General features: G+C 48.0%; 2 protein-coding genes across 2 annotated transcripts; one reads left to right on the top strand and one right to left on the bottom strand.

Annotated features, from left to right (window-relative positions):
- The first annotated feature begins 31,139 nt into the window (after positions 1 to 31,139).
- Positions 31,140 to 48,728, top strand: LOC125543679 (phospholipid-transporting ATPase 1-like). Its single transcript, XM_048707108.1, has 7 exons — positions 31,140 to 32,784; positions 32,864 to 33,170; positions 45,434 to 46,145; positions 46,504 to 46,627; positions 46,721 to 46,940; positions 47,313 to 47,771; positions 48,338 to 48,728. Exons 1-7 carry the CDS (start codon positions 31,320 to 31,322, stop codon positions 48,540 to 48,542), a joined length of 3,492 nt encoding a protein of 1,163 aa, XP_048563065.1. The 5' UTR covers positions 31,140 to 31,319; the 3' UTR covers positions 48,543 to 48,728.
- Positions 48,729 to 49,020: 292 nt separating this feature from the next.
- On the bottom strand, positions 49,021 to 53,594 carry LOC125543680 (cyclic dof factor 3-like). The gene is made up of 2 exons (XM_048707109.1): positions 53,384 to 53,594; positions 49,021 to 50,869 (listed from the first exon to the last, which is right to left on the bottom strand). The coding sequence occupies exons 1-2, from the start codon at positions 53,462 to 53,464 to the stop codon at positions 49,520 to 49,522; spliced, it is 1,431 nt and encodes a 476-aa protein (XP_048563066.1). The 5' UTR covers positions 53,465 to 53,594; the 3' UTR covers positions 49,021 to 49,519.
- Between the last annotated feature and the right edge of the window lie 18,495 nt (positions 53,595 to 72,089).

Genomic DNA, 72,089 nt, shown 5'->3' with positions numbered 1-72,089 from the left:
GAATTCCTACTGTACATGGAGAGGCTGATAGCTGGGTCCACGACAGTCGCAAGGAAGTGCCTCCTTATTACGCGGAAAATAATTATTCCTCCACCTGATAGCAGGGACCCACCGGACGCCCACCAGTATATCACGAAAAAAAAGTTTGCCCCTGACTGCTGGGACCCACCCGACGGGCCACCGTATTTCGCGAAAAAATGTTCCCCCTGCTCTCAGCTTGGACCCACCGGAAGTGCCTCCTTATTACACACAAAAAAATGAATACCCCCCTGCTAGCTGGGACCCACCTTGGTGGGAGGCTGACTTGTGGGCCTACTAAGTTGACGGGGACGGAGGGCTTTGTGAACTTAGTCAATATGCACGATTCTAGCTCCAATGACCGTACGATGTCCATCCAATGGTCGTAGTGCTTCTTCAACCTCTGGTCTTCTTGCTCCAGCCGCCCAAACCAGCGTCGGTCGTGCCTCGTGCTCCTACCTCCCGTGGTCGGCTGCGATGCGGCGCAGGCCTCATCGCCCCCTACTACTCCCACCGCTGGCCAGACCATCCCTCTACTCGCCCACACCCCTTGTTATTCTGCGGCGACGGCAGCCTCACACTGCAGCGAACCAGTGAACCCTCGTACTCCTCTACGTGTGGGCATCCACTATCGCGTCTTCCCCGGCTCCGCGTCGTCCCCTTCCTAGGCCTCGCCGTCGTCCACCGCCCTGGTGCTCTCGGCGCGGCGTGGTCAACGTGGTCAAGGAACAGCTTCCATCGGACATGGACTGTACGTGGAGAGGCTGACAGCTGGGTCCACGGCCGCAGCAAGGAAGTGCCTCCTTATTGCGTGCAAAATAATTATTCCTCCACCTGACAGCGGGGACCCACCGGACGGGCCATCGTATTTCGCGAAAAATGTTTGCCCCTGACTGCTGGGACCCACCAGCTACATCTTCGCATGCAAGGAAGTGCCTGACAGTCGGGACCCACCTGGTCGAAGCGTACGTAGCATTGTCATTCTGGTCGTGAACGTGTACGTACATATATACTGGTGGATGTAGAGGCGCGCACGTGTCGTAGTAGAGGCGCGCACGTAGCATGTACACGTACGTACATCGGCCGGGGTGCAAGAAAGAAAATACGGCCACGTATGTGTACATACGGGCGGGGTCTCAAACGCCTACTCGCGCATACGTACGGCCAGGGCTCGTGTACATGGCTGGGTCGGAACGGAGAAACAACGTCGTCGTCGTGTTCATGGGGAGGCAACGGAATGCGTCGTGTTCATCGGGAGGGCTTGGACGGAACAGGCGATGGAGACGAGGCCTGGCGTACCGCAGAACGGAGGAAACGGCCTTGTGTTCGACCGGCCACGTTCGAAACGGGATCCTGTTGATCGGGAGGGGTCTGGCGTACCGCAAAACGGAGAAAATGGACCTCCTACGGTCGAAACGGGGGTCCTGTTCATCGGGAGGGGTGTGGCGTACCGCAAAACGGAGGAAACGGACTTGTGTTGGAGCGCTACGGTCGAAACGGGGGTCCTGTTCATCGGGAGGGGTGTGGCGTACCGCAAAACGGGACTCCATGGGATACTGTTCATCTCCACCGTCGACCCCCTCCATCCTCCATGAGCTACTGTTCATCCACCGTCGACCTCCTCTAGCCTCCACCTACGACTGTTCATCCACGGGCTCCTGTTCATCCAGCCTCCACCGCGCACTACTCCATCGGCTACTGTTCAACCAGCCCTCTCCACGGGCTCCTGTTCAACCACTCCTCCACGGGCTACTGTTCATCCTGTCCTCCACCGTCTATTGTTCATCCAGCCCTCCACGGGATGGTCCTGTTCATCCAGCCCTCCACGGGGTCCTGTTCATCCAGCCCCAACCGGCTCGATCGATCGGGGTCCTATTCATCCAGAGGTAACACCACGGGGTCCTGTTCATCCCCCCCCATCGGGAACTGTTCATCCAACCCCCCCCCCCCGCGCGCGCGCAACGCTCACTGTTCATCCAGAGGCAGCATCGATCGGCTTCATTTAGCATCAGTAGCGAAGGAATCGCTCGATCGGGTTCAGTTAACAGCCATCGATCGATCGCTCGGGTTCAGTAACGCGTAGCCTGCAGTGCAATCGCTCGGGTTCAGTTTTAGCCCAACGCCTCGCTCGGGTTCAGTTAGAGCCAACGCCTCGCACACACGCGCGTACGTGTATGAGAGAAGCGCGCATCGCTCGGCCCGCGACCTCCCACCTTAACCAGGAATTCCCCGAAATTTTCCTCCCCTCGCTTCTACCATGGTTTTTTCCGTCATGGACGGCCCAAAGAATGTCATGCGGCTGCGTTTCCGGCCCGCCCAGGACGAAAAGCCTATTTTCTGTCATAATTTTTTATCATAGAAGTAGGAACCCACCACATCTATGATGATACCGGATTTTGTCACAATCATCGTCATAGAAGTGCCATATGTATGACAGAAATTTTTTTCGTTCCGCCCAAAATGTCACGGATGTGTCTTTTTTTTGTAGTGCATGCTCTACCCTTTGAGGTTGGATTCGGCAACGGCGGTGCTCATGTGTCGTTCTCTTTCTGAAAGTGTTGCTTTTATAGAACCTTACATGAGTCATTGTGTAGTCAAGATATGACTGGTGCCGATAATGGTTGGTACATTTCGTTGGTCGTTTCAATTTTCTTTCTTCCGACTAGGCATATCTTGAGTCTTGTATGACTTTTCTCTTTGTCGTCATGGCGACAAATTTGTTCATTGGTGTTGATTGTATGCATACTACTTATGTGAAGGCTAGATGTATACTCGTTATGTTTGTATCTCCTTGATATTTCATTATGAATCAATAATAAACATTTTCTATTAAAATAACTATTGCCAGGAGACACTGAATTTTCAAGAAAATAATCCATGCAAAAACTTGGTACAGTTTTTTAGTTCAATAAATGAGCATCTAAAATTTCAAACAAATCATGTTCTTTTTTGGTAAAGTAAAATCTTCTCATAAATCCTTATGAACTTCCTTTAAATCGGAGAGTGTGTTTTTCTTGTTTTCCTTCGTGTACCAAAATAGGAACCTAATTTACCGGAACCGATAAGGATTCTATCTTCACATAAATTTAAGAACACGGTCTTAATATAAGCAAACATTTCACCCACAAAAAATAATAATATAAGCAAACATTTATGATGTCAGCAAATGGATTAAGCAATATCAATGAACTTGGGTCGGATTGTTCGCAAAAAAAAACTTGGGTCGGATGAAATAGGGCGCTGCTTGCAAGCGAAGCGATGCATCTAGATCCATGCGTGTTGCACACGTTGTTCGTCGGTGGACGGGGTACCAGGAATATGGATGTCGATGCTAGATTGCGGCCGTTCATTTTCGTCCAGAAACCGAAGCTGATCTAGCATCCAGGTTTTTCCGGGCATCCAGTCAGCCAGCAAGGAAACGGCAAAGTTGAAGGGAGAAGAAATATCCTAGGGGGGTACCTACCAAGTTGGATATTCTGCTATTTATGCTATTGCTGTGGCAAGTTTGGCGGTGTCGTCGCTGTTGTCACCCGAGAAACCAGCAACCAACCATAAACTCAGTTTTTTCAAGTCTGCCTGAATGATCTAGATTTTTTTGCGGGAGAGAACTAGTATTACTCAATCACAATGTCCTTACAATCATCATGGGAAATCGCCAAGGTCACACCAGGACCGAAACCAAACCAAATCATAGTCCGACTTTCAACTCTAGCAAAATTCGCTAAACTATCACTAGTCTTATTTCGAGAAGGAGGAACGTAAGTGATACACGTTTGTCTAAGGCTCCTTAAGAATTTAATCTCATTTACCAATGAAGCATACACGGATCGGTCCACCTCTTCACTTGAAATCATGGACATGGCAATACTTGAGTCCATCTCGATGACAAACGAATTTTTAGCCCTCTGAATTGCGAGTGATAAACTCTCCATACATGCACACAGCTCCACCTCCAGTGCATCTCTACAAGAGAATAATGCCCCGCATGCTGAAAACATGATATCACCCATGTTGTTACGTAGTATTATTCCGGCGCGAGCAGAGTCACTCGACACATATGAACCATCAGTATTCAACTTAGACCACCCATGAGCTGGCGAACTCCATGCAGGAGCAACAGAAGCAAGTTCTAAACTTCTGTAAGAAACATGCCGGTCATACAATATTACAGCTTTTCCTTTGGCCGGATCTTCTTCACCGTTTAGCTTAATACCAATCAAGGCGTCCAAGTAGTTTTGCAGAAATCTGATAGACACATCCATTGGCGGGGCTGGTTTGTGGTGTACAAGCTCATTACGTACATACCAACTTCTCTAGAATATTAGCAATATCATACTCCGTTGGACGTCGTTCAAAGCAGCTAGAACGAGAAGGAGCCATTCTTTGTCGTTGGGAATTACCAACTCTATTGCTGGTAGCGTCGACACTTTGGATATAGCCAAATATAGGTCCCGGCCAAATTGGCACCTCAGGAAGGGATGGAAATTGTCCTCCTCTTCCATACCACATACAGGACACACACCTGTCGGCTCAATTCCTATCTTATTCTTATTCTTCCACGTTGGTAAGGAATTGGTTGCTAGCCGCTAGGAAAAGTTCCTAACAATGGGTGGAACCCCACACTTCCATATGGATTGCCAGCAGTTTCTACCTCCTGAAACCGAAGTGCTAGTTGAGGCAGCATTACCCCTGTGCACCTCATCAAACACCAACATGTATGCTGATCTGACAGAAAAAACTCCAAGTCTACCAGGACCCCATGCTAACACATCTTCGCCTAATCTGGGTGAAGCCCTAATCTTCAAAATTTCATCCATATCTGCCTGCATGAAGTATTGCTGCAGTAATCCAACTTTCCAAGAGCCATTTTCATTCAGTAGGTCTAATACAAATCGGATCCTGCACAGCCCCTGTGGTGAAATCGGCCGGTAAGAAAATGGACGGGGAATCCAGTTATCTCTCCAAACCCGAATTCTTCTACCGTTTTCGACCCTCCATATCAAACCCTTCTTTAAAAGATCAAGGTCATCGCTTATAGCTTGCCATGATGACGATGCGTTTCCGATGAACACCGTGTCCTCTAATTTCCCTTGAGGGTAGTATCTTGCCTTGAGCACCTGGTCACACAGGCTATCCAGGTTAGATAGTAATCGCCAAGCTTGACGGGCCAAGAATGCTTGATTGAACATTTGGAAATCTCTAAAATCAGCTCCACCTTTATCTTTAGGCTGCATAAGATGATCCCACCCTTTCCAATGTACTTTACGTTTGCCTTTCGAGGATCCCCAATAAAAATTCCTCACCATCCTCGTGAGGTCATCACACACCGAGTAGGGGAGTTTGAAGATTCCCATCATATAGGTTGGCAAAGCCTGGGCCACTGATTTAATAAACACCTCCCTACGCGGCTGTGCAAGCAAACCATCACCCCATTGAATAAGACGCTTAGTGAGACTTGCCTGCAGATTTTGGAATCGTCCCTTTGACATACGTCCTTCCGAAGTGGGAAGACCAAGGTACTTTTCCTCAAACACCAAACTGGTAACATTCAGTGCATCCCGTACTTGATCCTTGATCACTCCAGGACATGCTGCGCCAAAAAAAGTGAGCATTTATTGTAATTCAAAATTTGCCCAGTGGCCGCCCCATACAGGTCCAAAGTTGCCTTCACCTTCTCGGCCTGGGCTCTAGAGGCCTCAAAGAATAGCAATGTGTCATCAGCAAATAACAAATGTGAAATACCCGGAGCCCTTCTGCATACCTTCACCGGAGTGATCTCACACGTATCCACTTTACTCTTCAAAATAGTTGATAAACCATCCGCCACGAACAAAAATAGGAACGGTGAAAGTGGGTCACCTTGCCGTAGGCCACGCGTCGGTCCAAATGAAACCAAGAGGGTCACATTTAATTTGACAGAATATCTCACCGATGTGACACACGTCATTATCTAGTCAATCCATCGCTGAGAGAAACCCAACTTTTGCATCACCTGCCTCAAGAAGACCCAATCCACTCTATCATATGCCTTTGATAGATCAAGTTTATAAGCACAGAAACTTTTGGTAGGATCTTTCTCTTGCTTTGTAGTGCATACACTCAAAAGCCACGAGTGCATTATCAGTAATCATCCTACCCGGTATAAAGGCACTCTACTCTGGTGAAATTAAGCTATCCAAGAGAGGCCTCAACCGGTTAACCAAGCATTTTGATATAACCTTATAATAACATTGCATAGGCTGATGGGCCTGTAATCAGACAACTTTGTAGGATTAGAGATTTTTGGTATAAGAACAATGGAAGCAGCATTTACCCCCTCGGGCATGATCCCCGTCGTGAAGAAATCCTTCACCGCAGTAATGACATCCTCCTTAAGCACTGCCCGGTTCCTCTAAAAGAACCTAGCGGGGAAACCGTCAGGCCCCGGCGCCTTTATTGGACCAATCTAGAACAAAGCATGATATCTATTTGTCCGTAAAAGGTGCACACAGCTTAGCGTTATCCCCCTCCGTCACCTTGGCCTCGAGAAGATCAAGTACCAAAGACGCCTCCAAGGATGGATCTGCCGAAAAAATATCCTGAAAATACTTATTAGCTAGCTTCCCCATCTCAGCATGGTCAGTGTGCACCACCCCGATACTATTTTTTAGCTCCCGTATTTTATTCTTCCACGCCCTCCAGACAGCCTTGCTCTAAAAATATTTTGTATTTCAATCACCCTCCTTCAACAAAGATATGCTGGCCCGTTGAAGCCAGAGCATTTCCTCCCCATCTCAGAATGATCTGGATTTATTAAAAGAAAGTGATTAATTAATGAAAAATAGGACAAAAAGCGTAGGTTTAATTTATTTTATTCTCTGTCATGTAAATGTCGCAATAAATGGTGCCCACAAATCCTGTGTAGTTAGCTCGATAATTCATTTTCCTCAGATTTTTTATTGAACTGTTAGACCGGTAGGTAGTTAAATGGGATTAAACAGAACCCGGTTTACATCCCTATCTGTCATGGAATCCAATCGCAAGACAAGTACTAGCACATAGCCATATGGATGTGGGACACAACAACGGGAGGAGCATCAAACTAATTTCATCAATTCGACCTCAAAAACAATGGAACTCCCTCCTTCCCAAATTTAAGATGCGTTTGACTTTGCATGACATTAATATATACCAAAGTAAATGGAGTCAACATATATAAATCGTATCACCATATTTATCTTACAAAAAAGATATTGCATATGTATTTATACTAATTATGTATACATATAATAAGTGAAAATATAGTCAAAACTTGTGGGATGAAGATCAGAAAAAGTAAAGCACGCCTAATATTTTAGAAAGGAGGGAGTAGGTATTTGGTGGATGGACCTCACCAAACATATTGTTTTCATGATACATTCTTGTCCATCATTGCACATAGGGTCGTAGGGATTGGAAAAACTGTTTGAACACAATCCATGAAAATTACTAACTTTGTGGAATCGGTGAAAGAAGATGAACTATGGCAATCTTAGCTCATCTCGACATACTTTGCTCAAAGTGTCATTAACACTTTGAAGTGAGTTCAATTATAGAAAATCTCAAAGAAATCCTTTATATACCTTATGCTTGTTTCTTCTTCGTGGCCGTCTTTCCCTTGCGGTGAGTTTGTCGGAAATCTTTAGTTTTACTCCTATATTGGTCTTGGTGGTTAGGCATAGGAGCAAAGCAGATTCTCCTTTTCCTATTTATAGACTCCCTTCATATCATTCTTCGGTGGTACACTTCTTTTCCTCCATTTCCTAATGTGAGATACACACTTCCTATCAATTCACCTTTTGAAATGACATGATTCCGGTCCTCAGCATCTGGGACTTCTTAGCAGTTTCGGCGAGCTTCTGCCAATCTCAAAGGCTTTATTGGATGGTCAACCTTTTTTGCTTCTTTAACACACCTTCTCAAGCAATGATCTACCGGTTCCTTCGTCGTATGGTTATACTTCCTTCGTGGTGTTGAATCTCCTTAGACTTGTTGGCAATGTTGGCTCCCTTGAGCTCTTCCAGGATGATATATTATTTATCTATGTCACTCTTGTGAGCTGTTTGGAGGTTTCTTCTTCTGACAAGGCTATGCAGCTAGTGGCCCCCGGTGTCTTGTCCCGTCAGTGGAAAGTCAGATGTTGGTCAACATTGATGACACTTGATCTTTCGATACTACTATTGACGTACAATGTGACACGTAGTTTCGTCAAAATTGTCGCCACTGGAAGATTCTCAAATAAAAGACTTCAATGTACAAAAAGCTCACAAGCATCAAGTTGGCACTAGAGGCCGCACTGTCAGGGAACGTAGTAATTCAAAAATTTCCTATGATCATGCAAGATCTATCTAGGAAAAGCATAGCAATGAGCAGGGAGAGTGTGTCCACGTACCCTCGTAGACAGAAAGTGGAAGCGTTTAGTAACGCGATTGATGTAGTCGAACGTCTTCACGATCCAACCGATCCAAGTACCGAATGTACGGCACCTCCGTGTTCAGCACACGTTTAGCACGATGACATCCCTCGAGCTCTTGATCCAGTTGAGGACGAGGGAGATTTCCATCAGCACGACAGCATGGTGATGGTGATCATGAAGTTACCGGCGCAGGGCTTCGCCTAAGCACTACGACGATATGACTGAGGTGTGTAACTGTGGAGGGGGGCACCGCACACGGCTAAGAAAAATCTTGGAGTGCCTTTGGGGTGCCCCCTTCCCACATATATAAAGGAGGGAGGGAGAGAGGCTGGCCCTCCTAGGGGCGCGCCAAGTGTAGGGAGTCCTACTAGGACTCTCAAATCCTAATAGGATTCCCTTTCCTTTTTGGAGTGGGAAAGAAGGAAAGGAGGGAGAGGAGAAGGAAAGGGGGGAACGCGCCCCCACCCCTTGTCCAATTTGGTTTGGGTAGGGGGGAGGCACGCGCCACCTCGTGGCCCTTCTTCCCTCTCTCCACTAAAGCCCAATAAGGCCCATTAACTTCCCCCGACGAATTCTCGTAACTCTCCGGTACTCCGAAAAATACCCGAATCACTCAGAACCATTCCGATGTCTGAATATAGCCTTCCAATATATGAATCTTTACCTCTAGACCATTTCGAGACTCCTCGTCATGTCCGTGATCTCATCCGGGACTCCGAACAATCTTCGGTCATCAAATCACATAACTCATAATACAAATCATCATCGAACGTTAAGCGTGCGGACCCTACGGGTTCGGGAACTATGTAGACATGACCGAGACACATCTCCGGTCAATAACCAATAGTGGAACCTGGATGCTCATATTGGCTCCTACATGTTCTACGAAGATCTTTATCGGTCAAACCGCATAACAACATACGTCATTCCCTTTGTCATCGGTATGTTACTTGTCCGAGTTTCAATCGTCGGTATCATCATACCTAGTTCAATCTCGTTACCGGCGGGTCTCTTTACTTGTCCCTAATGCATCATCCCGTAACTAACTCATTAGTCACATTGCTTGGAAGGCTTATAGTGATGTGTATTACCGAGAGGGCCCAGAGATACATCTCCGATACATGGAGTGGCAAATCCTAATCTCGATCTATGCCAACCCAACAAACACCTTCGGAGACACCTGTAGAGCATCTTTATAATCACCCAATTACGTTGTGAAATTTGATAGCACATAAGGTGTTCCTCCGGTATTCGGGAGTTGCATAATCTCATAGTGAGAGGAATATGTATAAGTCATGAAGAAAGCAATAGCAATAAAACTTAACGATCATTATGCTAAGCTAACGGATGGGTCTTGTCCATCACATCATTCTCCTAATGATGTGATCTCGTTTATCAAATGACAACACATGTCTATGGCTAGGAAACTTAACCATCTTTGATTAACGAGCTAGTCTAGTAGAGGTTTACTAGAGACACTCTGTTTGTCAATGTATTCACACATGTACTAAATTTCCAGTTAATACAATTCTAGCATGAATAATAAACATTTATCATGATATAAGGAAATATAAATAACAACTTTATTATTGCCTTTAGGGCATATTTCCTTCAGTCTCCCACTTGCACTAGAGTCAATAATCTAGTTCACATTGCCATGTGATTTAACACCAATAGTTTACATCTTTATGTGATTAATACCCATCGCCATGTGGCCAACACTCAAAGGGTTTACTAGAGTCAATAATCTAGTTCACATCACTATGTGATTAACACCCAAGAGTAATAAGGTGTGATCATGTTTTGCTTGTGAGAGAAATTTAGTCAACGGGTCTGCCACATTCAAAGCCGAATGTATTTTGCAAATTTTTATGTCTACAATACTCTAAATGGAGCTACTCTAGCTAATTACTCCTACTTTCAATATGTATCTAGATCGAGACTCGGAGTCATCCAGATCGGTGTCAAAGCTTGCATCGATGTAACTCTTTACGACGAACTCTTTATCACCTCCATATCCGAGAAATATTTCCTTAGACCTTTAAGGATAATTTTGACCGTTGTCAGTGATCTACTCCTGGATCACTATTATACCCCATTGCCAAACTCATGGCAAGATACACAACAGGTCTGGTATACAGCATGGCATACTTTATAGAACCTATGGCTGAGGCATAGGGAATGACTTTCATTCTTTCTCTATTTTCTGCCGTGGTCAGGTTTTGAGTCTTACTCAACTTCACACCTTGCAACACAGGCAAGAACTTCTTCTTTGACTATTCCATTTTGAAGTACTTCAAAATCTTGTCAAGGTATATACTCATTGAAAAATCTTATCAAGCGTCTTGATCTATCTCTATAGATCTCGATGCTCAATATGTAAGCAGCTTCACCGAGGTATTTCTTTGAAAAACTCCTTTCAAATACTCCTTTAAGCTTTCCAGAAAATTCTACATCATTTCCGATCAACAATATGTCATTCACATATACTTATCAGAAAGGTTGTAGTGCTCCCACTCACTTACTTGTAAATAGAGGCTTCATCGCAAGTCTGTATAAAACTACATGCTTTGATCAACTCATCAAAGCATATATTCCAACTCTGAGTTACTTGCACCAGTCCATAGATGGATCGCTAGAGCTTGCACATTTTGTCGGCACCTTTAGGATTGACAAACCCTTCTGGTTGCATCACATGCAACTCTTCTTTAATAAATCCATTAAGGAATGTAGTTTTGATACCCATCTGCCAGATTTCATAAAATGCGGCAATTGCTAACATGATTCGGACAGACTTAAGCATTGATACGAGTGGGAAAATCTCATCATAGTCAACACCTTGAACTTGTCGAAAACCTTTTGCGACAATTCAAACTTTGTAGATAGTAACACTACCATCAGTGTTCGTCTTCCTCTTAAAGATCCATTTATTCTCAATGGCTTGCCGGTCATCGGGCAAGTCAACCAAAGTCCACACTTTGTTCTCATACATGGATCCCATCTCAGATTTCATGGCCTCAAGCCATTTTGTGGAATCTGGGCTCATCATCGCTTCCTCATAGTTCGTAGGTTCGTCATGGTCAAGTAACATGACGTCTAGAACAGGATTACCGTACCACTCTGGTGCAAATCGTACTCTGGTTGACCTACGAGGTTCGGTAGCAACTTGATCCGAAGTTTCATGATCATCATCATTAGCTTCCTTACTAATTGGTGTAGGAATCACTGCAACTGATTTCTGTGATAAACTACTTTCCAAATCGGGAGAATGTACAATTACCTCATCAAGTTCTACTTTCCTCCCACTCACTTCTTTTGATAGAAACTCCTTCTCTAGAAAGGATCCATTCTTGGCAACAAAGATCTTTCGTTTGGGTCTGTGATAGAAGGTGTACCCAACAGTCTCCTTTTTGGGTATCCTATGAAGACACATTTCTCCGATTTGGGTTCGAGCTTATCAGGGTGAAGCTTTTTCACATAAGCATCACAACCTCAAACTTTAAGAAACGACAGCTTAGGTTTCTGGCCAAACCATAGTTCATACGGTGTCATCTCAACGGATTTAGATGGTGCCCTATTTAACGTGAATGCATCCGTCTCTAATGCATAACCCCAAAACGATAGTGGTAAATCGGTAAGAGACATCATAGATCGCACCATATCTAATAAAGTACGGTTACGACATTCGGACACACGATTACGCTGTGGCATTCCAGGTGGCGTAAGTTGCAAAACTATTCCACATTGTTTCAAATGAAGACCAAACTCATAACTCAAATATTCACCTCCACGATCAGATCGTAGAAATTTTATTTTCTTGTTACGATGATTTTCCACTTCACTCTGAAATTCTTTGAACTTCTTCAAATGTTTCAGACTTATGTTTCATCAAGTAGATATACCCATATCTACTCAAATCATCTGTGAAGGTCAGAAAACAACGATACCCGCCGCGAGCCTCAACACTCATTGGACCGCATACATCCGTATGTATTATTTGCAACAAGTCATTGGCTCACTCCATTGTTCCAGAGAACGGAGTATTAGTCATCTTGCCCATGAGGCATCGTTCGCAAGTATCAAATGATTCATAATCAAGTGATTCCAAAAATCCATCCATATGGAGTTTCTTCATGCGCTTTACACCAATATGACATAAATGGCAGTGCCACAAATATGTTGCACTATCATTATCAACTTTGCATTTTTTGGCATCAATATTATAAATATGTGTATTACTACGATCGAGATTCAATAAACCATTGACATTGGGTGTATGACCATTGAAGGTTTTATTCATGTAAACAGAACAAAATTATTCTCTAATTTAAATGAATAACCATATTGCAATAAACATGATCTAATCATATTTATGCTCAACGCAAACACCAAATAACATTTATTTAGGTTCAATACTAATCCCGAATGTAGAGTGAGTGTGCGATGTTGACCATATCAACCTTGGAATCAATTCCAACATTCATCGTCACCTCTTCCTTAACTAGTCTCTGTTCATTCTGCAACTCCTGCTTCGAGTTACTAATCTTAGCAACTGAATCGGTATCAAATACCTTGGGGTTACTATGAACACTAGTAAAGTACACATCAATAACATGTATATCAAATATACCTTTGTTCACTTTGCCATCATTCTTATCTGCCAATTATTTGGGGTAGTTCCGCTTCCAGCGACCATTTCCTTTGCAGTAGAAGCACTCAGTTTCAGGCTTTGGTCCAGACTTGGGCTTCTTCCTGGGAATAGCAACTTGCTTGCTATTCTTCTTGAAGTTCCCCTTCTTTCCCTTGCCCTTTTCCTTGAAACTAGTGGTCTTGTTAACCATCAACACTTGATGTTATTTCTTGATTTCTACCTTCGTCAATTTCAGCATCATGAAGAGCTCGGGAATCGTTTTCGTCATCCCTTGCATATTATAGTTCATCACGAAGTTCCAATAACTTGGTGATAGTGACTAGATAACTCTGTCAATCACTATCTTATCTGGAAGATTAACTCCCACTTGATTCAAGCGATTGTAGTACTCAGACATTCTGAGCACATGCTCACTGGTTGAGCTATTCTCCTCCATCTTGTAGGCAAAATATTTGTCAAAGGTATCATACCTCTCGACTCGGGCACGAGTCTGAAATACCAATTTCATGTCTTAGAATATCTTATATGTTCCGTGGTGTTCAAAACATTTTTGAAGTCCCGGTTCTAGGCCGTAAAGCATGGTGTACTAAACTATCAAGTAGTCATCATGCCGAACTTCGTCAAATGTTCATAATGTCTGCATCTGCTCCAGCAATAGGTATGTCACCTAGCGGTGCATCAAGGACATAATTCTTATGTGCAGCAATGAGGATAATCCTCAGATCACGGACCAAGTCCGCATCATTGCTACTATCATCTTTCAACTTATTTTTCTCTAGGAACAAATCAAAAATAAATGGGGAGCTACATCGCGAGCTATTGATCTACAACATAATTTGCAAATACTATCAAGACTAAGTTATGATAAATTAAAGTTCAGTTAATCATATTACTTAAGAAATCCCACTTAGATAGACATCCCTCTAGTCATCTAAATGATCACGTGATCCATATCAACTAAACCATGTCCGATCATCAGGTGAGATGGAGTAGTTTTCAATGGTGAACATCTCTATGTTGATCATATCTATGATATGATTTACGTTCGATCTTAGTGTTCTGAGGCCATATTTGCATATGCTAGGCTCGTCAAGTTTAACCCAAGTATTCCGCATGTGCAAAACTGTCTTGCACCCATTGTATGTGAACGTATAGCTTATCACACCCGATCATATCACGTGGTGTCTCGGCACGACGAACTATCGCAACGGTGCATACTCAGGGAGAACACTTATACCTTGAAATTTAGTGAGGGATCATCTTATAATGCTACTGTCGTACTAAGCAAAATAAGATGCATAAAGGATAAACATCACATGCAATCAAAATATGTGACATGATATGGCCATCATCATCTTGTGCCTTTGATCTCCATCTCCAAAGCACCGTCATGATCTCCATCGTCACCGGCTTGACACCTTGATCTCCATCGTAGTGTCGTTGTCGTCTCGCCAACTATTGCTTCTACAACTATCGCTACCGCATAGTGATAAAGTAAAGCAATTACATGGCGATTGCATTTCATACAATAAAGCGACAACCATAAGGCTCCTGCCAGTTGCCAATAACTTTTACAAAACATGATCATCTCATACAACAATTTATATCTCATCACATCTTGACCATATCACATCACAACATGCCCTGCAAAAACAAGTTAGATGTCCTCTACTTTGTTGTTGCAAGTTTTACGTGGCTGCTACGGGCTTCTAGTAAGAACCGTTCTTACCTACGCATCAAAACCATAACGATTTTTCTTCAAGTGTGCTGTTTTAACCTTCAACAAGGACTGGCCATAGTCACACTCGATTCAACTAAAGTTGGAGAAACAGACACCCATCAGCCACCTGTGTGCAAATCACGTCGGTAGAACCAGTCTCATGAACGCGGTCATGTAATGTCGGTCCGGACCGCTTCATCCAACAATACCGACGAATCAAAGTAAGACGTTGGTGGTAAGCAGTATGACTGTTATCGCCCACAACTCTTTGTGTTCTACTCGTGCATATCATCTACACATAGACCTAGATTGGATGGCACTGTTAGGGAACGTAGTAATTCAAAAATTTCCTACGATCACGCAAGATCTATCTAGGAGAAGCATAGCAACGAGCGCGGAGAGTGTGTACATGTACCCTCATAGACAGAAAGCGGAAGCGTTTAGTAACGCGGTTGATGTAGTCGAACGTCTTCACGATCTAACCGATCCAAGTCACGAATGTACGGCACCTCCGTGTTCATCACACGTTCAGCACGATGAATTCCCTCGATCTCTTGATCCAGTTGAGGACGAGGGAGATTTCTGTCAGCACGACAGTGTGGTGACGGTGATCATGAAGTTACCGGCGCAGGGCTTCGCCTAAGCACTACGACGATATAACCGAGCTGTGTAACTATGGAGGGGGGCACCGCACACGGCTAAGAAAAATCTTGGAGTGCCTTTGGGGTGCCCGCTACCCACGTATATAAAGGAGGAAGGGAGAGAGGTCGGCCCTCCTATGGGCACGCCAAGTGTAGGGAGTCCTACTAGGACTCCCAAGTCTTAGTAGGATTCCATTTCCTTTTTGGAGTGGGAAAGAAGGAAAGGAGGGATAGGGAGAAGGAAAGGGGGGAATGCGCCCCCACCCCTTGTCCAATTCGGTTTGGGCAGGGGGGAGGCACGCGCCACCTCGTGGCCCTTCTTCCCTCTCTCCACTAAAGCCCAATAAGGCCCATTAACTTCCCCGGAGAATTCTCGTAACTCTCCGGTACTCCGGAATACCAGAATCACTCGGAACCATTCCGATGTCCGAATATAGTCTTCCAATATATGAATCTTTACATCTCGACCATTTCAAGACTCCTCGTCATATCCGTGATCTCATCCGGGACTCTGAACAATCTTCGGTCATCAAATCACATAACTCATAATACAAATCATCATTGAACGTTAAGCGTGTGGACCATACGAGTTTGAGAACTATGTAGACATGAACGAGACACATCTGTCGGCGTTCTGGGAATGGGGATCCCCAGACTTGCCTGCCCGCGACCTGTGGCGTGGCTCAAAGGGGGGCCCAGCATGGCCCATCTTCATTGACACAGACCCAAGACCCTTGCGAGGGGCCAAGCCTCACGGGGCGGACGACACGGAGCTTCCTCAGGCACGGCCTCATCAGACTGGCTCGCGAGGAGGCGGAGAGATCAAGGCGGGGTACCTCACGAGGTGCCCGTGACGCAAGCCATGACGACCAAAGGCGCCAGGCGGGCGCCAGCCCGCGCAGTGTCCTCCTTTCCTCTTTGGTGCAAAGGGAGCAAGCGCAGTCGCGGAGTACCGAGGCATCAGGCAAAGGTTGCCATTTTGGTGCAACAAGACCAAGACCAGGGGGACTGCAAGACGGAGGTCATCGTGGATCCCAAGACGGTGTCACCACCAGAGCTTTGTGCAGGCGAAGACTACTTTTGTCAGGATAGCTAGTACTAGCTGTCCCCCTTCAAATTAGCCCGCCATTGTTGGCTCCCTTCCCGCTCGATATTTGGGAAGAGGACCAGGGCCTCTATAAATAGGACCAGCCACCCACAGGGTAGGAGGCAGAGACGAAGGACGAAGAAGAGAAGATCGAAATGAGAGAGAGAGAAGGGTGACTGAACTCCTCCTAGCAGTTCGTCCCCCCCCCCAGCCAAGAACAGACCCTCGCGAGGCTGTTCTTCCTTGTATTGTTCATCATCATCAGCCCAAGAGGCAATCCACCACACCACACACTGGAGTAGGGTATTACACCACAATGGTGGCCCGAACCAGTATAAACCCTGTGTCTCTTGTGTCGTTCTTCCCATAGCTTAGATCTTGGCGAGGCGGAGGGGTGCAGGTAGGTAGGAGGCGAAATCTCCACGCGCACCCTAGTGTTCGAACCTCAAGGGTCTGCCGGAACATGAAATCCAACATTTGGCGCGCCAGGTAGGGGTGCGCCGGAATCCACCTTCTACCGCTTCGCGCCCCATCGCGTCGTCATCGCCATGTCCGGCGACCAGGCGGGCAACCCAGATCCATGGGCGGCGTGGCCCGCCCACGCAGAGCCGCTCGCCTCGGGCGACCCCGTGCCCCAGGCAGCTCGCGGTCCGCAAGGCGCTGCGGGCCGCGGGCGACGCGGACAGGCTTCGACAGCTCCCACACCGCGGCAGGCGCGGTCGGCAGCAAGGGCCTCCAATCACGCCGCGACCACGACACCGTACACCCGCCGGGAGCAGGCGAACTCGAGGGCCGCGCTCACGGTGGCCCGAGGGCTGCTGCAGTGCAGGCTGCTGGAGGGCGGCCGCGACGTGCTGCTGTAGCGGGTGGCAGAGCTCCTGGGCTTCGCCGCCTCGGGGGCTCGCCCCTTCTGCACCCAGCTCCCATCTCAAGCCCAGGGCGGCCCGCGCGGGGGCTCCGCACGCGCCCACGGGCTCCAAGGCTACTCCAACGCCAGCGAAGCTGTTAGTACCGGACCGGCGGCGGCGCTGCCCCCGCTCCCGGTCCGCGAAGAAGGAGGGCGTGACGCGACCCACGGCCCGAGTGGACAGCCGCGCTACCACCCCACGGTGGGCGCGTCAAGCAGAGCTGCGTGGCTCGTGGAGCACCATGGCACGGCCTTCGGGATGACGGCACCAGAAGAATATGTGCCCCTCATGATGGATGAAGGACACCCTCACAAGGGCGAACAAGGCTCGCCCTCAGCCCAAGCTAGGGGGACGAGGCACCAGAAGCTGAGCCCTTCCATGAGTCCCGGGACGGTCCCACTGGGCACGCTGGAGACAACGATTATCGGGTACCGCTAATTCTTCAGGAGCAGGCATACGCTAACCATGGATCGCAGGAGGTGCAGGTCGCCACAGCGAGCAGCTGCCCCGCTCCCACAGTCTCCTACCCCTCGGGAGGAGGGCGCAGGGGGCTGCAGGAGAGGGGCCGAGATCCGACATCACCACCGCGGCATCCGGAGCAAGGTGTTCTCAGGAGGTAGGCCCTCCGCTGGGGAGGTGCCTCAAGGCCTGCCCCTGGCGGAGGACCCGTGGTCATCGGGGGAACCGCTGGCGACCGCTCTACCCCATCGGCGGTGTCCTGGTTTCCGGTCGTCGTTGATGGCACTAGAGTGTGGTGCAAGGCGGGGCCCTCGTCTGGCGATATGAAGCAAGGCCGGTACCTGTGAAGAAGGCCCAGTGCCTATGAAGCTCGCCGCCCCGTGACACTCTCACGTAATAATGAGTGGGGCTGTACACGCCCCGGAGTCTCAGGGGTGCCGGCCTCAGGCCCTGGGGCTCCCTCCCACGCCCAGTGGCAGCACTTAGCTCCGTGCTGGTGAGAAGACGTCCAAGACTAGATTAGGTGCCGGACGCGGCCTTTTGTCTGCTTTCATTGCTTTTCCCTTTGGTTGTCGCTTTCCCCCGCTGGATTCAAGTTGGATTCGAATTTGAGATTTGCGTGTGTTCGGGGAAGGGGTGCTTAGTCTCGTTCGAGCAATTCCTCGCATTTTGGTTACCACTTCGCCTCAGCTGCCTCCCCTCGTGAGCCCCTCGCGAGCCGGGTCAGGCCTAGCTTGCGCGCAGTCCAGACTGCCGCCGCCGCGTCCTCTCAGGAGGGTGTTTTACTGCAGATCCTACGGATTCAATCAGGAAACACTCAGGACACCACAGCCTCCCACGGGCTACCTCAGGGCCAGCACGGGACAAAGGTAAACTAGCCGACCAGCGCGTCGCTTAAGCCAACCACTTGGCACGGGCGCATGGGCAATGTAGCGTCTACTAATATGATGAACACAAGTTTTACATAAGGGGCTCCCCCTCCAAAATTCTCTCACCGCCATCAGGCCAAAACCTGAGTTCTATTCATGCAGGGTAAGGAAGTAGGAACGATGCACAATCAGTCGATAAATCCCCCAATGTGTCCTCAGGAGCACCACCCGAGCCGTTGCTGGCGTCGCTGAACTCGCCATTGCTGTCCGCGTCGCCGCCAGCGGCGTCAGGGCCGTTCACCACACCGCCCTCGTCGGCAGCCACGATCACGCCGTCGTTGTCTGAAGCAAAGGCCCTGATAAGAGGATCCACATTGTCTTCCACCCAGTGCACCAGATCGTCTCGGACGGCCTGGGGGACTGGGGCGATGGCGGCGTCAAAATCGAAGTGGGGATCCATGTTCCAGAGATGGCTGAAGACGCAAGAAAAGGCGCGCCCGAGCAGGGCGCGGCTCCTCTCCTCCACCAACCTGTCAGCCCTGACCGACCGCGCCTCCAGCTGCGTCACCACGTCAGTGAAGAATTGAAGATTGCCGGCGTAGTTGACTGCATGCGGCTCGCCAACAGCCGCCTCGCAGATGTTGCCCAAGGCTGCGTTGGCTCTCTCCCGGAGCGTGGTGAGCATGGGGCCGTGCTCATGCTCCAGGATCCGCCGCCGATGTATCTCGTCCGCATTCTGGCGCGCAACGACCTCAGCCTCCTCCACCCGCTGGCGGAGAAGGAGCACCTCGGCCTAGGAGGTGGTTAACTCACCTTGCGCCACCTCAAGGGCGGCCCGGAAAGCATCGCCGCGCTGCGTCGCCTCCTACAGCTTGGCCCTCAAGGCAGCAGTCCTGCCTTCAGCCTCGGCCCGGATCAACCCCAGCTTCTCTTCGAACCCGTGCTCGAGGTTCAAATGCGCCATCGCCACCCGACGTCCGACCTCCTCCAGGACACGGGCTTCCTGTGCAGCGACATCATCCTCCGCCTGCGTCACCAAGCGCTCCCTCGTCTCCAGACGCTCGTACTCGCGGGTACGTTCGGCGGCTTCCAGCGTCAGCGCCTCCTCACGCTTCTGGAGCTCTGCTGAGTCGCTAGAGGCCACCTGTTGGGTTTCGTAGTAATTTCAAAAAAATTCCTACGCACACGCAAGATCATGTGATGCATAGCAACGAGAGGGGAGAGTGTTGTCTACGTACCCACGCAGACCGACTGCGGAAGCGTTGACGCAACGTAGAGGAAGTAGTCGTACGTCTTCACGATCCAACCGATCAAGTACCGAAACTACGGCACCTCCGAGTTTGAGCACACGTTCAGCTCGATGACGATCCCCGGACTCCGATCCAGCAAAGTGTCGGGGAAGAGTTCCGTCAGCACGACGGCGTGGTGACGATCTTGATGTACTACAGCAGCAGGGCTTCGCCTAAACTCCGCTACAGTATTATCGAGGAATATGGTGGCTGGGGGCACCGCACACGGCTAAGGAATAGATCACGTGGATCAACTTGTGTGTTTCTGGGGTGCCTCTGCCTCAGTATATAAAGGACTAGAGGGGGGAGGCTGGCCGGCCAAGCTTGGCGCGCATCGTCACCTCGTCCTTAGCCAATCTTCGCTTAATCCGTAGCCCCTGTTTCGAGTTGCAAATATTAGCAACAGAACCAGTATCAAATACCCAGGTGCTACTGCGAGCATTAGTAAGGTACACATCAATAACATGTATATCACATATACCTTTGTTCACTTTGCCATCCTTCTTATCCGCCAAATACTTGGGGCAGTTCCGCTTCCAGTGACCAGTCTGCTTGCAGTAGAAGCACTCAGTTTCAGGCTTAGGTCCAGACTTGGGTTTCTTCTCTTGAGCAGCAACTGGCTTGCTGTTCTTCTTGAAGTTCCCCTTCTTCTTTCCTTTGCCCTTTTTCTTGAAACTAGTGGTCTTGTTGACCATCAACACTTGATGCTCTTTCTTGATTTCTACCTCCGCAGCTTTCAGCATCGCGAAGAGCTCGGGAATAGTCTTGTTCATCCCTTGCATATTATAGTTCATCACGAAGCTCTTGTAGCTTGGTGGCAGTGATTGGAGAATTCTGTCAATGACGCAATCATCTGGAAGATTAACTCCCAATTGAATCAAGTGATTATTATACCCAGACATTTTGAGTATATGCTCACTGACAGAACTGTTCTCCTCCATCTTGCAGCTATAGAACTTATTGGAGACTTCATATCTCTCAATCCGGGCATTTGCTTGAAATATTAACTTCAACTCCTGGAACATCTCATATGCTCCATGACGTTCAAAACGTCGTTGAAGTCCCGATTCTAAGCCGTAAAGCATGGCACACTGAACTATCGAGTAGTCATCAGCTTTCCTCTGCCAGACGTTCATAACATCTGGCGTTGCTCCAGCAGCAGGCCTGGCACCTAGCGGTGCTTCCAGGACGTAATTCTTCTGTGCAGCAATGAGGATAATCCTCAAGTTACGGACCCAGTCCGTGTAATTGCTACCATCATCTTTCAACTTTGCTTTCTCAAGGAACGCATTAAAATTCAACGGAACAACAGCACGAGCCATCTATCTACAATCAACTTAAACAAGCAAGATACTATCAGGTACTAAGTTCATGATAAATTTAAGTTCAATTAATCATATTACTTAAGAACTCCCACTTAGATAGACATCCCTCTAATCCTCTAAGTGATCACGTGATCCAAATCAACTAAACCATGTCCGATCATCACGTGAGATGGAGTAGTTTCATCGGTGAACATCATTATGTTGATCATATCTACTATATGATTCACGCTCGACCTTTCGGTCTCCGTGTTCCGAGGCCATATCTGTATATGCTTGGCTCGTCAAGTATAACCTGAGTATTCCGCGTGTGCAACTGTTTTGCACCCGTTGTATTTGAACGTAGAACCTATCACACCCGATCATCACGTGGTGTCTCAGCACGAAGAACTTTCGCAACGGTGCATACTCAGGGAGAACACTTATTGATAATTTAGTGAGAGATCATCTTATAATGCTACCGTCAATCAAAGCAAGATAAGATGCATAAAAGGATAAACATCACATGCAATCAATATAAGTGATATGATATGGCCATCATCATCTTGTGCTTGTGGTCTCCATCTCCGAAGCACCGTCATGATCACCATCGTCACCGGCGTGACACCTTGATCTCCATCGTAGGATCGTTGTCGTCTCGCCAAGCTTGTGCTTCTACGACTATCGCTACCGCTTAGTGATAAAAGTAAAGCATTACATCGCGATTGCATTGCATACAATAAAACGACAACCATAAGGCTCCTGCCAGTTGCCGATAACTCGGTTACAAAACATGATCATCTCATACAATAAACTTCAGCATCATGCCTTGACCATATCACATCACAACATGCCCTGCAAAAACAAGTTAGACGTCCTCTACTTTGTTGTTACAAGTTTTACGTGGCTGCTACGGGCTTAAGCAAGAACCAATCTCACCTACGCATCAAAACCACAACGATAGTTTGTCAAATAGACTCCGTTTTAACCTTCACAAGGACCGGGCGTAGCCACACTTGGTTCAACTAAAGTTGGAGAGACTGTCGCCCGCAAGCCACCTATGTGCAAAGCACGTCGGGGGAACCGGTCTCGCGTAAGCGTACGCGTAATGTTGGTCCGGGTCATCTCGTCCAACAATGCCGCCGAACCAAAGTATGACATGCTGGTAGGCAGTATGACTTATATCGCCCACAACTCACTTGTGTTCTACTCGTGCATATAGCATCAACATAAATAACCTAGGCTCGGATACCACTGTTGGGTTTCGTAGTAATTTCAAAAAATTTCCTACGCACACGCAAGATCATGTGATGCATAGCAACGAGAGGGGAGAGTGTTGTCTACGTACCCACGCAGACCGACTGCGGAAGCGTTGACGCAACGTAGAGGAAGTAGTCGTACGTCTTCACGATCCAACCGATCAAGTACCGAAACTACGGCACCTCCGAGTTCGAGCACACGTTCAGCTCGATGACGATCCCCGGACTCCGATCCAGCAAAGTGTCGGGGAAGAGTTCCGTCAGCATGACGGCGTGGTGACGATCTTGATGTACTACAGCAGCAGGGCTTCGCCTAAACTCCGCTACAGTATTATCGAGGAATATGGTGGCTGGGGGCACCGCACACGGCTAAGGAATAGATCACGTGGATCAACTTGTGTGTTTCTGGGGTGCTTCTGCCTCAGTATATAAAGGACTAGAGGGGGGAGGCTGGCCGGCCAAGCTTGGCGCGCCAGGAGAGTCCTACTCCCTCTGGGAGTAGGATTCCCCCCCAATCCTAGTTGGAATAGGATTCGCGGAGGGGGAAAAGAGAGAGGGGGGCCGGCCACCTCTCCTTGTCCTAATAGGACTAGGGGAGGGAGGGTGGCGCGCAGCCCATCTAGGGCAGCCCCTTCTCTTTTCCACTAAGGCCCATATAGCTCCCGGGGGGTTCCGGTGACCTTCCCGGTACTCCGGTAAAATCCCGATTTCACCCGGAACACTTCCGATATCCAAACATAGGCTTCCAATATATCAATCTTTATGTCTCGACCATTTTGAGACTCCTCGTCATGTCCGTGATCACATCCGGGACTCCGAACAACCTTCGGTACATCAAAATGCATAAACTCATAATATAACTGTCATCGTAACCTTAAGCGTGCGGACCCTACGGGTTCGAGAACAATGTAGACATGACCGAGACACGTCTCCGGTCAATAACCAATAGCGGGACCTGGATGCCCATATTGGCTCCTACATATTCTACGAAGATCTTTATCAGTCAGACCGCATAACAACATACGTTGTTCCCTTTGTCATCGGTATGTTACTTGCCCGAGATTCGATCGTCGGTATTCCAATACCTAGTTCAATCTCGTTACCGGCAAGTCTCTTTACTCGTTCTGTAATACATCATCCCGCAACTAACTCATTTAGTTGCAATGCTTGCAAGGCTTAAGTGATGTGCATTACCGAGAGGGCCCAGAGATACCTCTCCGACAATCGGAGTGACAAAACCTAATCTCGAAATACGCCAACCCAACATGTACCTTTGGAGACACCTGTAGTACTCCTTTATAATCACAACATGTATAAGTCATGAAGAAAGCAATAGCAACATACTAAACGATCGGGTGCTAAGCTAATGGAATGGGTCATGTCAATCAGATCATTCTCTTAATGATGTGATCCCGTTAATCAAATAACAACTCATTGTTCATGGTTAGGAAACATAACCATCTTTGATTAACGAGCTAGTCAAGTAGAGGCATACTAGTGACACTAAGTTTGTCTATGTATTCACACATGTATTATGTTTCCGGTTAATACAATTCTAGCATGAATAACAAACATTTATCATGATATAAGGAAATAAATAATAACTTTATTATTGCCTCTAGGGCATATTTCCTTCATCACCTTCATCGACGCGAGGGCTGCCTCGCGCAGCTCCACCTGCTCCTCCAGTGAGTGGCACCAGGCCAGGAGCTCCCGAGCCCGCTCCTTTGCTGCAGTTCGCCGCCGGTCAGCTTCCCGGCCTCCTCGGCGGCCCAAAATCGGGCCTCCCGAGAGGCCACCAGCGACGCCTTGGCCTCTGCGTCGTCAAGATCGCGCTGACGGCACACAAGGGCGATGGCACCCTCCAGCTCGCGCCTCTCTACAGCCAGGCGCAGGCCCTCGGCCTCAAGGCGCGCGTCTTCATCAGCAAGCTCCTCACCAAGCAGGCTTACCACGTCAGCCGCCCTTCGAAGGAATCCTTGGCGGAGAGCGCGACGCTCCCGAGCGCGCTCGAGCACGTCTTCCACACCATCATCTGCCCCAAGCAAGCGTCGGGGGCCACGAATCAGCACTCCCCCTCCGGGCAGGGGGCTGGGGGCTGGCACCCTCGCGACGGCCGGGCACGCCATGCCAGAAGCCCGGCCTGGAGCCAGCCCGTCCCCAGGTGAAGAGCGCAGGGAGCGCCTCAGCCAATTGCAGTCCACGACCAGGCGAGAAGCCCACGGCAGGCTGGCTATGCCACGAGAAGGCCCGCGAAGGAGGATCGCGAGGTGCGCAGGGCCACGATGCGCCTCAGGATGGTTCGCCTCTCTGATCGCCCTCACCACAAGGGCTCTGCTGCTAGGAGTGCTTGAGGACGATGGAGGGGGCGAAGCCAAGGGGGACGGCACCTCAGCCGTCTCCGCGAGCTCGGCTGGAAGGGGCCTGCGGAGCAAGGGTCAGTAAAAGCAACAGAAGGATCGGGAGCTGGGAAAGGAGAAGGCTTACTCATCAGTGGCGAAGTACTTCCTACGCTTCAGTAGGCGACAAGGGTAATCGTCGCCCAGGGCCTCCCTTCTCTTCCGGAGGGCCTCAAAGTCCACGCGGAAGCGGCCCAAGAGTTGGGCGCAAGGATCAACCTGCGACGAAGACGGAGCGTCAAGGTGATCTGTGTCAGAGGCGCCCGCCTGATGCGCGCTGCCAATCGCCTCGCCAAGAGAAGCAGCTGGAGCCTCAGGGGCCTCATTCACAGGCGCTGAGGGCAGCTGCTTGCCACCCTCAGCCTCAGTGGCACGGGCCCCAAGAGCTGCTCCCTCATGAGCATCGCCCTGCGCTATCACCCCGGCGGGAGCCCCCTTGGCCTCTGGCGCCTCATGCCTCCCTGCTCCGCCGCTTGAGGAAGAGTTGCCGTGGCCGACTGGAAGGGCAGTCACCATCACTCGGTTCTCGCGAGGTCCCTGGAGGCCGGCGGGGCGCGACCCCCACTCATCAAAGATAGGCATCTGCTTCACAAAATCGCCCCTGCTCTGGCAAAGGTACAGCAAGGCCCCTCCCTGCTGGATGCTGCCAGGGTTGGGGTCCCCAGTCAGGGTCAAGAGCGCTGTCCTCAGCACTTCAGGCGTCAGGTCCTCTTCCTGGAGCCTCATACGATCATCGCGCCCGCTGAAGGCCCACATCCGGCGGGAGTGGCGTTGGAGAGGATCAACGCGGCGTAGCAGGAACTCCTTCACCACCTTGGGCGTTGTCACGCTAAGCGACCTCAAGAACGCGAAGCGGTGCCAGACGAAGACGAGCCGAGGGCTCTCAAGCGTCTCCTGGCCCCAGCCCGAATTGGGGACAGCAGGCAAAGTTGGCTCCGATAGCAGGGGGCTGGGCACCCCTGCATCCACATACAGCCACCGCTCGCGGAACCCATCCGCGGGCAGAGGGAGCTTGAAGTCAATCCCAGAGGCCGCTGTCTCAGACGCGGCAACGAAGCTCTCGCACGCCCAGCATTGGGTAGGGTCGACAAGGCGCAGCGAGAAGAAGTGGCGCAGCAAGGCAACCGAAGGAAGGATGCCCATCATAGCCTCGCAAACAAAGGCGAAGACCGAAAGGAGGGTGATGGATTCAGGACCCAGATGCATCATGTGGATCTGATAGTGGGAAAGCACGGCATTGAAGAAATCAGAAAAGGGAGGAACCAGACCCGCCCACAGGGCGTCGGCGAAACACGGGACCTCGGTGACTATCCTGTCGATGGAGAAGTGGGACGCGGGCCAGGCCGTCATCCTCCCGCATTCGTTAAAGATAGTGGCCAGAGCCGAGCTGACCTTGCCCAAGCCCTCGGCGAGGGCTGCCAACGGCGGCGGGCAAGGCGGAGGCACGGGTTTCTTCCCTCTTCCCTTCTTCGTCGGAGCCATGGTGATGGGAAGGGGGGGAGTTCGAGATTGGGTTGAAAACAGAAGCTGGAGTTCGAGCGGAGGAAGGACAGAGGGCGCTCGAGCGACAGAAAGGGGAGCGGCTGTGTACAACTACGAGTCCACCTAGCATGGCGCAAAATAAGGGGGGCATGGGGGAACAGTGCCGCCCACGTCCAATCAACCGCCACGCGGCGCCCAAGGCCGCAGGCTGTTAGGGCCCGCGGCGCTTCGCCCTTGCCCTTCCGCCTCCCTGCACGGCCAAGTCCGGGCGCGCCTTGGGCCCGGGGGCTACTGTCGGCGTTCTGGGAATGGGGGTCCCCAGACTTGCCTGCCTGCGGCCTGCGGCATGGCCCAAAGGGGGGCCCAGCATGGCCCATCTTCATCGACACAGACCCAAGACCCTCGCGAGGGGCCAAGCCTCGTGGGGCGGACGACACGGAGCTTCCTCAGGCACGGCCTCATCAGGCTGGCTCGCGAGGAGGCGGAGAGATCAAGGCGGGGTACCTCACGAGGCGCCCGTGACGCAAGCCATGACGACCAAAGGTGCCAGGCGGGCGCCAGCCCGCGCAGTGTCCTCCTTTCCTCTTTGGTGCAAAGGGAGCAAGCGCATCCGCGGAGTACCGAGGCATCAGGCAAAGGTTGCCATTTCGGTGCAACAAGACCAAGACCAGGGGGACTGCAAGACGGAGGTCATCGTGGAGCCCAAGACGGTGTCACCACCAGAGCTTTGTGCAGGCGAAGACTACTTTTGTCAGGATAGCTAGTACTAGCTGTCCCCCTTCAAATTAGCCCGCCATTGTTGGCTCCCTTCCCGCTCCATATTTGGGAAGAGGACCGGGGCCTCTATAAATAGGACCAGCCACCCACAGGGTAGGAGGCAGAGGCGAAGGACGAAGAAGAGAAGATCAAAATCAGAGAGAGAGAGAGAGAAGGGTGACTGAACTCCTCCTAGCAGTTCGTCCCCCCCCCCCAGCCAAGAACAGACCCTCGCGAGGCTGTTCTTCCTTGTATTGTTCATCATCATCAGCCCAAGAGGCAATTCACCACACCACACACTGGAGTAGGGTATTACACCACAATGGTGGCCCGAACCAGTATAAACCCTGTGTCTCTTGTGTCGTTCTTCCCATAGCTTAGATCTTGGCGAGGCGGAGGGGTGCAGGTAGGTAGGAGGCGAAATCTTCGCGCGCACCCTAGTGTTCGAACCTCAAGGGTCTGCCGGAACCCAAAATCCGACAACATCTACGGTCAATAACCAATGGCGGAACCTGGATGCTCATATTGGCTCCTACATATTCTACGAAGATCTTTATCGGTCAATCTGCATAACAACATACGTCATTCCCTTTGTCATCGGTAAGTTACTTGCCCGAGATCCGATCGTCGGTATCATCATACCTAGTTCAATCTCGTTATCGGCAAGTCTCTTTACTCGTTCTGTAATGCATCATCCCGTAACTAACTCATCAGTCACATTGCTTGTAAGGCTTATAGTGATGTGCATTACCGAGAGGGCCCAAAGATACCTCTCCGATACACAGAGTGACAAATCCTAATCTCGATCTATGCCAACCCAAAAAACACCTTCGGAGACACCTGTAGATCATCTTTATAATCACCCAGTTACATTGTGACATTTGATAACACACAAGGTGTTCCTTCGGTATTCGGGAGTTGCATAATCTCATAGTCAGAGGAATATGTATAAGTCATGAAGAAAACAATAGCAATAAAACGTAACGGTCATTATGCTAAGCTAACGGATGGGTCTTGTCCATCACATCATTCTTCTAATGATGTGATCTCATTTATCAAATGACAACACATGTCTATGGCTAGGAAACTTAACCATCTTTGATTAGCGAGCTATTCTAGTAGAGGCTTACTAGGGACACTCTGTTTGTCTATGTATTCACACATGTACTAAGTTTCCGGTTAATACAATTCTAGCATGAATAATAAAAATTTATCATGATATAAGGAAATATAAATAACAACTTTATTATTGCCTCTAGGGCATATTTCCTTCACGCACTAATGTGATAGAGAGGAGGCCAGCGGACCAAGCTGCCGAGGGAAGTCGCGTTAACCACGTCGACAAATTCCTACAAATTTTAACATCGGTGGCCATAGAGGCCGCCAGAAATCTATGCCAACGCGACATACACACCGCAACAAAAAATCTCCGTGATGGGGAGTTTTGACAGAATTTTATTCACCAAGTCGTGACGGCGCTGCCGCCACGTAAGAAGATCTCTTCTAGGTTTTGGATAGTAGAGAAACTTTCAGATGGTTTTTCAAATTAGTACATCCTTCAAGATACTAACCTGTTGCATGATCAAGGTAATAAGTAGCATTTAGAAAACCTAGCATTAACCAGAAGGTAGCTCAAAAGTTTGAGCGATGGAGGTCGACGGAAGTACAGATCGACAATGAATGTACTCAAGGATGACTCACCGGAGAAGAATTTTGTGCTTCGGATTGGGTTCTTCTAAAATCTAAAACAAAATATTGTGACCATGAACCTCATGGCCCATGACTAGGGAAAAGGCACATACATGATTTACACGACAAATCCACCTGAACCAAGGATGAACCCCTTCGTCTCGTGGCTCCCCGGCATAGGTGATTAGGGTTCCCCCTGCTTCCTGTTGACACTGCTGCTGGTATGCTCCTAATCCGTTTAGGTGTTTTTAGTCTGGTTAGGATTTTTGCCCTGCTCAGAAAGGCGGGGCGGTCGCGTCCCAGGTAGCGTGTCTCTGGCGGATCTCATAGGATTATGTCGATGTTTGTCTATGATGGATTTGCTTGGATCGGGTCTTCATTCGTCTGTGTTTGTGTGTTTACATGTTGAATCCTTTCGATCTATACTTCTTCTCACCGACGACAGTTGCTATTCTGGTGAGCCAGTCTTGTGGCGCCTTAGAGCATCTCCAACAATTCCCATGAAAAACTCCTGATAAAAATAATTTTATCGGGTGTCCATATAATTGAGGGTAAGTTGTCTTGTGAGGTTTTTTCTCGGTCCCTATAAACATCTTCATCTAAAATCCAGATTTTTTCTATTTCCCATTAAACAAGCACAAATGGCACAAGCATGGCGGCCAGGCAATGACGACTCATCACGGTCCTATAACTTCAATGGTTGCCTCCCGCCAAATTTTACGCGAAGGCTCATCTTCCTCTAGATAAAATGGGAAGTTGGGGAGGATTTACGGGATCATGTAATAATAATGCGTGTTTACATAAACTGTTTGAGATGTTTTTGGCCCAACTCTTCCGTAAATAGTGGTTATTTTCGAGATAGGGAATTGTTCGAGATGCACTTAGCACGATGACTTTTTGACTGTTCGCTACAACAAGGTTTGTGTGATTCCAAAGTTGTGTGCTTTCAACATGCTTCATTGAGGGTCTGTTCTGAATCTCTCCCACTCTCAGCTTTACAGACTCCAAGAAAATCATACTGAACGCATTAGTTTCAAGAAGCTAAAAGTTCTCGAAGCTCTCATGGGCCGTAGTGCAATTTTGCGAAGCAAGAAAACCCAAGCTCTGCGTTTAGAAGAATATGAGGTTCCATCTATTTACAATCAATATGCCACCATCCAGGAAAACGATTCGACCTCCATGCGCACGAACCCCTCAAGGCCTCACCTAAACGTTTCCCTTTCCTTTGTCCCACGTTCACGCACCCTCCTTGTTCTCTCTCTCGATCCCCCCGTCGTCGCGGCGCCAGGGCCGCTTCCCCTATCGCCGACCGGATCCTCTCCTCCGCCTACAAATCCGACCATCCCAATCTATTTCCCGCCGGATCCATTCCTCAGCGCCGCTAGTCCCGTCGTCAGCGAGGAGCAGCAACACCAAGGGAAGGAGGAGCTTGCCGGAACGCCATTGATGGCTCTCGAACCCCTTCTGAGCCAGCAGCAACATCCTGATGAACGGACCCCCTCTCCCACCATAGGCTGCTTCCAGCCGGCCCAAGGTGATTCCAGGCAGGCTTGCAGTCCCACCAGCTGGGCTGCCAGCGTATTGCATCGCTAGGAGAAGCTACAGTGTTTTCGAACGGTTTCCCAGCACTAGGTGAAGTGAGAAGCCAAACAAGAAGCTGAGTTTGAGAAGTTGTAGGACATCAGAATATACCTTAATTGTAGTCGTCGCTAGGTGTCTATGAATTTGGATGCAATTTCTGTTACCCCACGTGTCTTTTTATTGCCATGACAATTAATGTGATAAATTAAGGGAGTACCTCAAACTCATCTAGATGAGATATAATTTGGTCTCATCCACTTTGAAAACAAGAACAAATACAACCCACGTCAGCACAACGCATCTTATAGCATCACATTTAATGGCTATAAAAGGTGAATGAGACCAAATTATATCTCATCTAGATGAGTTCTAGCAAAACTGATAAATTAATGAGCCGGAAATTTGAGAGATTGGAATTTTGAACAGTTTTGCTAAAGCACATCTAGATGTGCCATAAGTATTGCACATCTAAATCCTATGTTATTGATCTTACGTTGATATTCGGGTTGCACATCTAGATGTGTCTAGATACACCCAATTTTGAAATCTGGCAATTGGAGGAGAAGCTCCTCCGAATTTGCCACCAACCCGCTCGTGTCTCCCCAAAATCGCGCCCCAGCCCCCAAACGGAAAACTCTCGAACCCGTAAAGGCTCCGCTTCTTCTCCAAGCTCCTCACCTCACCGCCAGCTTTGACCTCGCCGGCGTCCACCCAAATCCGCCTCGCCCCGCCCCGCCCATGGCTCAGACCACCCACTAGTTCTCGCCGCCTCCCCCATGACGTCCGAGCGCCCGCTTATCGACGCCGCCTCCGCGCACCCGCCGCCGCCGGCGTCGCAACTCCCGCCATCGCAGCCGGAGCCTTCCGTTCGCGCTGACCACCTGGGCTTCTCCGTTGAGGTCCCGGACCCCTTCCGCCCCTCCCGACGCGACCAGCCCGACCCGTCGGCGTCGGAGCGGGAGCTCCACGAGGGGGGTGAGTACCGCGCCGTCGCCGTGGGGGAGCCATCGCCGGAGTTTGCCGGCAACGCTGTCCGGACGGCCAAGTACTCCGCGCTCACCTTCCTGCCGCGCAACCTGTTCGAGCAGTTCCGACGGCTGTCGTACGTCTACTTCCTCGCCATCACCGTGCTCAACCAGCTCCCCCAGGTCGCCGTCTTTGGCCGTGGCGCGTCTGTGCTCCCGCTGGCCTTCGTGCTCTTCGTCACCGCTGTGAAGGACGCCTACGAGGACATCCGCCGCCACCGCTCCGACCGCAGGGAGAACAACCGCCTCGCCGCCGTCCTCGCGCCACAAACCGCCGGCGAGTACCTCCCCAAGAAATGGAAGCACATACGCGTCGGGGACGTCGTGCGCGTCGCGTCCAACGAGACGCTCCCGGCCGACATGGTTCTGCTCGCCACTAGTGACCCCACTGGCCTCGCGCACGTCCAGACCGTCAATCTTGACGGGGAGACCAACCTCAAGACGAGGTATGCCAAGCAGGAGACGCAGTTGAGGTTCTCTCACGACGGCCACGTAGCTGGTATGCTGCATTGCGAGCGGCCCAACAGGAACATTTATGGGTTCCAGGCGAATTTGGAGATCGACGGCAATCGTGTCTCACTCGGACCGTCCAACATTGTGCTCCGTGGTTGTGAGCTCAAGAATACCACATGGGCTATAGGGGTCGTGGTTTATGCTGGAAAGGAGACTAAGGTCATGCTCAACAACTCTGGGCCGCCATCCAAGCGTAGCCGCTTGGAGACACAGTTGAATCGGGAGACAGTCATATTGTCCATTATGCTCATTGGGATGTGCATAACTGCATCTGTGCTCGCAGGGATTTGGCTGCTGAATCACCAGCGGGAGCTTGAGTTCACCCAATTCTTTAGAGAAAAGGATTACACAACCGGGAAGAACTACAATTACTATGGAATCGGAATGCAGATATTCGTTACATTCCTCATGGCCGTCATAGTGTATCAGGTCATCATTCCTATCTCGTTGTATATATCAATGGAGTTGGTACGACTTGGGCAAGCATATTTCATGGGCGCTGACAATGACTTGTATGACGAATCGTCAAGGTCCAGGTTCCAGTGCAGGGCTCTGAATATAAATGAGGACTTGGGGCAGATTAAGTATGTTTTCTCTGATAAGACAGGGACGCTGACAGAGAACAAGATGGAGTTCATGTGTGCATCCATTCACGGAGTTGATTACAGTTCTGGCAAACCTGCATGTGGGTCCTCAGTTGTAGGTACGATGACTTTAATTTATATTACTTGTTTGATGTTGCTGTTTCCTAATAAGACCTCTTATTTGCTGGTTTTGGTCAGTTGATGATCTTCTGTGGACACCAAAAATGGCAGTTAGGACTGACCCTCAGCTTTTGAAGTTATTGAACAATGACAGCTCAAATGAGGAAGCAAAGCTTGTCCTTGAATTCTTCCTTGCTCTTGCTGCCTGCAATACAATTGTGCCACTTGTCCTGGACACTAGAGATCCTAAACAAAAGTTGATTGATTATCAGGGTGAGTCCCCTGATGAGCAGGCACTAGCTTATGCTGCAGCAACTTATGGCATTGTGCTTGTTGAGCGAACATCTGGTTACGTAGTGATCGATGTCCTTGGTGACAGACAGAGGTAAGATAGCTCTCAACTTTCGCTTTGTGACCATTGTATTTGGCAATACTTCATGAGTGTGTTTTCGATAGAATTTAGTACCGGCTATCTAACTGAAATGCAAAATTTTGTGATATCAAAAGTTATTATGTGACTAGGAGTGGAGGGACACTATCCATGATCTCTTCATCTCTAGAAAACTATCAGCAGACATACTGCCTGTGTAGTCTCCTACAGTCTGAGGCAGCTGGTAGTTGGTAGCATCAAGCATCTGATTACGGTTAGCACAAATGTTTTTATGCCTTTTGCTTTGTAATGTTACTGATGTCATTTCCGACCCAAAAAGAACTTCCGAGTAGATCCGAAGGTTATTAACATGACATTAGGGCTTGTGCCACACCCAGGGCTGAAAGCTCCCACGCAAGGTGGGGTCTGGGGAAGGGAATTTCTAGACAGCCTTACCCATGCATAATAATTCTGCAAGGAGGCTGATTCGAACCCAGGACCTCTAGGCCACAAGTGGAGAGACTCTACTACTGTGCCTGGCCTGCCCTTCAACTGTTTGGCTGGGAGGGACTTCCAAATTTGAACAGTGGTAGGAAATTCGTTTGTCAATTTAGAAAATTATTTAAATTATACAGGGCCAATAGGCAAATATGTGAGTTACCAGTCCATACAATTTTGCTGTTTTTCATTCTTCTGTGTGAGTCAGTTGTCAATTGGAACCGTACACGTCAAGTTGACATCTATTTTAGGAGTTATCTCCTTTACCAATTCGGTGTGTCAAATTGTATTCGTCGGGGCTTTGTCCCATAGTAGGTGTTTCGATGTCAAGCATTCTGCAGTGTGTTCCCCGGCGATGCTGAACTCGCTCTCCCCTTTCCCTCTGCTTCTGGACTTGTAACTGCTGTATTTCCGTTATTTGTTTACTGGAAAGGGGTTATGCCCGGTTCCAAAAAAAAAATGTCATTTCGGACATGTCTTAAGTCAAACTTTAAAACATGGACTACAGATATTATTCCAAATATTTAGATTGAGAACTTGTAAATCATATGTTTGGATTTGTCTCGAAAGTATATTCATATAATGTAATGATTTTCCATAATTAGCGGTCAAAGGTAAATCTCGAAGAACAGTTCAGTATTCAAAATGAAATGTATTTGTGCTATGGAGGGAGTAATATATTTTGCAACATGCGCTGCGATTCATTTCACACCTGACCCAAATTTAATACTCCCTCTGATCCATATTAATTGTTGCTGGTTTATTAATTGTCGCTTGGCTTACGTGCCAGTACTAATCTACTACTCCCTCCGTCCGAAAAAGCTTGTTCCAAGCTTGTTCCTCAAATGGATGTATCTAGCACTAACTTGATGCTAGATACTGTTGGATAAGTCTGTGTACTAGGGTCGTTGTGGGGCTGCAGCACATGGTCCTTGTGGGGCTGCAGCACATGGTCCTTGTGGCAGTTAGGATAGAGTTCCTGATCATCAAGGACTGGCCGTTAGGATAGCATCTTAGACTGGCATCTTAGACTAGCATCTTAGACTGGCATCTTAGACTAGCATCTTAGACTGGCATCTTAGTAGCATCTCAGCATATGCTTGGCTGGCTAGCAGCCTATAAGTATGTAACCCCAACCCCTCAGGTTGGTATGGCATTGTGTGAGAAATAAACCAACGAAAATTGTCCCAAACTCTCCTAGTGTCATCCACAACTATCAATGCTCAGGTTCAAAGGTCTAACAAGTGGCATCAGAGCCTCGTTATCTTGTACCCTGAGCATTTCCTGTGAGCAGCCCAAGTCGGTAGCAGCAGCTGCTCCGTCTGCCTCTGGTTACTTTCCTCCCTCCGGACTGTCGAGCAGCAGTTCGTCTTCAACAGCCTCCTCTTCACGCAACAGCCCCCCTGCAGCGAGCCATGTCTGCAGGTCGCTCTCAGCACACGGCCACCTCGAGCATGCGGCGCCGGCAGGAGGCCGAGCGCGCCGTGGCAGAGGAGCGTGAGCGAGCAGCTGTAGCAGCAGCAGCTGCTGCAGCAAGGGTGTCGAGGCTGGCTGCAGCGGAGCTGGCAGCAGCCAAAGCGGAGGTAGAAGCAGCCAGGGCGGAGTTAGAAGCAGCAGCAGCAGCAGACGCAGCACGTGAGGCTACGGCGGATGCCAAAGCACTTCGCGGCGGCTCCGGCAGCTCCAACAGCTCCGCGCCTGCGGACGACGGCGCTGACGCAGACCGCGCCAAAGTGGCGCAAGAGCGGACGGCGCAGTGGGCAGCCGAGCACGCCCGTGCTCCAGGTGCAGGTGCATGTTAACGTACAAGATCTTAACGTAAGTTAGTTAGAATAGGTCATGTATATCTTGTTCAAACAACCAGCGTATATCTCCACCGGTTGTTGTACTTATCCTGTACTTGTAATCTTGGCAATCAAGTCATTGCCCATATAAATACATGACCTGCTCCTCGGGGCATTGCATGGCAAACAATTCTCTTTAACTTGGTATACAGAGCACCAAGATCCCATCTTCCACCATGGCCGACACCACCCCCAGCCTCCTCTCCAACACCGCCGGCGCTCTCACCACCCAGCCTATCGGCACCCTTGCCACCAGTTCAAGCTCCTCTGCCGCACCCACGATCACCTCGATCGGAAACCTCATCACCCTACATCTCACCAGGGACAACTTCCTTCTGTGGAAGACCCAAGCTGTCCCTGCCCTCGCCTCGAACGGCTTGTTCGGATATGTCTCCGGCTCTGAAACGGCGCCGCCACACACCATCACAGAAGGCACCGGCGATGCGGCCCAGGAGGTGGCCAATCCGGCGTTCCTTCGGTGGTACCAGCAGGATCAGCTGGTGATGATCGCCCTCCTCGGCTCCATGACCGAGGATATCCTTGGACAGATGACGCAGCTCCGCACGTCTGAACAGGTCTGGACTACTCTTCATGACATGTTTGCCTCACAAAATCGTGCTCGCGTCATGCAGCTGCGCTACCAGCTCTCCAACCTGAAGAAGAAGGACCTCACCGCCTCTGAGTACTACCGCAAGATGCGGGGCTTTGCTGATGCCATGGCGTCCATTGGCAAGCCCCTCACCGACGAGGAGGTGCTTGGCTACATACTCGCCGGACTAGGTCCTGAGTTTGAGCCATTGGTCGCGTCGGTCACGGCGTGCGATGATCCCATCAGCCTCAGCAGCTTCTACGCGTTCCTCCTCAGTGCCGAACTCCGCCTTGAGCAGCAGGCTTCCGTCGGCGCGATCCACCCTTCGGCGAACTTCGCCGCTCGCAACCCTGATGGTCGCGGTGCTGGCCGCGGCAACCAGGGTTGCAACCCGGGTGGCCACCAGGGTGGACAAGGCGGCAGCAACAGCGGCAATCGTGGCCGCGGCGGACGCGGCCGCGGCAACGGCCGCAGCAACCTCAAGTGTCAAGTCTGCGGCAAGTTCGGCCATGACGCGCTGCACTGCCGCAACCGCTTCAACCATGCGTTCCAGCCTGAAGATCAGCGTGAGCGCTCCGCCAACACCGCCAACACGGGCTCCTACTCCGTCGACACAGATTGGTACGTCGACACAGGGGCGACCGATCACCTGACGAACGACCTTGATCGTCTCGCCATCCACGAGCGCTACAGCGGCAAGGACAAGGTGCATGTCGCGAACGGAGCAGGTTTGTCTATCTCACATGTTGGTCATTCATCTATACCTGGCTCATCTAAACCACTTCACCTCCGCAATATTTTGCATGTTCCTGATGTTGACAAAAATCTGCTCTCTGTTAATCGACTAGCCTATGACAATGATGCCTTTGCTGAATTTCACCCTCGTGTTTTTTATCTTAAGGACCGAGCAACGAGGACGGTTCTTCTTCGCGGTAGATGCCGCAATGGTCTTTACCCGGTGCCAAGCCTTCAGTCTTCGTTCCTTTCGTCAAATAATCGTCGAGCTTTTGCCGGTGTCAAGCTCTCCCCGGACCTTTGGCATCGCAGATTAGGTCATCCAGCAAAGAATGTCGTTGATTTAGTGCTTAGATCAAATAAATTCGCTTGTGCACCATCTCTCGAGTCTAGCGTGTGTGATTCTTGCCAACGAGCAAAGATACATCAGTTACCTTTTTATAATTCCAATCATGTTACTTATGCGCCTCTTGAACTTGTTCACACGGATGTTTGGGGTCCGGCCATCACATCTGTTGGTGTTTTTAAGTATTATGTGAGTTTCCTGGATGATTTCAGCCGTTTTACATGGATTTACCTTTTAAAACGCAAATCTGATGTGGAACAAGTTCTCTACAATTTTCAGAAACATGTCGAACGCATGCTTGATACTAAGATCAAGACTGTTCAATCCGACTGGGGCGGTGAGTATCACCGTCTCAATCGCTACTTTGCTCGCTAAGGCATCACACACCACGTTACTTGCCCCCATACGTCACAACAAAACGGCATCGCCGAACGAAAACATCGTCATATAGTTGAAACAGGCATCGCCCTTCTTGCTCATTCATCACTTCCACTTCGTTTTTGGGATGAGGCCTTCCTCGCTGCATGCTACCTCATTAATCGTATGCCAACACCTGTGCTCAAAAATTCCACACCTATTTTTTGTCTTTTGAATGAAAAACCAGACTACACTTTCCTTCGTGCTTTTGGATGTGCTTGCTGGCCGAATCTTCGGCCCTACAACAACAGGAAACTCGAATTTCGCTCTCGTCAACGTGTTTTTCTCGGGTACAGTTCCATGCATAAAGGGTATAAGTGTCTGGATCGGACTAGTGGTCGCATCTACATCTCACGGGATGTTGTTTTTGATGAACATGTGTTTCCTTTTGCCACTTCTCCACCACCATCACAACCAACCGAGCCCCTTCTTCCTACACCTCCCGCCATCTTTCCGGTTACCCAGCCAGCTATAGTGGATGATCGCATGCGACGATATGATATTTCCTTGCTCACTGACCCGTCGTGCAGCTCTCCTTTGCCCGCAGGTACTGCTCCAACGTCGCCTTCTGGATCAACGACGCCCTCTGCCTTGACGCCGCCCTCTGGCTCGACGTCTCCCTGCATGCGCCATGCAGATGGGCCTGCGCCGTCGACACCCCGCTCCGGGCCTCGGGTGCCTAGCCCCGGCCCACGATCGCCGGACGCGGCTTCCCCTCCGGAGCCTGCTTCACCGGCCTTGGCGACCCCTTCGTCATCCACGTCCCATGAGCCGGCCTCTACAGCGCCGGCTTGTCCTTCTGTTGTTGCGCCGCCATCGACTGCGCCACATCTAATGACAACACGGCTCCGCGACAACATCGTCCAGCCGTTGGTCCCATCCGACGGTACCGTGCGCTATGACCCTCGACGCCGCGCCTTCCATGCGGCCCCCCGGTCCTATCGTCTTGCTCTCAATGATGCAAAGTGGCGCTCCGCCATGGAGGATGAGTTTTCTGCTCTTCAACAGAACAACACTTGGACTCTCGTGCCTCGTCCTGCTAGCAAGAACATCATCAGCTGTAAGTGGGTTTTTAAGGTAAAGCATAAGTCTGATGGCTCCCTGGACAAGTTCAAGGCTCGTCTCGTCGCTCGCGGCTTCACTCAACAGCATGGTATTGACTACATGGATACGTTTTCTCCTGTCGTCAAACCAGCCACAGTGCGTCTTGTGCTCTCTCTAGCCGTGTCTCGTCGGTGGCACCTACGGCAAGTGGATATCAGCAACGCGTTCCTACACGGTATTCTAACCGAAGAGGCCTACATGCAGCAACCCCCTGGCTTTCATGATCCTGTTCATCCTGATTACGTCTGCAAATTGCACAAAGCATTATATGGGTTAAAACAGTCACCTCGGGCCTGGTATGCTCGCCTAAGTGACCGTCTTTAGCAGCTGGGTTTTACCTCATCAGCAGCTGACACCTCCCTGTTCATCTTTGCTCAGGGTGATCTTACCATCTACATGCTTGTGTACGTTGATGACATTGTCATTGCCAGCTCCTCTTCATCAGCATTGGATCGTCTTCTCCGTCAACTGTCTGCTACCTTTCCGGTGAAGGATCTTGGAACTTTACAGTACTTCTTGGGTATCGAGGTCCTCCGCAATTCAGGGGGAATGATTCTGTCACAACAGAAGTATGCACTTGATCTCTTGCAGCGCACCAACATGGCGAATTGCAAAGCAGTATCGACACCCATGTGTACCCATGACAAGCTCACAAGAGATTCTGGACATGGCCTGAATGAGGAAGAGTCGTTTCAGTACAGAAGCACGGTCGGGGCACTTCAGTATTTGACCTTGACACGGCCTGATTTATCCTATGCCGTCAACAAGGTCTGCCAGTATCTATCACGACCTACTGATGTGCATTGGGAAGCTGTGAAGAGAATCTTGCGGTTGGTGAAAGGCACTGTGTCTACAGGATTGACACTTCGGCGATCTCCATCCACCTTGATAAGCATCTACACCGATGCGGATTGGGCCGGCTGTGCGGACGATCGTAGATCCACAGGTGGCTTCGCGGTTTTCTTCGGACCCAACCTCATCTCATGGAGCGCTCGGAAACAGCCAACGGTGCCACGATCGTCGACTGAAGCGGAATACAAAGCCTTGGCAAATGGAACAGCAGAAGCAACATGGTTGCAGTCCCTGCTGAGAGAACTCAGAGTATCTCAGCCTCGAGCTCCTGTTCTTTGGTGTGACAACCTCGGCGCAACTTACCTCACTGCTAATCCGGTGTTCCATGCTCGCACCAAGCACATTGAGGTAGACTTCCATTTTGTCAGAGAGAAGGTGGCCATGAAAGCATTGGAAGTGCGGTACATCTCCTCTGCTGATCAGATTGCTGATGCTTTCACAAAACCCTTGACAAAGTTGATGCTTGCACGTCTACGTTCCAATCTCCACCTTCATACAGGTTGACATTGAGGGGGAATGTTAACGTACAAGATCTTAACGTAAGTTAGTTAGAATAGGTCATGTATATCTTGTTCAAACAACCAGCGTATATCTCCACCGGTTGTTGTACTTATCCTGTACTTGTAATCTTGGCAATCAAGTCATTGCCCATATAAATACATGACCTGCTCCTCGGGGCATTGCACGGCAAACAATTCTCTTTAACTGTGCGCACCGCGACGGTGGCTGCAACGACCAGGACCGCGGCCTCTACGAGGTCCGGACTGTGGTCAGGGATGTTGGTCCCAGTACTGGGTGGCCTACCCTCACTAAAACCAACTACGTCGAGTGGGCCGGGATCATGAAGGTCAGGCTCCAGGTGCGGCGCATGTGGGAGGCAGTCCAGGACAGCAACGTCGACCACCAAGAGGACCGACGGGCGCTGGACGCCCTCATCGCCGCAGTCCCGCCCGAGATGCAGTTCTCGCTTTCCAGCAAGCGGACTGCCAAGGAAGCTTGGGACGCCATCACCGCGGCACGCATCGGCAGCGACCGTGCTCGCAAGTCCACTCTGCAGGCACTTCGTAAGGAGTGGGAGAGCCTGGCTTTCAAGCCAGGTGAGGACGTTGATGACTTTGCTCTCCGTCTCAACACTCTGCTGCAGAAGTTGGTGAAGTTTGGTGATGCCACCTACACCGAGGAGAGAGCTGTCGAGAAGCTCTTTCGGTGCATCCCTGAGAAGTACAAGCAGATGGCTCGGTCGATCGAGTCCTTGCTGGACCTCTCCACGATGACAATCGAGGAGGCGATAGGTTGCCTCAAGGTCGTCGACACCGACGAGCCATAGCCTTCCTCGGGGCCCATCACCACCGGCGGGAAGCTGCTCCTAACTCGGGAGCAGTGGGATGCCAGCCCCGGTGACAGGAAGAAGGGGGAGCCTTCTTCCACGACGGGCGGCCGCAAGTGTGGCAAGCAGCGTAAGAAGCGAAGAGGCCCCCCGGGCAGGGCACAAGGACGTGCCGAAGGGGACGCCCGCGGAGGCGCCAAGGACGGCGCCGCTGGCAAGCCCAAGCCGGCACAAGACAACAGCTGCCACAACTGTGGCCGGTTTGGCCATTGGGCCAATGAGTGTCGGCAACCACGACAAGGCCAGGCTCACGTCGCACAGGTGAAGGAGGAGGAGACGGCTCTGTTCATGGCGCATGCAAGCATTGAGCTATCGTCAGCGACACCAGTCGCAAAAGCTCTCATCCACCTCGATGAGCCAAAGGCGCACGCTCTTCTCGGCGATGCCTCCGGGAAGGACAGGGTGGTGCCTCGACACCGGCGCCACCCACCACATGACCGGTCGAAGGGAATTCTTTGCCGAGCTCGATTGCGATGCGCGAGGCTCCGTCAAGTTTGGGGATGCCTCCGCTGTGGAAATTAAGGGCGTCGGCTCCGTCATCTTCACCACCAAGACGGGAGAGCACCGGCTGCTCACCGGTGTCTACTACATCCCCGCGCTAAGGAACTCCATCATCAGCTTGGGACAGCTGGATGAGAACGGCTCACGCGTGCTGATTGAGCTTGGGGTCCTACGCATCTGGGATCGCCAGGGTCGCCTTCTAGCCAAGGTACCCAGAGGTGGAAATCGACTCTACGTCCTTGATGTGCAGGTGGCACAACCGGTCTGTCTCACTGTCCGTCGGGACGATGAGGCGTGGCAATGGCATGAGCGCTTTGGGCATCTTCACTTCGAGGCCCTGAAGCGTCTAAGTGCCAAGGAGATGGTACGAGGCCTGCCATGCCTCGACCATGTGGAGCAGTTCTGCGACATCTGCGTACTGACGAAGCAGAGACGACTCCCCTTTCCCCAACAGGCGAGTTTTCGGGCCAAGGAGAAGCTGGAGCTCATGCACGGAGACTTGTGCGGCCCGGTGACGCCAGCCACACCAGGAGGTCGACGCTACTTCCTGCTGCTCGTCGACGATCTCTCTCACTACATGTGGGTGATGATTCTCGGCAGCAAGGGAGAAGCGGCGGACGCCATCAGGCGCGCGCAGGCTGGTGTGAAGGCGGAGAGCGGCCGCAAATTGCGCGTCTTGCACACTGACAACGGCGGCGAATTCACGGCGGCTGAATTCGCGTCGTACTGCGCCGATGAGGGCATCCAGTGCCACTACTCCACGCCGTACAGCCCGCAGCAAAACGGAGTCGTCGAGCGGCGCAACCAGACGGTTGTGGGGATGGCTCGGGCTCTCCTCAAGCAGCGAGGGATGCCGGCTGTTTTCTGGGGAGAGGCGGTGCTGACAGCCGTCTACATCCTCAATCGCTCGCCTACTAAGGCACTCGACGGCAGGACACCGTATGAGGTCTGGCATGGGCGGAAGCCGGCGGTCTCCCATTTGCGGGTCTTTGGCTGTCTTGTGTTCGCTAAGGAGCTTGGCCACATCGGCAAGCTCGACGACAGGAGCACTCCGGGAGTCTTCATCGGCTACGCGGAGGGCTCAAAGGCCTACCGCATCCTCGACCCAAAGACACAGCGTGTGCGCACGGTGCGAGACGTCGTGTTCAACGAAGGGCGAGGGTGGCAATGGGACAAGGCGGTGGACGACGGCGCGACGCCGACGTATGATGACTTCATTGTCGAGTACGCTCACTTCAAGGAAGCCGGGGGAGCAAGTAGCTCCTCACCGCCGGGCACGTCTACCCCGGCCCCCAAAACTACATCGACTCCGGTGCCCGCTACGCCGACGGCACCACAACTGGCGACGCCGCATACTCCAGCCCCGGCGGTCACCACTCCGGGTTCGTCTTCATCAGCACTAGCTCACGCTGAGCACAACCCGATGAAGTTCGCTTCCCCGCTCACTCACGACGAGGAGCAGGTCGACGCGTGGTATGGAGGCGAACAGCTGCGGTATCGCATGATGGATGACCTACTCGGCGACCAGCCGGTGCCGGGACTGATGCCACGTGACCTGGAGGCGCAGCTACAACTCGCGTGTGAGGACGACGAACCACGGTCCTTTGCAGAGGCCGAGAGAGATGCGGCATGGCGCGCCGCGATGCAGTTGGAGATGGATGCGGTCGAGCAAAACCGCACCTGGGAGCTCGCTGACCTCCCTCGTGGTCACCACGCAATCACCCTTAAGTGGGTGTTCAAGATGAAGAGGGATGGAGCCGGCGCCATCATCAAGCACAAGGCTCGCCTGGTGGCCTGAGGCTTCTTGCAGCAGGAAGGAGTCGACTTCGACGACGCCTTCGCTCCAGTGGCACGGATGGAGTCCGTGCGACTTCTTGCGCTAGCTGCCCAGGAGGGCTGGCGTGTCCATCACATGGATGTCAAGTCGGCATTCCTCAACGGTGACTTGAAGGAGGAAGTCTACGTGCATCAGCCACCGGGTTTTGCGATTCCCGGCCAGGAGGGCAAGGTACTCCGCCTGCGCAAGGCCCTCTATGGCCTACGGCAGGCACCTAGGGCGTGGAACGCCAAGCTGGACTCCACGCTGAAGAAGATGGGCTTCGAGCAAAGCCCGCATGAGGCCGCTGTCTACCGACGGGGCAGTGGAGGAAATGCCCTGTTGGTGGGCGTCTATGTTGACGACTTGGTGATCACCGGCACCAAAGATGCAGAGGTGGCGGCATTCAAGGAAGACATGAAGGCCACCTTCCAGATGAGTGATCTGGGGCTCCTCTCCTTCTATCTAGGGATTGAGGTGCACCAGGATCACTCCGGGATCACGCTTCAACAGTCCGCCTACGCCAAGCGCATCGTTAAGCTAGCTGGGCTCACCGGCTGCCATCCAGCTCTCACTCCGATGGAGGAGAGGCTGAAACTGAGCCGCGACAGCACGACGGAGGAAGTGGATGCTACGCAGTACCGACGCCTTGTGGGGAGCCTTCGCTACCTCACCCACACACGGCCGGACCTAGCATTCTCCGTCGGCTATGTCAGTCGGTTCATGGAGCGACCGACGTCGGAACACCAGCAGGCAGTGAAGAGGATCATCTGCTACATAGCAGGGACCCTCGACCACGGCCTCCACTACCCTAGGTGTCCTGGGGCAGCACACTTCGTCGGGTACAGCGACAGCGACCACGCCGGCGACATCGACACCAGCAAGAGCACGAGCGGGATCCTCCTCTTCCTCGGCAAGTGTCTCGTGAGCTGGCAATCAGTCAAGGAGCAGGTGGTGGCCCTGTCTAGCTGTGAGGCTGAGTACATACGGCAAGTGGATGCTAGTACTGACGCCTTGTGGGGAGCCTTCGCTACCTCACCCACACACGGCCGGACCTAGCATTCTCCGTCGGCTATGTCAGTCGGTTCATGGAGCGACCGACGTCGGAACACCAGCAGGCAGTGAAGAGGATCATCCGCTACATAGCAGGGACCCTCGACCACGGCCTCCACTACCCTAGGTGTCCTGGGGCAGCACACTTCGTCGGGTACAACGACAGCGACCACGCCGGCGACATCGACACCAGCAAGAGCACGAGCGGGATCCTCCTCTTCCTCGGCAAGTGTCTCGTGAGCTGGCAATCAGTCAAGGAGAAGGTGGTGGCCCTGTCTAGCTGTGAGGCTGAGTACATACGGCCTCCACCGCCTGCACTCAGGCGCTTTGGCTCGCTCGACTGCTTGGTGATCTTCTCGTTCAAGACACCAGAACGGTGCAGCTCCTGGTGGACAGCAAGTCCGCCCTGGCCCTGGCAAAGAACCCCGTGTTCCACGAACGGAGCAAGCACATCCGGCTGAGGTACCACTTCATCCGCAGCTGTGTGGAAGAAGGGAGCATCGAGGCGAGCTACATCAACACCAAGGATCAGCTCGCAGACCTGCTCACCAAGCCTCTTGGGAGGGTCAAGTTCCTCGAGCTTTGCTCCAGGATCGGGATGATTCAACACTCCCACAAGACGACGTACAAGACTTAGGGGGAGAATGTTGGATAAGTCTGTGTACTAGGGTCGTTGTGGGGCTGCAGCACATGGTCCTTGTGGGGCTGCAGCACATGGTCCTTGTGGCAGTTAGGATAGAGTTCCTGACCATCAAGGACTGGTAGTTAGGATAGCATCTTAGACTGGCATCTTAGACTAGCATCTTAGACTGGCATCTCAGCATATGCTTGGCTGGCTAGCAGCCTATAAGTATGTAACCCCAACCCCTCAGGTTGGTATGGCATTGTGTGAGAAATAAACCAACGAAAATTGTCCCAAACTCTCCTAGTGTCATCCACAACTATCAATGCTCAGGTTCAAAGGTCTAACAGATACATCCTAGCACTAACTTGATGCTAGATACATCCATTTGAGGGACAAGCTTTTTCGGACGGAGGGAGTATCTCATATCCTTTACGTGCCAGTTTTGATTCAATAGATCATTAGCACGCTTGGCTTACAGTTCTGATGTATCCTGCCGGTATGTAATGTGCAGATTTGATATATTAGGACTTCATGAGTTTGATAGTGATCGTAAGAGGATGTCTGTCATTGTCGGCTGCCCTGATAAGACTGTTAAGTTATATGTCAAAGGTGCAGACAGTTCAATGTTTGGAATTATCAACAAATCATTAGAGCTGGACAATGTTCGTGCTACAGAGGCACATCTCCACAAATATTCATCACTTGGCCTAAGAACTCTTGTTGTTGGTATGCGTGAATTGAGTCAACCTGAATTTGAGGAGTGGCAGTTGGCATATGAGAAGGCTAGCACAGCAGTACTTGGCAGGGGAAATTTACTCCGATCAATTGCAGCCAACGTAGAGTGCAATATCCACATATTGGGGGCCTCTGGGATTGAAGATAAGCTTCAAGATGGGGTACCAGAAGCAATAGAATCTCTTCGGCAAGCAGGCATGAAAGTTTGGATTTTAACAGGGGATAAGCAGGAGACAGCAATTTCTATTGGCTACTCTTGTAAGCTGCTGACGAATGACATGACACAAATTGTGATAAATAACAATTCTAAGGAGTCTTGCAAGAAAAGTCTCGAGGAAGCACTTGCAAGAACTAAGGAGCACAGAGTTGCTTTGTCAATTGGCTCACCGTATCCAGTGTTAGCATCAGAATCTTCTGGTACAGTTCTTGCTTTGATTGTGGACGGTAACAGCCTTGTTTACATACTTGAGACAGAGTTGCAAGAAGAGGTACTCCCTCCTTTTTTCTTTAGTCTGCGTATTAGCTTTGGTCAAAGTCAAGCTTTGTAAACTTTGACAAAGTTTATAAACAAAGATATTAACATGTACAATAACAAATCAATAACATTAGATTCATTATTGAATGTACTTTCACATCATTTTGATTTTTTATGATAAATATTTTTATTTTTTTCTATAAACTTGGTCAAACTTTACGAAGTTTGACTTCAGTCAAACCTAATATGCATGTGTCCATATGTAGTTCTATCAAATGCTGTACAAATTTTCTTTTGTCCTTCTCTGTGATAAGACCATCTTATAAAGATGCCATAACTGACACATGGTCTGTCTTATTCTGTTGTGATAGCTTTTCAAAGTAGCAACAGAATGTAGTGTTGTCTTATGTTGTCGAGTGGCTCCTCTACAAAAGGCAGGCATAGTTGCACTTATCAAAAACAGGACAGATGATATGACCTTAGCAATTGGTGATGGTATACCCTCCTGCTTCCTCTATTATGTTCCATTTTTATTTAGGAGACAACGTGTGCATTATTAATACTGTTTACTTAACCTGTGACATTCAGGAGCAAATGATGTTTCAATGATCCAAATGGCTGATGTTGGGGTTGGTATCAGTGGCCAAGAAGGAGGACAAGCTGTTATGGCATCAGATTTTTCTATGGGACAATTCAGATTCTTGGTTCCTCTTCTATTAGTTCATGGTCACTGGAATTATCAAAGGATGGGTTACATGATCCTTTACAACTTCTACAAGAATGCCACATTTGTCTTGGTTCTTTTCTGGTAAGGTTTTTTTAGAGGGGATAAATACTTCATTACTTGGGAAAATGTTACTACTGGTTTTGGTCAGAAAACAACTTGGCGGCTATTGAAATCATCTATATCATTAATCTAATCTGGAAAATGCGGCGACCTATAATTTTCTAGTGTTACATATAAGATGTGTACCTTGGCATTATAAATTTATGACCATATATTTTTTTGCGGTGATATGATAATAATTTTATGGTCAGAAATTATGACCATAATTTTTTGTCATAGTCGGTTGAATTATTCAAAAAGTATGTTATGGAGCACCTCTTTATTTTCCTATTTTTTGCATGGATAGTAAAAAAAATATAGCCCCCAAAAATAATGCTTATGATGTAATCTCAGGTATGTGCTTTATACATCATTCACTTTGACGACTGCTATCACCGAATGGAGTAGTCTCCTGTATACTGTGCTTTATACATCCCTTCCAACAATTGTTGTTGGTATTCTTGACAAGGATCTTAGCAAGTCAACACTGCTAGCTTACCCAAAGCTTTATGGATCTGGCCAACGGGATGAGAAGTATAATTTGAATTTGTTTGTCCTCAATATGCTTGAAGCACTTTGGCAGAGTTTGGTTGTGTTCTACATACCGTATTTTGCATATCGACAAAGTACTATAGGCATGTCTAGTCTTGGAGATTTGTGGGCACTTGCATCAGTCATCGTTGTAAATATGCAATTGGCCATGGACATCATTCGGTGGAATTGGATTATACATGCGTTCGTATGGGGGACGATAGCAGCAACAGTGATTTGTCTATTTGTGATAGATTCGATATGGGTTCTTCCTGGTTATGGGTAAGTGCTTCATCTCCCACATCTTATTACCGATGCCATTATTTTTGTATTCCATGCAATAGCTGTGAAGTTGACAAAAAAGATGCAGTAGTCTTTAAAACCTTTAAAGGTATTCTGACTGTTTTCTCCATCGGACATATTGATTGCAAGTTTCCTGCAACATGTGTTTATTTTATAAGAGATGAGTTCTCCGAAGAAACGAAATAAACCTTGAGCTGTTATAACTGCAATTGGGAGGCCGAGCTTGTGATATGTAGTTTCTGATTCAAGATGTCCCTTGTGATAATAAATCAACAGGCAGCATCTCACCCGTGCGCATGGCCCTTGCTCTTTTGTTTCATTCCAGCATAACATTTTGTTTATTTCCTTTGCACTATAATTCTTTTAGAATACATAGATTAAACGCTGTCTTTTTCCTTGCAAGCATCTCTGGGCTTCTTACAAGTAAAATGAGCTATTTGCCCATGTTTTCTTGAGTAGGATTTCTGATAAGTGCAACACCTGTTGCTCTTGTTTATGATTATCTATAATAGATGCAACCAACTGACACCAAACACTAATTTCAGGGCCATCTATCACATAATGGGGCAAGGCTTGTTTTGGTTACTGCTGCTTATCATTGTTGTCACAGCAATGATCCCACATTTTGCAATCAAGGCTTTCACGGAGCATTTTGTTCCCAGTGATATTCAAATCGGCCGAGAAATAGAGAAGTTTGAGGCTTTAAATCAGGTGAATCGTTCGGAAATTCCAATGCGAACGTTTTCATGACCCTTGCAGGGGAATTGCATATAGCGTTACTGTTCTTATATTCTGTTTCGTTTGTTCGTTTCTGCCCTTTCGGTGTGTATACGGGCCATTCATTTGTTAACGGCAATAGATTTAGTCTCCAGGGTGTGTGTGTATGTATTCTATCTAACATTCACCGAAAAGGAAATAGAAATTGTTGACGACCAAGAATTTGTGCCCTGGTGTGTGGTGTCCACCATCAGTCATAAGGTGAATGGGTGAATACTGCGATGTATATTATCACTTATTCTTCTATCTGAAATATGTATTGTTGCTCATATGTTTTGTGCCATTGTTGCTCGTACTGGTCTAACCCTTTTTTTATAAACGCACTTAGATATGTTGAGCATACAATGGGCACATGAGCACCTATGGTTCACATCACATACTATATTCAGATTTGTCTAGATCAAACAAAGTTGGTTCCATTTCGGTTCCTGAATTAAGCATTTGGCGAAGGTTAGCATAACAATCATTTCATAAACTTGAGAACATGTTAGCTACATACAAACATCAGAGCATCAATCCTCCTAAAACGGAAGAGAACATCATAATTAACATTTTGGCTTCATCAATGTAAGGGCTATAGGTCTCATGCTTGCAGATGGAGCATGCTCTGAATTCCAGCAGACCATAGTTCTCTATGTTTCGCTGACCATTTCGATGAACCATGCCACTTTCCAAACTTGACCAGTGCTTAGAAAACTCGCTGCATGTTTTACATAAATATACTCCCTGAAGAAGCAGAAACATCTCACCAACCTACACAATGGCTGAACAAAAAGTTGAGCACTGGTAGATCTTTAATTGATTTGAGTTGGCTGTAGGAGTGCTTGCAGTCTAGGAACATATAAACTCAAGACGATGCCCTGCAAAAAACACTGACCATACTGGGCATATCCCCCAACAACATTCATTGGTGGCTGATGGCATTGGTTAGAAACAAAAGATCAAGCTTCTCAAGTCCTCTCCTGAAACGACTGAGAGCGCAAAAAGGCCGCTGGATTGGCCTGCAGAGCCTGTGGAGATTCTGGTGTCTTGTCATTTTTTAGAACCTTCATCTGTAAAGGCTTAAACATGCCTTTCTCATCAGGTTTGATGCCTAGAGTATCCCGGACCGAACTCTTTGTGGCCTCAGCTGGGTCATCAATTCTTAGAGTTTTAGGGACCTGTACGTTGTTTTCCCTATTCTCTTCTTGCAGGTCTGATTCTCTTGAATGCTTTCCAAGTGTAGGAGAATTGTCCTCTGAGCATGTGATTTTGTTTGGAGGGCCATTATTTCCAGGACATGGTGAACTCCACATTCCATTAGGCCAACCAGGAATGCAGCTCCAAAGTGGTGGTGGCATCATAGGAAAGGGAACAACAGGCGTGCAAATTCCTGGAGCTGCCATCATCAATGGAGGCGCCCACGGCGGCAGACCGTGCTTCACATTTTCCAACCCTTGAATGGGCTCTGTTGAGCACTGAGCAGCTGCCATTACAGCAATACTGTTCCATCCAGGACTCCAGGGAAACACCAAAGCAGGTCCGTGAGGGTGAGGCAATGTGATGCCATTATAGTATCCTAACACATTGCTTGGTTCTTTTTTAACTGCGCTATCCGGCGTCTGATTTTCTGAGCAACCCGACACTGTCGCTGGAGATGGACATGATTGTTCTTCGCTATTATCACCAGAGGCCAAGGCAACAAGGTGAGTATCCTTCTGTTCTTCAATATTATGGATTGAGGACATAGGCTTACAAACTGGCACTTGAGATCCGAACTCCTTTACTGTTTTATTTTCTTTAATTGGCCCTGGAAGAACCTGCGGTAAAAGTGGAAGAGCTAGATGGTGGATCTCATTGGAAACATCTCCGGGAGCAGCTATGTTAGCATCACACGACATCATAGCATGGCGGAAGTGAGAGGCATGCTTATTTCTGCGTCTTCCAGAACCTACAGGGACATTCCTAATATTTCCACCAGCGGTCCAATACCTCTGGCAATTCCTGCAGAAGTGCCTAGGCTGGCTAACATTGTAATTATTGAAGTAGCAGAACTTTGTTTCCATGCTATTGCAGCGAGGGCATGGCACGATTATATCAGGCTTCTTGAGTACCTTGTCTTGGCCAGATCCATCAGACCCAGTTTTAATCTCCTCAGATTTGAAACCAGTTCTCACTTCCACCCCATGTTTGCTGATAGCTTGATCATTCTGCTCTCTATTCTTGGAACAGAAAGGAGTTGCTTCGACATTCAAAAGCTTGTTTGAGACACAAGGCATGACATCATTGCTGTTTGCATCATTTCCAAGCTTGGTGACAACCTGAAAAATATTATTTAACATGCATGAAATAGATAATTCAAATTGGTATACCATAATTTTTATAGTGCCGACAGAGAGAATGCAAAATTGAGCATAGTTCATGTTGAGTTAGCTACAAACATAGGCAATAAGAAGTTAAAGTTTTACAAAAAATCAATGCTGATCAGGTTACTGTTAAAATATGGCATACTGGAAACAATGCAGACACCGCTGGCATAAGAGAGTATGAGACTACGGAAGATATTATCATAGCAGCTGCTAAAATTATGTGATGTCATAACATCTACTTGATATCATAGCTGATTTAAACAAGCAACACATTATTCAGTCATGTACAATATAGTTTCATGTTTATCCATGAATTCCATGCCTCACTATGTTTGTTCATGTTCAGGTGTTAAGCGTTGACTCATATCACCAATAATTTCCCCCGTGTACTGCCCCTTTCTTTATAATATTCAGTTGTCCGTTTCTCTGTTATACTTGCAATCGTGGAACTCTTTCATACTTGGGGTTAAGAACTACCTTTCAAGGAACCAGGGGTGTTACTGGAGGAATTGTAAGGCACTTCTGTTTCACGATAAAGCACTAATCCAAGGTGGTACTACCATGGTGCAAGGGTACCCAGCTCTTCTTTTGCAAAAGAGTATATTGAGTTTGTATGTAGTATAAATTTGCACGGCAAGTGTTTTTGGGAGATTTTTATCAGTCTTCACTGCACAATGGGCCAACGAAAAGCTCCTCCGGTAAGTCCTTGACCCCATCACGGTCCCTATCTATATATCATTTCCCTTTTTGCACAACTGCCTAAATAGTAAATACTAGCAACACACTATACTTGTTTTAACAAAAAAAAATCTATGTACAGGGGCAAGATAGAGCTGGTCAATGTATACTCCATATGCAGTAATTTCTTAAAATAACCCTTTGTAACAATCAGACAAAATTATGGATCCGAACTGCAGTAATTTCTTATAGGAACCTTCAAAGAGCTAGTAAAAAATAATAAATCAAACAACGATCTTCAAAATCCTGGCTCTGCCATGGACTAGATTAAGAGCTGGAGCTACTTATGACAAAAGTACCAGAACCATTGACTACTTTGCATGTATTTACCTATAACACGATATGCACATGAGTAGGCTTGGCATTTCCACGTAGGTTGCAAAATCATTTGGTGTAATTAGTTTGGTATTTTATATCGGTTAAAATGGACATATAATATTACATGATTCGCTTGAAGCTATGTTGATCAGTATCTATGACAGATGTGTTGAATTAAATAATAATTCCAACTGGTTGGCATAGCTTTGGTTCTATCATGAAGCATAAATGAATTTCATGAGCACCGGTTTTGACACTCCAAAGACAAGACATAAACTGATTTTGGAGGTCCATAGCAAAACTGTTTGCAAACCAAGCTTCCCTCTAGTTCAACATTAGAGTAGAAGCAATGTTTTTCTACAACTGCAATTATTGTTTCCTAAAATTCAGCTCCGATCTAGAAAACACAAGCCAAACAGGATAACTTCACAATATGCCACTTCATAAAAAAAATAGAATATGGGGTCCAACTCCCTGTTTTTTTGTGAAACTCTTCAAGGGGTGCTCCAAAAAACTCCAAAAGCTGGAGTTGGGGAAAAATTACCCACCACTGCCATCAGTAGGTGGATACCCTTTCGTTTCTCCTCACGTCAGCCAATCAAATAGATCCTTTTTCACCAAATTCCCATTCTTGAAGCTAGAGTTAACTGGAAGCCAAACATTCTCTTTGGTCTCTTTGGTGGAGCTGCAACTCCTGTATGAAACTGCTCCAAAGTGGATTTAGTGAAGTAAAACTGATTTTCGTGGAGCAGAGCAGTACCAAACAGGCCCTAAGCATTTAGATTCTATTGGGCTTTCGTAGCCACCGGGCAAAATACCGGCTTAGTCTTACTAATAAAGATGAATTTTATCTTAACAATCTCAGTGCAAACGGATTTGATCAAAGAAGTTGAAGTTCCATTTTTCATTTGGCAAGGAAAGGCTAAATAAAATCCTTATGGACATAGGGATTTATTTAACCGTTTCCTTTCTCGATAGAGAACTGTTTCCTTTTAGTACACCTTTTCAAGATGGAGACTATCAAGGACAAGCAGGCTGGTAGCACATACCAATCCAAGGCACCGCTGTCTACATCTTGTCAAATCAAGAAGGCCCTCGGTAGTGTAGGACACAAAGATAGCATGAAATTAATTGCATGAACCCTAGTTAGGAAGACCAAGAAACGTAATTGAATGGTGGAGACAAACATAATTAACCGGTGGGTTATTGGGAGGGGAAGACGGAGCTGCAATGCCACCTTTCCAAAAAAAAAAAAAACGAAGCTGCAACCGCAAAGACCTAACAAAACCAGCCGCACAATTGACAGCACAAAAGCCGCCAAGAAAGAAGAAGAGCGCATCACATCGGCAATTGAAAGGAACCGGAGAAGTCCCCCGCCCCGTCCAAGGAAAAGGAAGATTCCCAACTAACCTCGGCCGCGGCGTCGAGGAGCGGGATGGTGCGGCCGAAGAGCTTAATGGCGGCGTACCCCCGGTCCCTAAGCGCGGCCATGGCGGCGTCCCGATCTCGGGTGGTGGGTGTATGGCATGTCACTGGGCCTGGGGCTGGGTCAGGCGGGTTGGAGTAGGCGGTGAGCGAACTGGAGCCGGAAGTCCCACAAATAATTGTGCGTGGATGGGCGAGCCAAAAGTGCAGCCTAGCCTAGGCCTACTTTTGGGGCTTTTGCACCGGGGCAGCCGGTAAAAGTCACAAAGGCAATGCACTCACGCAAAAGATTATCTACTTTCTTTCTTCCAATGAATCACGCACACGATTATCCTAACCCGAGCAAGTCCATTTGGTTATTAGTACTAACCCTGTTTTGAGTCTCTAATTTTGGCTTTTGGGCAGGGGCCTGAGTAAGGATTTTCCTTTTCTGTTCTCTTTTCATGTACTCCTATGCAATAAACTAGTATTGGTTCTGGACTTATTGGTCAGGTACGAGGCCTAGGCATGAGAGAAAATATTCTCCGCTACTGTGGATGCGGTAAGAAATTTTTGCAACTAGTCCTACCACTGAGGCTGAGCACCGAGATATTGGTTGCTGAAACAGTGAACGTGATCTCTGGCGCACACGCACAGCACAGAGGAGCAGTGACCGGGTGCACCCGGTTGCGCGCCAACCATCGCTGGTGGCAGATCCACGTCAGCCGCCGCTTTTTGCGAGCCGATGCAGCTGCAGCTGCAGCGGCAGCTCGTCGCTTTTGCGCAAATGCAGTGTGCCCCACTTGGACAAAGCGCTTCCTCGTTTTTTATCAAAAATCAATTCTATTTTACTCCTGGTGGTGTTCTACCCTTTCCAGAAGGTTCTGTGTTGCACCCTCTTGGTTCGGGTTATAATAAAATTCACTAGTGACATTTGATCGAAGAAAGTGACAACGCAATCAGTGAAAAATAATCGTGTTCGAAGCCTAAAACGATAGGCGATCGAACGAATACCCGTGCAAGCACAAGCTAGGCATATAACAAAACCACGTTTTTTTTTCAGGGAACAAGATTGCCCTAGCACTCAACGAAAGAATATGATTACAGCCGCGTATCGCGTTATTAAGAAAAAGACTCCGTTTCTGGCCTCGCTTAAGTGTAGCGGTGCTTGTGTTGAGCGTGCGGGTGGGCACCCTCACTGCCACATGAGAGCATGAGCATCGTTAATACTTTCTCTGTTCTTATTTACTCTGCATATTTACAATAGCAAGAAGTCAAATTTTATAAAATTTAACCAAATTTATAGAAGAAATATAGACATTTACAATAGCAAATCTATATGATGTGAAAGTATATTTAATAGTGAATCTAGTGGTATTGATTTGTTATTGTATATGTTATTATTTCTGTCTATAAACTTTGTCAAAGTTTACAAAGTTTGACTTTAAGCAAAGCTAAAATGCGAAGTAAATAAAAACAGGGAGTAATATAGCCAGCGGTTAGCTATATAGATGTGCCTTGTCAGTAAGAGTTAGCATTATTAATTACTCATACAATAGAGTTGGCTACAAGTTCACAACCTTTTCTCACTTTAGCTTTATCTTTTTCTTCTCATTAAATGCTTTACCAAGGAGCACGCGTAGAGGCTGGCTCTTGTATAAGAGCCCATTTCTTTACTTTTTCATTGTCTCTATCTTTCACATAGGCAAAAATGTCATGTAAGCGGGCTTATATCCCACTATTATAAGAGCATCTCCAGCCGCGCCCACAAAAGGCCCACCAAGGCTATTTTTTGCGCTGGCGCCGAAAAATCGGCCCAGTCGCGTCCCCAGGATCTCGATTATCGCCGGTTTGGGGCGAAATAATAGCCGGCGTACCCGAGCCGAACCCAAGCCCCCAGGGGGCGCCTGGGAGCATCGGAAGAAGCAAAAAGGCGCACGGGTCCGCTCTGTCGGCGAGACAAAGAACTTTTCCCGCCGATCACCCCGCTTTCCCCCCTCCGTTTCCCTCCATCTCCCCCTTCCCCCGCCTTCTCCCGCCATTCTCCTCCTTCTCCCCTCCCTCCGGCCGCCATGCCGCCGAAGAAGTACGACGCCCCTCGCGCCGCCACCGATGCCAGCGCTGCCCAGCCGAAGCAGAGAAAGCAGAGGGCGCTGCTGTCCAAGCCCCCAGGCATGTCAAACGCCGACTGGAAGGTAGAGGTTCAGCGCTGGGAGGCTGTCACCACCGACCGACGGACCAGGCTCAACGCCAAGAAGACTCGAGATAGGGCGGCCCTGGCGGCAGCGGTTGCCTTGGCCGAGCAGGCGGATCGCACGGCGGAACAGGCCGAGGTGTCTCGTGCGGGGATGATGAATCCGCCCGACGGCCACGGCCCGCACGCCTAGAGCCAGCAGGGCGTCGGGTCGCCGGCTGGATTCCCGGTGTCTCCCTGGGGCTGTGCGCCCTCGCCTGGCGACGCGCACAGTGGGTTCAACCCCAACGTCACCTTTCCACATGGCCAGCCCCGCCCAGCGCATGCCCTCGCCCGCATTCGCCGGCGTCCAGTACCCCCGTACACCTACTCCCCACCGGCTTACTGATGTAGGGTGGCACCCTAGATGGCCAAGCTTTCACGAAAGGAGCGGATCCCGCGAAGAACACGAGGGGAAACACGAAGGGAAACACGAGGGGAAACACGAGAGAATCACTCAAACCAACAAAAACGATCACACATATGCTAGATCCAAGTACACATAGAGATCACACGGTCCAAATCCAACAAGGGACGATACATAGGGTAACCGGTTCTTCTCCGAAAGGAGGTCTTGAGGTCTTCCCGTTAGGGGTCTTGAATCCAAGTGGATCTTCTCCGAAGAGGTGTCGGTCCCTCGCGACGGAGTAGATCCAGATGGATGAGCGAAGCTCTATCTCACATATGAGCTAACACAACGCTGACCCTAGAAAGAGGGAGGAGGAGGAGTATATATAGTCTAAGTGGGCGAAGGGGTACACAGGCCTCGGGCCCTTACACTGTGCACAGACAGGGGAGGCCGGATGTCCGGGCGTCGGGCCAGATGTCCGGGCTTTCACGAGGGGCCGGATGTCTGGGCTGGGGTGGCTGGATGTTCGGGCTGGAGAGGTTGGCCTTGACGCATTCGAGACTGGGGGCACCGAATTTCCGGGCTTGGTCCAGATTTCTAGGCTCGAGCCGGATGTCCGGGACCTGTAGGTGCTTGGCGGATGGGCGGCTGCTCTGGGCGATGCTCCAGGGGCCGGATGTCCGGGGTCATGGCCGGATGTCCGGGGCCTGGAAGCCGTTCTTGACTCCTTCCATTGGTTCTCTTCATCCGTGAACTTGGGGACTTGTCCGCCTTGATGTGCATCTTCGGGAGGTTCCTCTTGGTACCTGATCATGCACAACATTCTGGACTTAGGTAGTAGCCATGTCTCGAGAGGATCATATGTGATATCACTATGAAAGGAAGTCACCTCGGTCTCGAGAGCTCTAGCTCTAGCTCGTGTCATATGTCCTCTTGGCACTTCGTGAGACGATGGTAGGTCCATGGGGATGACCGTAGGATGCTCCGCATCATCTCCCTTCCCTTGGGAAAGATTCGACCTCGGATCAAAATCTTCATCACCATGGTAGGGAGAGATATCTTTGACATTGAAGATGTCGCTCACGGAGTACTTGTCTCGTGGAATGTCGATCTTGTAGGCGTTGTTGTTGTAGCGTTCAAGCACCTTGAAGGGTCAATCCGCTCATGGTAGAAGTTTGGACTTGCGTTCATGGGGGAAGCGGTCCTTGCGGAGGTGTAGCCACACAAGATCTCCAATGTTGAATACCATAGGGTGCTTGTTGAGGTTGAGCTTGGTCGTGGGTCGTTGTACTTGGCGCTCAATGGTGTGCCTTGTATCTTCATGCATCTTCTTGAGATAGTTGATTCGGGCACTCGCGTCCATGTTTGTGCGCTCTTGTAGTGGTCGGGGGAGAATGTCCAATGGGGACAACGGGTTGAAACCGTAGACGACCTCGAAGGGGGACTTGCCGGTAGTCGAATGTTTTGCTCGGTTGTAGGCGTACTCGGTGATGGGTAGACACTCCTCCCACTCCTTGATGTTCTTCTTGATCAACACACGAAGTAGAGTGGAGAGTGTGCGGTTGGTCACCTCCGTTTGGCCGTCGGTTTGTGGATGGTATGCCTTGGAGAAAAATAGCTTGATTCCGATCTTGGCGCATAAGGTTTTCCAAAAGTAGCTTAGGAACTTGACGTCGCACTCCGAGACTATCGTCTTTGGTACTCCATGGAGGCACAATATTTCCCTACAAAAAAGATTGGCAACATGTGAAGCATCGTCTGTCTTGTTGCAAGGAATGAAATGAGCCATCTTAGAGAATCGGTCCACAACAACAAATACGGAATCCTTTCCATTTCTAGTTCTAGGCAAACCAAGCACAAAATACATGCTAATATCTTCCCATGGTTGATACGGAATTGGAAGAGGCATATAGAGACCATGGGATTGAGCTTCAGACTTAGCTTTGCGACATGTAGAGCATCGATTGGTGAAGCGGTTGACGTCGCGGAACATCTTGGGCCAAAAATAGTTCTTGGAGAGCGTAGCAAATGTCTTGTCGCGTCCAAAGTATCCCATTAGTCCTCCTCCATGAGATTCTTGCAAAAGTAACAAATGAAGAGAAGACTCGGGGATGCAAAGTTTGTTAGCTCTCATAAGATAATCATCTTTGATGTAATAGCGTTCCCAAGATGTATGCGTCAAACATTTGGCATAAGGGATAGCAAAAGTAGGATCATGCGCATACAAGTATTTTATGTGCTCAAAACCAATGACATTCAATTCAAGGTTGGTGACAAGCATGCATATGTGGGAAAGAGCGTCCGCCACAACATTTTCCTTACCATTAATGTACTTGATGACATAAGGAAAAGATTCAATGAATTCACTCCATTTAGCATGACGCTTGTTCAACTTAGTTTGACCCTTAAGGTATTTAAGTGTTTCATGGTCGGTATGGATGGCAAATTCATGAGGACGAAGATAATGTTCCCATTCATGCAAAACTCGCACTAAAGCATATAACTCTTTATCATAGATGGGGTAATTGAGTTGCGCTCCGAAAAGTTTCTCACTAAAGTAAGCTATGGGGCGCTTCTCTTGCATTAACATACCTCTTATGCCATTACCACTAGCATCGCAATGAATCTCAAAGGGTTTGTCAAAGTTTGGTAAAGCATGTTGGGGAACGCAGTATTTCAAAAATTTACCTACGATCACGTATGATCTATCTAGGAGATGCATAGCAACGAGACGGGAGAGTGTGTCCACGTACCCTCGTAGACCGAAAGCGTAAGCGTTTAGTAACGCGGTTGATGTAGTCGAACGTCTTCACGATCCAACCGATCCAACCGATCTAAGCACTACGACGATATGACCGAGGTGTGTAACTGTGGAGGGGGGCACCGCACACGGCTAAGACAAATCTTGGAGTGCCTTTGGGTTGCCACCTGCCCACGTATATAAAGGAGGGAGGGAGAGAGGCCGGCCCTCCTAGGGGCGCGCCAAGTGTAGGGAGTCCTTCTAGGACTCCCAAGTCCTAGTAGGATTCCCTTTCCTTTTCATAGTAGGAAAGAAGGAAAGGAGGGAGAGCGAGAAGGAAAGGGGGGTCGTGCCCCCATCCCTTGTCCAATTCGGTTTGAGCAAGGGGGAGGCGCGCGCCACCTCGTGGCCCTTCTTCCCTCTCTCCACTAAATCCCAATAAGGCCCATTAACTTCCCCCGGCGAATTCCCGTAACTCCCCGGTACTCTGAAGAATACCCGAATCACTCGGAACCATTCCGATGTCCGAATATAGCCTTCCAATATATCGATCTTTACCTCTCGAACATTTAGAGACTCCTCGTCATGTCCGTGATCTCATCCAGGACTCCGAACAAACTTATGTTCATCAAATCACATAACTCATAATACAAATCATCGTCGAATGTTAAGCATGCGGACCCTACGGGTTCGAGAACTATGTAGACATGACGGAGACACATCTCCGGTCAATAACCAATAGCGGAACCTGGATGCTCATATTGGCTCCTATCTATTCTACGAAGATCTTCGGCCAAACCGCATAACAACATATGTTATTCCCTTTGTCATCGGTATGTTACTTGCCCGAGATTTTGATCGTCGGTATCTTCATACCTAGTTCAATCTCATTACCGGCAGGTCTCTTTGCTCGTTCCATAATGCATCATCCCGTAACTAACTTATTAGTCACATTGCTTGCAAGGCTTATAGTGATGTGCATTACCGAGAGGGTCCATAGACACATCTCTGATATACGGAGTGACAAATCCTAATCTTGATCTATGCCAACCCAACAAACACCATCGGAGACACCTGTAGAGCATCTTTATAATCACCCAGTTACATTGTGATATTTGATAGCACACAAAGTGTTCCTCCGGTATTCGGGAGTTGCATAATCTCATAGTTAGAGGAATATGTATAAGTCATGAAGAAAGCAATAGCAATAAAACTAAACGATCATTATGCTAAGCTAACGGATGGGTCTTGTCAATCACATCATTCTCCTAATGATGTGATCCCGTTCATCAAATGACAACACATGTCTATGGTTAGGAAACTTAACCATGTTTGATTAACAAGCTAGTCAAGTAGATGCATACTAGGAACACTCTGTTTTGTCTATGTATTCACACATGTACTAAGTTTCCGGTTAATACAATTCTAGCATGAATAATAAACATTTATCATAATATAAGGAAATACAAATAACAACTTTATTATTGCCTCTAGGGCATATTTCCTTCAGTATCCCACTTGCAATAGAGTCAATAATCTAGTTCACATTGTCATGTGATTTAACACCAATAGTTCACATCTTTATGTGGTTAGTTCACATCTCCATGTGACTAACACCCAAAGGGTTTACTAGAGTCAATAATCTAGTTCACATCGCTATGTGATTAACATCCAAAGAGTACTAAGGTGTGATCATGTTTTGCTTGTGAGATAAGTTTAGTCAACGGGTCTGCCACATTCACAGCCGTATGTATTTTGCAAATTTTCTATGTCTACAATGCTCTGCATGGAGCTACTCTAGCTAATCGCTCCCACTTTCAGTATGTATCCAGATTGAGACTTAGAGTCATCCAGATCAGTGTCAAAGCTTGCATCAGACGTAACCCTTTACGATGAAGTTTTTGTCACCTCCATAACCGAGAAACATGTCCTTATTCCACTAAGGATAATTTTGACCGATGTCTAGTGATCCACTCCTGGATCACTATTGTACCCTCTTGCCAAACTCATGGTGAGGTGCACAATAGGTCTGGTACACAACATAGCATACTTTATAGAACCTATGACTGAGGCATAGGGAATGACTTTTCATTCTCTTTCTATTTTCTGCCGTGGTCGGGTTTTGAGTCTTTACTCAACTTCACACCTTACAACTCAGGCAAGAACTCCTTCTTTGACTGATCTATTTTGAACTCCTTCAAAATCTTATCAAGGTATGTACTCATCGAAAGTCTTATCAAGCGCCTTGATCTATCTTTATAGATCTTGATGCCCAATATGTAAGTAGCTTCACTGAGGTCTTTCATTGAAAAATTCTTATTCAAGTATCCTTTTATGCTATTCAGAAATTCTGTATTATTTCCAATCAACAATATGTCATCCACATATAATATCAGAAATGCTACAAAGCTCCCACTCACTTTCTTGTAAATACAGGCTTCTCCAAAAGTCTGTATAAAACCATATGCTTTGATCATACTATCAAAGCGTACATTCCAACTCCGAGATGCTTGCACCAGTCCATAGATGGATCGCTGGAGCTTGCACACTTTGTTAGCACCTTTAGGATTGACAAAAAACTTCTTGTTGCATCATATACAACTCTTCTTTAATAAATCCATTAAGGAATGTAGTTTTGACATCCATTTGCCAGATTTCATAAAATGTGGCAATTGCTAACATGATTCGGACAGACTTAAGCATCGCTATGAGTGAGAAAATCTTATCATAGTCAACACCTTGAACTTGTCGAAAACTTTTTGCGACAATTCAAGCTTTGTAGATAGTAACACTACTATTAGCGTCCGTCTTCCTCTTGAAGATCCATTTATTCTCAATGGCTCGCCGATCCTCGAGCAAGTCAATCAAAGTCCACACTTTGTTCTCATACATGGATCCCATCTCAGAATTCATGGCCTCAAGCCATTTCGTGGAATCTGGCTTCATCATCGCTTCCTCATACTTCGTAAGTTCGTCATGGTCTAGTAACATGACTTCCAGAACAGGATTACCATACCACTCTGGTGTGGTTTGTACTCTGGTTGACCTACGAGGTTCGGTAGTAACTTGATCTGAAGTTTCATGATCATCATCATCATTATATTCCTTACTAATTGGTGTAGGCATCACTGGAACTGATTTCTATGATGAACCACTTTCCAATTTGGGAGAAGGTACAACTACCTCATCAAGTTCTACTTTCCTCCCACTCACTTCTTTCGAGAGAAACTCCTTCTCTAGAAAGGATCCATTCTTAGCAACAAAGATCTTGCCTTCGGATCTGTGATAGAAGGTGTATCCAACAGTTTCTTTTGGGTATCCTATGAAGACACACTTCTCCGATTTGGGTTCGAGCTTATCAGGCTGAAGCTTTTTCATATAAGCATCGCAACCACAAACTTTAAGAAACGACAACTTAGGTTTCTTGCTAAACCATAGTTCATACGGTGTCGTCTCAACGGATTAGACGGTGCCCTGTTTAACGTGAATGCAACTATCTCTAATGCATAAACCCAAAATGATAGTGGTAAATCGGTAAGAGACATCATAGATCGCACCATATCTAATAAAGTACGGTTATGATGTTCGGACGCACAATTACTCCTTGGTGTTCCAGGTGGCATGAGTTGTGAAACTATTTCACATTGTTTTTAAATGAAGGCCAAACTCATAACTCAAATGTTTGCCTCCGCGATCAGATCGTAGAAACTTTATTTTCTTGTTACAATGATCCTTAACTTCACTCTGAATTTCTTTGAACTTTTCAAATGTTTCAGACTTGTGTTTCATTAAGTAGATATACCCATATCTGCTTAAATCATCCGTGAAGGTTAGAAAATAACGATACCCGCCGCGAGCCTCAACACTCATCGGACCGCATACATCAGTATGTATTATTTCCAATAAGTTAGTGGCTCGCTCCATTGTTCCGGAGAACGGAGTTTTAGTCATCTTGCCCATGATGCATGGTTCGCAAGGATCAATTGATTCCGAAAGCCCATCAACATGGAGTTTCTTCATGCGCTTTAAACCAATATGATTTAAATAGCAGCGCCACAAATAAGTTGCACTATCGTTATTAACTTTGCATCTTTTGGCATCAATATTATGTGTATCACTGTGATCGAGATTCAATAAACCATTTACATTGGATGTTAGACCATAGAAGGTTTTATTCATGTAAGCAGAACAACAATTATTCTCCGACTTAAATGAATAACTGTATCGCAATAAACATGATCCAATCATATTTATGCTCAACGCAAACACCAAATAACATTTATTTAGTTCCAATACTAACCCCGAAGGTAGAGGGAGTATGTGATGGTGATCTTATCAACCTTGGAATCATTTCAAACACACATCGTCACCTCGCCCTCAACTAGTCTTTGTTCATTTTGTAACTCCTGTTTTGAGCTACTAATCATAGCAACTGAACCGGTATCAGTTACCCAGGGGCTATTATGAACACTAGTAAAGTACACATCAATAACATGTATATCATATATACTTTTGTTCACTTTGCCATCCTTCTTATCCGCCAAGTATTTGGGGCAGTTCCGCTTCCAGCGACCATTTCCTTTGCAGTAGAAGCACTCAGTTTCAGGCTTGGGTCTAGCTTTGGGCTTCTTCATGGGAGTGGCAACTTGCTTGCCATTCTTCTTGAAGTTCCCTTTCTTTCCCTTGCCCTTTTACTTGAAACTAGTGGTCTTGTCAACCATCAACACTTGATGCTTTTCTTGATTTCTACCTTCACCGATTTCAGCATCGTGAAGAGCTCGGGGAATCATTTACGTCATCCCTTGCATATTATAGTTCATCACGAAGTTCCAGTAACTTGGTGATAGTGACTAGAGAACTCTGTCAATCACTATCTTATCTAGAAGATTAACTCCCACTTGATTCAAGTGATTGTAGTACTCAGACATTCTGAGCACATGGTCACTTGTTGAGCTATTCTCCTCCATCTTGTAGGCAAAATACTTGTCAGAGGTCTCATACCTCTCGACTCGGGCATGAGTCTGAAATACCAATTTCAGCTCTTGGAACATCTTATATGCTCCTTGGCGTTCACAACGTTTTTGAAGTCCCGGTTCTAATCTGTAAAGCATGGCGCACTAAACTATCAAGTAGTCATCATACCGAGCTTGCCAAACGTTCATAACGTCTGCATCTGCTCCTGCAATAGGCCCGTCACCTAGCGGTGCATCAAGGACATAATTCCTCTGTGCAGCAATGAGGATAATCCTCAGATCACGGACCCAGTTCGCATCATTGCTACTATCATATTTCAACTTATTTTTCTCTAGGAACATATCAAAAATAAACGGGGAGCTACATCGCAAGCTATTGATCTACAACATAGATATGCAAATACTATTAGGACTAAGTTAATGATAAATTAAAGTTCAATTAATCATATTACTTAAGAACTCTCACTTAGATAGGCATCCCTCTAGTCATCTAAATGATCGTGTGATCCATATCAACTAAACCATGTGCGATCATCACGTGAGATAGAGTAGTTTTCAATGGTGAACATCACTATGTTGATCATATCTACTATATGATTCACGTTCGACCTTTCGGTCTCAGTGTTCCGAGGCCATATCTACATATGCTAGGCTCGTCAAGTTTAACCCGAGTATTCTGCACGTGCAAAACTGGCTTGCACTTGTTGTATGTGAACATAGAGCTTATCACACCCGATCATCACGTGGTGTCTCGGCATGACGAACTGTAGCAACGGTGCATACTTAGGTAGAACACTTATATCTTGAAATTTAGTGAGGGATCATCTTATAATGCTACCGCCGTACTAAGCAAAATAAGATGCATAAAGGATAAACATCACATGCAATCAAAATAAGTGATATGATATGGCTATCATCATCTTGTGCCTTTGATCTCCATCTCCAAAGCACCGTCATGATCACCATCCTCACCGGCTTGACACCTTGATCTCCATCGTAGCGTCGTTTTTGTCTCGCCAACTATTGCTTCTACGACTATCGCTACCGCTTAGTGATAAATTAAAGCAATTACATGGCGATTGCATTTCATACAATAAAGCGATAACCATATGGCCCGTGCTAGTTGCCGATAACTGTTACAAAACATGATCATCTCATACAACAATTTATATATCATCACGTCTTGACCATATCACATCACAACAAGCCCTGCAAAAACAAGTTAGACGTCCTCTACTTTGTTGTTGCAAGTTTTATGTGGCTGCTACAGGCTTCTAGCAAGAACCATTCTTACCTATGCATCAAAACCACAACGATTTTTTGTCAAGTGTGTTGTTTTACCTTCAACAAGGACCGACAGTAGTCAAACTCAATTCAACTAAAGTTGGAGAAATAGACACCCGCCAGCCACCTGCGTGCGAAGCGCGTCGGTAGAACCAGTGTCATGAACGCGGTCATGTAATGTCGGTCCGGGCCACTTCATCCAACAATATCACCTAATCAAAGTAAGACGTTGGTGGTAAGCAGTATGACTATTATCGCTCACAACTCTTTGTGTTCTACTCATGCATATAACATATACGCATAGACCTAGCTCTGATGCCATTGCTGGGGAATGCAGTATTTCAAAAATTTACCTACGATCACGCAAGATCTATCTAGGAGATGCACAGCAATGAGACGGGAGAGTGTGTCCACGTACCCTCATAGACCTAAAGCGGAAGCATTTAGTAACGCGGTTGATGTAGTCGAACGTCTTCACGATCCAACTGATCCAAGTACCGAACGTATGGCACCTCCGTGTTCAGCACACGTTCAGCATGATGACGTCCCTCGAGCTCTTGATCCAGTTGAGGACGAGGGAGAGTTCCGTTAGCACGACAGCGTGGCGATGGTGATGATGATGTTACCGGCGCAGGGCTTCGCCTAAGCACTACGACGATATGACCGAGGTGTGTAACTGTGGAGGGGGCACCGCACACGACTAAGACAAATCTTGGAGTGCCTTTGGGGTGCCCCCTGGTCACGTATATAAAGGAGGGAGGGAGAGAGGTCTGCCCTCCTAGGGGCGTGCCAAGTGTAGGGAGTCCTACTAGGACTCCCAAGTCCTAGTAGGATCCCCTTTCCTTTTTGGAGTAGGAAAGAAGGAAAGGAGGGAGAGGGAGAAGGAAAGGGGGGGGGCACGCCCCCACCCCTTGTACAATTCGGTTTGGGCAAGGGGGAGGCGCGCGCCACCTCATGGCCCTTCTTCCCTCTCTCTACTAAAGCCCAATAAGGCCCATTAACTTCCCCCGGCGAATTCTCGTAACTCTCCGGTACTCCGAAAAATACCCGAATCACTCGGAACCATTCTAATGTCCGAATATAGCCTTCCAATATATTGATCTTTACCTCTCGACCATTTCGAGACTCTTTGTCATGTCCGTGATCTCATCCGAAACTCCGAACAAACTTCAGTTCATCAAATCACATAACTCATAATACAAATCGTCATCAAACGTTAAGCGTGCGGACCCTACGGGTTCGAGAACTATGTAGACATGACGGAGACACATCTCCGGTCAATAACCAATAGCAAAACCTGGATGCTCATATTGGCTCCTACATATTCTATGAAGATCTTTATCGGTCAAACCGCATAACAACATACGTTATTCCCTTTGTCATTGGTATGTTACTTGCCCGAGATTTCGATCGTTGGTATCTTCATACCTAGTTCAATCTCGTTACCAGCAAGTCTCTTTACTCGTTTCGTAATGCATCATCCCATAACTAACTCATTAGTCACATTGCTTGCAAGGCTTATAGCGATGTGCATTACTGAGAGGGCCCAGAGATACCTCTCCGATACGGAGTGACAAATCCTAATCTTGATCTACGCCAACCCAACAAACACCATCGGAGACACCTGTAGAGCATCTTTACAATCACCCATTTACGTTAAGATGTTTGATAGCACACAAAGTGTTCCTCCGGTATTCGGGAGTTGCATACTCTCATAGTCAGAGGAATATGTATAAGTCATGAAGAAAGCAATAGCAATAAAACTAAACGATCATTATGCTAAGCTAACGGATGGGTCTTGTCCATGTCATCATTCTCCTAATGATGTGATCTCGTTCATCAACTAACAACACATGTCTATGGTCAGGAAACTTAACCATGTTTGATTGACGAGCTAGTCAAGTAGAGGCATACTAGGGACACTCTGTTTTGTCTATGTATTCACACATGCACTAAGTTTCCGGTTAATACAATTCTAGCATGAATAATAAACATTTATCATGATATAAGGAAATATAAATAACAACTTTATTATTGCCTCTAGGGCATCTTTCCTTCAAAGCAAGCATGAGAGCATGAGTAAGCAAATTCTTAAGCTCATTGAATGCGTTATCTTGGGATGGTCCCCAAACAAATGGCACATTTTTCTTGCTCAAAGCATGCAAAGGTGAAGAAATGGTGCTAAAATCCTTCACAAATATATGGTAGAAACCGGCTAAACCAAGGAAGCTACACACTTGTTGCAAGTTGGTTGGTTGGGGCCAAGTTTTAATAGCATTGATCTTAGATTCATCTACATGAACACCCTTAGAAGATACAACGAAACCCAAGAAAACAAGCTGATCAACACCGAAAAGGCATGTATCCATATTAGCATAAAGGTGCTCTTTTCTAAGAGTTTGTAGCACGGTTCGAAGGTGGGTGACATGGTCTTTTAGAGATTTTCTAAAGACAAGAATATCGTCAAAGTAGACCACAACAAATACACCAATATAAGGTCGAAAAACAAAATGCGTGAGTTGCATGAAAGTACCGGGTGCTTCGAATAAACCCATTGGCATAACAAGCCATTCATATAAACCAAACTTGGTCTTAAATGCGGTTTTCCATTCATCACCTTCTTAAATGCGTATTTGATAGTAGCCACTTTTAAGATCAATTTTAGAGAAAATGGTGGCTCCGCTAAGCTCATCAAGCATATCATCTAGGCGTGGAATAGGGTAACGATAACACACGGTAATAGCATTTATAGGACGGCAACCGAAACACATGCGATATGTACCATATTTCGTGGGAACAAGGATTACCGGGACGACACAAGGGCTCAAACTTTCTCGTACATGGCCGTTGTTGATGAGTTGTTGTACTTGCCGTTGGATCTCCTTAGTTTCCTCGGGGTTGATGTGTTGGAAATATGCCCTAGAGGCAATAATAAATTGGTTATTATTATATTTCCTTGTTCATGATAATCGTTTATTATCCATGCTATAATTGTATTGATAGGAAACTCAGATACATGTGTGGATACATAGACAACACCATGTCCCTAGTAAGCCTCTAGTTGACTAGCTCGTTGATCATAGATGGTTACGGTTTCCTAACCATGGACATTGGATGTCGTTGATAACGGGATCACATCATTAGGAGAATGATGTGATGGACAAGACCCAATCCTAAGCCTAGCACAAAGATCGTGTAGTTCGTATGCTAAAGCTTTTCTAATGTCAAGTATCATTTCCTTAGACCATGAGATTGTGCAACTCCCGGATACCGTAGGAATGCTTTGGGTGTATCAAACGTCACAACGTAACTGGGTGGCTATAAAGGTGCATTATAGGTATCTCTGAAAGTGTCTGTTGGGTTGGCACGAATCGAGACTGGGATTTGTCACTCCGTGTAAACGGAGAGGTATCTCTGGGCCCACTCGGTAGGACATCATCATATGCGCAATGTGACCAAAGAGTTGATCACGGGATGATGTGTTACGGAACGAGTAAAGAGACTTGCCGGTAACGAGATTGAACAAGGTATAGGGATACCGATGATCGAATCTCGGGCAAGTAACATACCGCTAGACAAAGGGAATTGTATACGGGATTGATTAAGTCCTTGACATCGTGGTTCATCCGATGAGATCATCGTGGAACATGTGGGAGCCAACATGGGTATCCAGATCCCGCTGTTGGTTATTGACCGGAGAACGTCTCGGTCATGTCTGCATGTCTCCCGAACCCGTAGGGTCTACACACTTAAGGTTCGGTGACGCTAGGGTTATGAAGATATGTGTATGCAGTAACCCGAATGTTGTTCGGAGTCCCGGATGAGATCCCGGACGTCACGAGGAGTTCCGGAATGGTCCGGAAGTAAAGAATTATATATAGGAAGTGCTGTTTCGGCCATCGGGACAAGTTTCGGGGTTATCGGTATTGTACCGGGACCACCGGAAGGGTCCCGGGGGCCCACCGGGTGGGTCCACCTGTCCCGGGGGGGGCACATGGGCTGTAAGGGGTGCGCCTTGGCCTATATGGGCCAAGGGCACCAGCCCCTATAGGCCCATGCGCCTAGGGTTTCCATATGGGAGGAGTCCCACTAGTGGAAGGCACCTCTAGGTGCCTTGGGGGGGAGGGAAACCTCCCTTGGGCAGCCGCACCTAGGAGATTGGATCTCCTAGGCTGGCGCACCACCCCCCTTGGCCCTCCTATATATAGTGGGGGAGAGGAGGAACTTCATACACCAGCCCCTGGCGCCTCCCTCTCTCCCCGTTACGTCTCTCTCTCGTAGTATAGGCGAAGCCCTGCTACTGTGACGCCCTGCATCCACCACCACGCCGTCGTGTTGCTGGATCTTCATCAACCTCTCCCTCTCCTTGCGGATCCAAGGCGTGGAGACGTCCCGGGCTGTAACGTGGTTGAACGCGGAAGGTGCCGTCGTTCGCACTAGGATCATCGGTGATTTGAATCACGACGAGTACGACTCCATCAACCCCGTTCACTTGAACCGCTTCCCGCTTAGCGATCTACAAGGGTAGATGCACTCTCCTTCCCTCGTGCTAGTTCTCCATAGATAGATTTGGTGACACGTAGGAAAATTTTGAATTCTGCTACGTTCCCAACAGTGGCATCATGAGCTAGGTCTATGCGTAGATTCTATGCACGGGTAGAACACAAAGTAGTTGTGGGCATTGTTTTTGTTCAATATGCTTGCCGTTACTAGTCTTATCTTAATTCGGCGGCATCGTGGGATGAAGCGGCCCGGACCGACCTTACACGTACTCTTATGTGAGACAGGTTCCACCGACTGACATGCACTAGTTGCATAAGGTGGCTAGCGGGTGTCTGTCTCTCCTACTTTAGTCGGATCGGATTCGATGAAAAGGGTCCTTATGAAGGGTAAATAGCAATTGGCATATCACGTTGTGGTTTTGCGTAGGTAAGAAACGTTCTTGCTAGAAACCCATAGCAGCCACGTAAAACATGCAAACAACAATTAGAGAACATCTAACTTGTTTTTGCAGGGTATGCTATGTGATGTGATATGGCCAAAAGGATGTGATGAATGATATATGTAATGTATGAGATTGATCATGTTCTTGTAATAGATGATCATGGAGCCCCAAGATGGAGATCAAAGGAGCTACATGATATTGGCCATATCATGTCACTATTTGATTGCATATGATGTTTATCATGTTATGCATCTTGTTTACTTAGTACGACGGTAGTAAATAAGATGATCCCTCATAAAATTTCAAGAAGTGTTCTCCCCTAACTGCGCACCGTTGCTACAATCCGTCGCTTCGAAGCATCACGTGTTAATCGGGTGTGATAGATCCTTTCGTTCACATACAACGGGTGTAAGCAAGATTTACACATGCAAAAACACTTAGGGTTAACTTGACGAGCCTAAGCATGTGAAGACATGGCCTCGGAACACAGAGACTGAAAGGTCGAACACGAGTCGTATGGAAGATACGATCAACATGAAGATGTTCACCGACGTTGACTAGTCCGTCTCACGTGTTAATCGGACATGGCCTGGTCGACTCGGATCGTGTAATACTTAGATGACTAGAGGGATGTCTAATCTAAGTGGGAGTTCATAAGATGAACTTAATTATTCTGAACATAGTCAAAAGGATTTTGCAAATTATGTCGTAGCTCACGCTTTAGTTCTACTGTTTAGTTATGTTCCTAGAGAAAAAAAAATTAGTTGAAAGTTGATAGTAGCAATTATGTGGACTAGGTCCGTAAACTGAGGATTGTCCTCATTGCTTCATAGAAGGCTTATATCCTTAATGCACCACTCAGTGTGCTGAACCTCGAACGTTGTCTGTGGATGTTGCGAACATCTGACATACACGTTTTGATAACTACGTGATAGTTCAGTTAAACGGTTTAGAGTTGAGGCAAGGCACCAAAGACGTTTTGAAACGTCACGAAACATATGAGATGTTTTGAGGGCTGAAATTGGGATTTCAGGCTCGTGCCCACGTCAAGAGGTATAAGACCTCCGACGATTTTCTTAGCCTGCAAACTAAGGGAGAAAAGCTCAATTGTGAGCTTGTGCTCAGATTGTCTGAGTACAACAATCATTTGAATCGAGTGGGAGTTGATCTTCCAGATGAGATAGTGATGTTTCTCCGAAGTCATTACCACCAAGCTGCTAGAGCTTCGTGATGAACTATAATATATCAGGGACATATATGATGATCCTTGAGATATTCGCGATGTTTGACACCACGAAAGTAGAAATCAAGAAGGAGCATCAATTGTTGATGGTTGGTGAAACCACTAGTTTCAAGAAGGGCAAGGGCAAGAAGGGATACTTCATGAAACGGCAAATTCAGCTGCTGCTCTAGTGAAGAAACCCAAGGTTGAACCCAAACCCGAGACTAAGTGCTTCTGTAATAAGGGGAACAGCCACTGGAGCAGAATTACCCTAGATACTTGGTAGATGTAGAAGGCTGGCAAGGTCGATAGAAGTATATTGGATATACATTGTGTTGATGTGTACTTTACTAGTACTCCCTAGTAGCACCAGGGTATTAGATACCGGTTCGGTTGCTAAGTGTTAGTAACTCGAAATAAAAGCTACGGAGACTAGCTAAAGGTGAGCTGATGATATGTGTTGGAAGTGTTTCCAATGTTGATATAATCAAATATCGTACGCTCCTTCTACCATCGAGATTGGTGTTTGTGTTGAGCATAGACATGATTGGATTATGTCTATCGCAATACGGTTATTCATTTAAGGAGAATAATGGTTACTCTGTTTATTTGAATAATACCTTCAATGGTCTTACACTTGAAATGAATGGTTTATTGAATCTCGATCGTAGTGATACACATGTTCATGCCAAAAGATAGTAATGATAGTACCACCTACTTGTGGCACAGCCACGTAAGTCATATCGATATAAAACACATGAAAAAGCTCCATGTTGATGGATCTTTGGACTCACTCATTTTTGAAAAGATTGAGGCATGCGAACCATGTCTATTGGTGTATATGCATGAAGAAACTCCATGCAAATGGAGCGTTTGGACTCACTTGATTTTGAATCACTTGAGACATGCAAATCATACCACATGGGCAAGATGACTGAAAGCCTCGTTTTCAGTAAAATGGAACTA

The sequence above is a fragment of the Triticum urartu genome, chromosome 3 (assembly GCF_003073215.2).
Source record: "Triticum urartu cultivar G1812 chromosome 3, Tu2.1, whole genome shotgun sequence".
Lineage (NCBI taxonomy): Eukaryota > Viridiplantae > Streptophyta > Magnoliopsida > Poales > Poaceae > Triticum > Triticum urartu.
The sequence above is the reverse complement of the archived record's forward strand: the minus strand, read 5'-3'. Positions and strand labels throughout refer to the sequence as shown.

What these genes read in the sequence shown, in the direction of transcription:
- LOC125543679 (XM_048707108.1), top strand. Translation starts at nt 31,320, where the DNA reads ATGACGTCCGAGCGCCCGCTTATCGACGCCGCCTCCGCGCACCCGCCG. An exon ending in GTCCTTGGTGACAGACAGAG is followed by an intron (nt 33,171 to 45,433) that starts GTAAGATAGCTC and finishes TGTAATGTGCAG; the next exon opens with ATTTGATATATTAGGACTTC. An exon ending in TTTGTCTTGGTTCTTTTCTG is followed by an intron (nt 46,941 to 47,312) that starts GTAAGGTTTTTT and finishes ATGTAATCTCAG; the next exon opens with GTATGTGCTTTATACATCAT.
- LOC125543680 (XM_048707109.1), bottom strand. Translation starts at nt 53,464, where the DNA reads ATGGCCGCGCTTAGGGACCGGGGGTACGCCGCCATTAAGCTCTTCGGC. An exon ending in TCCTCGACGCCGCGGCCGAG is followed by an intron (nt 50,870 to 53,383) that starts GTTAGTTGGGAA and finishes AATATTTTTCAG; the next exon opens with GTTGTCACCAAGCTTGGAAA.